The sequence below is a fragment of the Podarcis tiliguerta genome (assembly GCF_965153285.1).
Source record: "Podarcis tiliguerta genome assembly, chromosome: 1".
Taxonomy (NCBI): domain Eukaryota; kingdom Metazoa; phylum Chordata; class Lepidosauria; order Squamata; family Lacertidae; genus Podarcis; species Podarcis tiliguerta.
Window position 1 is genome coordinate 77,823,249 of NC_139534.1, and position 53,330 is coordinate 77,876,578.

General features: G+C 43.2%; 2 protein-coding genes and 1 long non-coding RNA gene across 4 annotated transcripts in view; 1 reads left to right on the plus strand and 2 right to left on the minus strand.

Moving 5' to 3' along the window:
* The window catches only part of FGF19 (fibroblast growth factor 19), a 9,316-nt gene extending 8,579 nt beyond the window's left edge, over positions 1–737 (minus strand). Inside the window, exon 1 of the mRNA XM_083444101.1 lies at positions 1–737. This exon is cut by the window's left edge and continues 282 nt beyond it. The gene's annotated coding sequence lies outside the window, so the exon portion shown is untranslated.
* Positions 738–23,736: 22,999 nt separating this feature from the next.
* FGF4 (fibroblast growth factor 4) lies at positions 23,737–41,306 on the minus strand. Its single transcript, XM_083429335.1, has 3 exons — positions 40,852–41,306; positions 36,851–36,954; positions 23,737–29,138 (listed from the first exon to the last, which is right to left on the minus strand). Exons 1-3 carry the CDS (start codon positions 41,192–41,194, stop codon positions 28,962–28,964), a joined length of 624 nt encoding a protein of 207 aa, XP_083285461.1. The 5' UTR covers positions 41,195–41,306; the 3' UTR covers positions 23,737–28,961.
* Positions 41,307–42,137: 831 nt separating this feature from the next.
* On the plus strand, positions 42,138–44,514 carry LOC310672325. 2 transcript variants are annotated; one of them, XR_014508517.1, is made up of 2 exons: positions 42,138–42,252; positions 44,032–44,514. It is a non-coding gene; the product is annotated as an uncharacterized lncRNA (long non-coding RNA). The 2 variants fall into 2 exon arrangements; XR_014508518.1 differs by lacking the exon at positions 42,138–42,252 and adding an exon at positions 43,298–43,382.
* The last annotated feature ends 8,816 nt before the right edge of the window (positions 44,515–53,330 follow it).

Here is a 53,330-nt window from a genome sequence, read left to right on the forward strand (position 1 = left end):
GCGCAAAGGTTCCCGCGGAGAAGAAGACCGAGGTGGCCAAAAAAGACAGGGCGGGGTGGTGGAGAAGCTCAGGGCTTTGGGAGCGACTTGCTTCAGGAGCGATTGCAGGAGAGGCAAAGCCAATCCGCGGCCTTTTATAGGTCTCCTTATCAGCCCAATCGATAAGGCTAATTCCAATATAGACACTGCTCCATCGCAGGACTAGGGCCAATACCCGCCCCGCTGGATCGATAAGGATTACATCACAAGCCCCGGGACACCCCTTCGGGTTGCATTTCTCCGGCGCGCTTTATTTTATTGCCAAAGCAATTCGCTGACCGCTCTTCCAGCGTGGCTTTAAAAAACGCGCACGACGAGCAAAGTTTTCGGAAGACTAGCGAGCGTGCTTCCAAAGCTAGGATCAGAGGGAGGAGAAATGGGTGCGCGGGAAGCGAGAAAGAAAACCTTGAAAAGCCGAGTGCACCCGGAGGCGCGAAGAATAGGAAGAGCGAGGAAATCAATGGAGAAATGGAAGTAAAAGGAGAGATCAAAGGCAGCAGAATTCACCCGAGACGTTCCAAATTCTTTCCGGGAGGAGGGTTTGGGTGGGGGGCGTTGACCCTCCCTCCCCCTCAATCTGTTCGCTTTCCCCAAAACACATTCCCACGACCCACTCCTTGCAAAAATGCAAGCAATTTCATATGTGTTGAGAAAGGGTTGCTTTGAATTTCGCCCCTTTTATGGACGAGAACCCCAGCGCTTTTTTAAAAAATACCCCTTCCCCGTGCTGCTAAGGCAACAGCAGATCATCCTTTCGCCATTGGCATCTCTGGAAGTGGCGTGAGCGAGGCTGGCCCGGTCGCTCATTGTATCCCGCCAGAGACCACAGAGCTTGAAAAAAGGCCGGCTGGAGAAAGTCTAAATCTCAATGGAATTTACTAATGACCCGGAAAATCGCCCACTTAGGGGGCGGGGAGGTTGCCTCGCCTTTGTTCCACAAGGTGGCCAGAAACGCGTTGGCTGATGCAACGCCTCCCAAGATTGCAAAGCAAGGGAATCCCTACATGCAGCCTGGCCCCCTCCTCATCTCCGTGCCTCCGGGGTGAAGGAAAGAGCAAGCAGCACGTACTTGTATAGATGTCTAACCTCCTTCCTTCCTTTTCTTCCTTTCTTTATTGCATTCATCTCCCACCTTTCCTCAAAGGACCCCTCTCCTCCCAATTTACGACAACCCTATGTGGTAGGCTAGGCCCTAATAGTGACGGGCCCAAAGTCACTCTCAGTGAGAATCGTGGCTGAGGAGAGACTTGAACTGTGGCCCTCCAGGTCCAACGCTAATCTTTTCATTAATACGCTTTTTATTAATATACTGTAAGTCATAGCATAACACCACATATCTCTGTATCTAGTTTATATTGTTATTATTATTTTTTACGTATTTATCTTAAAGCATTTCCAAACTGCTTAATATTTAAAAATGTCTAAGCTGTATACAAAAAAACACAGCATTAAAGACTTTTTAAAAAAAGTTTCATAAAAACAGAGTTGCAACATAAAAAACCAGCAAAACAGTATTCTAAAAACAGATAAAACTGGGAATTCAGTAATAAAACAGTTAACAAGTTAGTAATGTAAACAAAAGCAATCAGAGAGTCTCACGGCACCTTAAAAGATGAACACATTGTTTCATGGGCTCAAGCCCGTTTCATGGGATATGGGTGAAGTGAAATCGTAGTTGGCAGGTAACTCAATAAAGGAGAAAATGGGAAGGTGGGAGCTGGAAGGTAATGAGATGCAATTTTGCAGTCAGTGTGATAATGATCTGACAAAGTGGGTTTGAGTATGTGGAAAGCATATGCCATTATAAATTTGTTAGTCTTGAAGATACCACAATTATTTTTTTGCCATTGACTAGCACACTCTGGATGTACAGTGGTACCTCGGGTTACAGGTGCTTCAGGCTACAGACACTTCAGGATACAGACTTTGCTAACTCATAAATAATACCTCAGGTTAAGAACTTTGCCTCAGGATGAGAACAGAAATCACACGATGGCGGTGCGGCAGCAGTAGGAGGCCCCATTAGCTAAAGTGGTACCTCAGGTTAAGGACAGTTTCAGGTTAAGAATGGACCTCCAGAACAAATTAAGTTCTTAACCCGGGGTACCACTGTATATAGAATGTGTGCCTACGTAAATGTATATGCATATGGTACAAGCATACACAGTGTGTGTAAAACTGTTAGGTAAAAGTTACATAGTAAACCTCTGGGTGGCACTCCAAGGCCAGTAGGCAAGGACTTCTCAGACCATCTTTGGTTAACTTAGCATTCCACCCATTCCCAAAGTTCCTAGGCTGGACTGTCAAAACAGAGGTGGAAGCTCTGATTAGCTTTGTCTTTTTTCTAGTTAGATTCCCTGCTCTAGGAGCCACACAGTTGTTGGGCTTCCAGGTATCATGGGCCCAGCTCCCTTGTCCTGACAGAGGATAGTGCAGGTCATTTCATAATGATGTACATTCAGGAGACTTTCTTCAAAGCCTCTAATGTCACCTTTCACTCAGTGCTAAAGCTCTTTAAAAGGTAAAGGTACCCCTGCCCGTACGGGCCAGTCTTGCCAGACTCTAGGGTTGTGCGCTCATCTCACTCTATAGGCCGGGAGCCAGCGCTGTCCGCAGACACTTCCGGGTCACATGGCCAGTGTGACAAGTTGCATCTGGCGAGCCAGCACAGCACACGGAATGCCTTTTACCTTCCCGCTATAAAGCGGTCCCTATTTATCTACTTGCACCCGGGGGTGCTTTCGAACTGCTAGGTTGGCAGGCGCTGGGACCGAACGACGGGAGCGCACCCCGCTGCGGGGATTCGAACCGCCAACCATGCGATCGGCAAGTCCTAGGCGCTGAGGTTTTACTCACAGCACCACCCGCGTCCCGCTAAAGCTCTTTACCTGGGAGTAAACCCCAAGAGGAAGTCCATGGATTTCAGTCTGCCTGCTCTCAGGATGAATTCATTGAATACAGCTCTCTGTTCACTAATGCGTTCTCTTGATTTCAGTGGGACTTCCTTCCTGACAAATATGATGCAATGACTGTCCTAGTCTTATAGTTTTCCTAAATAAAACTATGCTTGAAACATTTTGGTACTTGACCTTTACATATTTATACGCAAAAATGTCTATATCTCCAAAATTAAGAACAGCATAATATCAACATCAATCTCATAAAATGAGTACAAAATACATGAGTTCCTGGCAATTTTTTGAGCAAATTGTTTTGCTTTTTGCAATGATTGGAAGCTGTCAATAAATGTTTGAAGACGACCTTTGGGCTACATCCTTACTGTTCTGTTTCTGTTTTTATTATGTATTTTGGTGCTGGTCTTTAAAGCCCTAAACGACCTTGGCCCAGTGTACCTGAAGGTGTGTCTCCACCCCCATCATTTTGCCAAGACACTGAGGTCCAGCTCTGAGGGTCTTCTTCTGGTTCCCTCCCTGTGAGAAGCGAGATTACAGGGAACCAGGCAGAGGGCCTTCTTGGTAGTGGCTCCCTCCCTGTGGAACACCCTCCCTTCAGATGTCAAGGAAATAAACAACTATCTGACTTTTAGAAGACATCTGAAGGCAGCCCTGTATCAGGAGGTTTTTAATGTTTGATATTTTTATTATGTTTGTAGGTATGTTGTAAGCTGCCCAGAGTGGCTGGGAAAACCCAGCCAGATGGGTGGGGCATAAATAATAAAATTGTTGATGATGATGATGATGACGATGCTGAGATCTTTGTTGGAAGGATGGTATACAAATTTAATATATAAAATGAAATAATGCACTTGTGTGAGACCATATCCTGCTGAATTCAGTGGGAAGTGTTCTGTACCCCATACCCTTTAGAGATCCAATTCGTTAATTGTACAAGGGCTGCTTCTTAGTTACATTGCTTATTACCTGCATGGCCTGCTTGCATAGGAAACAGTGTACATATAAGCACCTGGCGCTGTCACATACAGAGTGTTGTGCAAGTCTTGGTTTCATTACTAAGACAAGGTGGATACAGTAGAATACTTGTAGCAAGATAGAATGCTTTGCTGCATTGGGGATTGAGCCCATTAATTTCCCCATGAGAATTAATGGATCTGCATTTGGGGAAAATCACAGATCAAGTGTTCCAAGGGGAGAACCAAGTGCTTAGAGAATGACAATACAGAGATTATTTAGCTTTATAGGAAGGCTCTGAAATTAGATACATCTATGATGAATGGATTTATTTTGGGAATGGATTTATTTTGACTCAATATATGTTTGGTATTTAGGGACCCATCTGGCAGAGCCATGCTCAAATTCTGCAGCTAACCTTAATTCTTTGTTTGGCCACAAGATGGCACTTTAAGCCGTAAGACTTCTCTCCCTCTTTCTGATTCTACAGAAAGCAGTGCCAGTTTTGAAAGTGCCCTGTCAGCTTATTGCGGCTGCCTTCTCAAATACTTGGCTTTATGTTTTGTGTAGCAGAAGCTGTGGACACTATCATTGCCTCTGCTTTAGGCAAGACAAAGTCCATTAAGACAGCTATGTTAGAGCTCGTTCATTCACAAAGGGTCTGGTTCTCGGGGCATCAATTTCATTCACAAAAGTTTCCATTAATTGAAGTCAGGGGTGTTGATGGGCTATTTATTAATTAAAACCTTTGAGCATAAAAACCCCCTCAAAGTGGACTACAGGTCCCACCATCCCTGTCCAGAAAAAGCTGACCAGCGCAACTTGGGAGTCCCAGATAATGGGAGATTATTAAAGGTGAAATAATGAATTTAGGCAGAAAGAGACTTAGGCAGGAAGAACCAGCTGCACAAATATAAGATGGGGGATACCTGGCTTACCAACAGTACATGTGAAAAGGATCTAGGGGTCTTAGTGGACCACAAACTTAACATGAGTCAATACTGTGATGCAGCAGCAAAAAAAGCTAATGCTATTCTAGGCTGCATTAACAGAAGTATAGTGTCTTGATCAAGGGAAGTAATAGTACCTCTCTATTCTGCCTAGGACAGACCTCACCTGGAATACTGTCTCCCGTTCTGGATGCCACACTTTAAAATAAACCCTGCAAGGATATAAATAAAGGATTCCATTCTATGTTCTAACAATGTGAAAAGTAATATTCTGCTCTGACCGCAGACTAGGCATTTCAATCTCTAGTTACAGATGTCTTTCAAAAATCAATACAATTAGAAAGCTAATTTTAAGCGCAGCTGATGAAAAGGCACTGACAGATATTTTACGTAATGGATTCTTAATCACTGCTGGTAGTGAATATATTCCTAAGAGACGCACAGTTCTTCAGACTTCTCAGAAACTCCGCTAATTAAAAAGAAAGGGAGCAGCTTTCCCCAAGCAATCAGTTTCAGAAGTCATTGGGACTATTTTCGTTTTCTTCCGGGTGTTTTGAAAGCAGGGCTTAATTGAAACAAATTTCACAAGGTCAAACATGATTTGGAAGAGGACCATAGCTCAGTGGCTGAGTATGTCTTTTAGCCTGACCTACCTCACAGGGTTCTTGTGAGAACATCCAGGTAGGACTGGAAATCCTTGAAGAGATGTTGTCAGCCATTGCAGAGCAGATGGATGGATTAATGGTATGACTCAGTATAAGACAGTTTCCCATGTTGCTGTTTGCTTGCCCACTCACCATTCATTCCTACCATAGATACAATTACCTTCAAGACGATGCAATTTGAAGAACGCATACATAAGTGATACATTTATTTTTATTTTTAAGATTGTTTACCCCCTCCCTACATACACATTGTGGACAACTTTGAAATACATCTTTAAAAAAAATCAGCTTTAAAAGAATCAGCTGATTTTTTAAATTTATTTTTTCTCATTTCATCATCTTTTAATTGTAAGTTGACCAAGAAAAAAACCCTGCGAAAACTTTCTGTAAAAAACATTCCTTGGTTGGGATCTCTCTTGCTTCAGAGAAAGAAACACAAAGAACAAGCAGCTGTACTGTTGTGTCACTTCATTTTTTAAAAAAGTCACTGGAATCAGTTGACAAAATTACTTTCCAATATTATAAATACACTGGCCAAGATTCCAAGTTTCATTAAACCAGTTGCATAAATCTACTGGTGTTTAGACTTATTTCCTCAAACAACATCCCCCCTCATACACCTCTGCTATACCCCATGGCAAGCTGCTCTTGAAAATGAAGGGATTAGATCTGATAGATGATAGATATAGATATAGATGATATAGAGATAGATAGATAGATGATAGATAGATGATAGATAGATAGATAGATGATAGATAGATAGATAGATGATAGATAGATAGATAGATAGATAGATAGATAGATAGATAGATATAGATAGTGATAGGATATGAGGACTAGTTGTTCAAAGCCCCTCAGGCTATTTCTTCTCAACCTTGGGTCACCAGATGATGTTAAATTACAACTCCATCATCCTCACCCAGTTTAGCCAATTGTAAGGGGTGAGGGGACTTGTAGTTCAACAATATCTGGGAGCTCATGGTTGAATAAGGCTGGTGTAATCCCCTTTATAAATCTAGGCCAGGCATAGGCAAACTCTGGTCCTCCAGATGTTTGTGACTACAATTCCCATCATCCCTGACCACTGGTCCTGATAGCTAGGGATGATGGGAATTGTAGTCCCAAACATCTGGAGGGCCGGAGTTTGCCTATGTCTGAACTAGGGAGCTCTTAGGATCCCAGTTCCTCCTGGTTCTCGACATGAGATTGATGGATTCCTTTTTTGTATACTAAATATTTTATGTACAACCTATTTTCCTTGCCCAGCACTATGGCTGGCTTCAGGTTTAAGGAGCTGTCAGCAAAGTGTCCTCTGTCGGTGGGCTTCCTTGGTGGTGCTGGAGAACAGCAGCAACACAATGGTGAGTCCAAGATGACTTGGAGTCACCATTTAAATTTCCCAGAATGCCTCTGATGTTGCTCTGGGACCCTGTGGGAAATGTAAATGACAGTCAGGCTCCCTGCCCAGCAAAGTTTCCTTGTATATGTGTGGCACTGAATCCCACTACAAACTTCTATCATGCTTTAAATCTAAGCATGCAGTTCCAAGTTCTTCTCTGGAATATATTTCCTTAGAGGAAATTCTGCATAATTAAAATAGATCGAATCTATTGCTGCAAACCTGCCCACATTTATGTCCCATTAGTCACAATGTGAATGACCTATGTGTTATTGTGCTACTATCCTAGTGTTTTTGGCCATATGTAGCTTGACCTCTGGTTTAGAAGGAAATAGCCCTTCTGTTCCATTCATTTTCAGAGTATTTGCTCTCAGTGTTCGAAAACTGATTTCTCTTTGTAAGTTTACTTGCCAAACACTTTGGCTTACATGTGTTCTTTTCAGTTGAACTATGGATTAATGACCCCAGGTAGAGCTTACCCAACTCTTCTCTGGAAAAAGAAATAAAGGGGGGGGGGACATTTTCTAGCTCTCCTGAGAAGGGTAAATCGGGGTTGTTGACATTGTTTACTAGGGCTTTCTTCACACATTACATTCCAGGCATCCTGGGTTTGGCATGCTGGGAATGCTCGTAGACCAAAACAATGTTTTGTCTTGTTTTGTTTTTCCACTCTTATGGTAAGATGATTCTTGCTTGTTTTCAATAGAATTCTTAGTTGAGCTGGCCAGATGTTTGGTATACTGCTGTACCTCTGGAGAGTTTATATTGCCCTAGAGCAGGGGGCGGAACCTGTGGCCCTCCAGATGTTGGCCCTCCAACTCCCAGCAGTCCCAGCCAGCACTGCCAATGGTGAGAAATGATGGGAGTTGTAGTCCACCAGCATCTGGAGGGCTGCAGGTGTCCCACCCTCCTCTAAACAGACACCACTGGGCTGATTTCTACATGTGTATTCTGGTTCCAAGGTTAACTCAGGAATATAGAAATAGAGAAAGCTGCCTTATACTGGGTCTGACTGTTGATCCATCTAGCTCAGTATTGTCTGTTCTGATTGGGTGGGGTGGGGGGCAGGTCTTCAGGGTTTTAAGCAGAGGACAATCCAAAGCTAGAGATGTGAGCCTTCTGAACCTGGAACCTTCTGCATGCAAGGTGAATGGTTTCCCACTGAGCTATAGCCTTTCCGCTCAATCGGTTATTTCAAACATTAACTCACCTGGAAACGAACCCTATGTAGTTCAGGCTAGTTAGCACCATATTTAAAACCCACTCATTTGGGTGGGACTTGCCTGAGAAACATGGGTGCTGTTTTGCACAAGTAGCTAATAATGTTGAGAAGATCCATATGGTTGATCTCCCTGGCAGCAACCATTCCATTAGGCTGGTGTAGCCAGTATTGTTATCAGTTGGGCGTCATGCAAACCACCAACTCTCTAATGCTTTGGCATTCCCGCTATGTACCGTACTACCTTAGGTTTTGTTCCTTCAGGCTTTTCATACTTGTGTGTACCTCTGAAGTACCCTGAGCCTAGTAGTCCTTCTTTCTGGGTAGGGATGTGGGTGGTGGTGTGCTCTAAACCACTGAGTCTCTTGGGCTTGCTGATCGGAAGCTTGGTGGTTCAAATTCACTTGACATGATGAGCTCCCGGTGCTCTGTCCCAGCTCCTGCCAACCTAGCAGTTCGAAAACACACCAGCGCAAGTAAATAGGTACTGCTGTGGCAGGAAGGTAAACAGCATTTCTGTGTACTCTGGCACTCGCCATGGTGTCCTGTTGTGCCAGAAGCGGTTTAGTCATGCCGGCCACATGACCCGGAAAGCTGTCTGCGGACAAATGCCGTCTCCCTTGGCCTGAAAGCAAGATGAGCACCAAACCCCCATAGTCGCCTTTGACTGGACTTAACCATCACGGGGTCATTTACCTACCTTTGCCTCTTTTGGGGTGAAGGGCGCCCTTTTTGCCACATAAGCATGAGCATGGAGAGACTCAAAACAGTATAAGTTTACATTAGTATACTAATAGAAATAGTCATTTTGTTGCATATACTTTCTTTCGGAAGTAAATAGAGAAAAGCATTTTTGAATGTTATCCTTTTCCCCATCGTCATCATCAGGCCCTGTATGCAATCATTTATAGTCTTTATATTTTGGGCCAAGTGACATTTGCTGAAGGTTATTTAAATTGGGTTGACTCCAGAAGCTTTTGAAATAATTTTAATTCGAAAAGGAGAGCCATACATCCACTGGTGAATCATTTAACATTTCCAGAGTATGTTTTATAAATTATTTGTTGTGATGTGCACCGCCCCCTGCCTTCATGACAGTTTCTTAACTAATCATGTTGGGGGGTTTTTGTCGCCATGAGTCATGGCTCAGGCACAGTGGAGGTCAAGAATTGAAGGCCAAAGGTCACTGGAAGCATCCTGCCCATGGCAGCTATAATTGACCTTTATTTGACAAAACAGAAGTAACCTGGGATCTAAAAGAATGGTAGTCAAATGGCCATCTGAACATTGCATCTGAACATTGCATTTGGATTGATTGTAATCAGACTTAAATGGTCAATTAAAAGGCGATTTGAAAGTAAGATGAGCAGAACAGATAACGAAAAGACAGAGAAACTTAACTAATAAAATGCTTCGCATCTTAATTTGAGTCTGCTGAGGTTGCACACTTGTATGAAAGCGGACCAGTGGTAGATATGCCTGGTCAGTGTTTTGTTCAATAGTTTTACTTTAAGTTGCAATAAAATAATTCATGGAGAGGAAAGGTCCGGGTTAAATAGACAAAGATATACTGGAGACAATTTTGGACACTCTGGTGAATTAATATGTCTTCACACTGTATGATGTGGGTAAGTTTCATGGCTCTTCCCATTTATTCCCTGTGTTTTATTTGACCCATTTTTAGATGATTATTTACAGTATATCTTTTATGACATTATAAGCTGTCTATGGCATGGTGCCATTCACTAAGATATGGGCTATAAATAGGATGAAAAAGTGTATGTGCACTGAAACTTCTTAGGCTCTTACTGCTTGTGTTGCTTTACCAATGATATCATAGGAATGAATCCAGACACTTTGATTCATTTTGTTTAAAGTAGTTGATAAAAATATAGAGCATTTCTCCGAACAGCATCTACCAAATTAGAAGTCCATATCACTCCTTGGAAAACAAACTCTGTTCATTTCAAAGGAGGTGGTTAATAAGTGTTCCTGAAGTGCTTGAGGGAGCTCAGTTTCTCTTAACCTCTTCAGGGATTTCTCTGGCAATGTGTAAGGATCTGATGCAGAATAAGGAACAGGACGGTTGCAGGAAATAGCACACCTCTTTAAAAGGATATATAATTATAACAATTATTTCTTTTGTTTGTTTGTCACTTTGTGCAAGAAACGTATCCAAGTGACTTACAACAGCATAAAATACAAAACAGCTGAAATCAGTGAGGAAAAGCCACATACAGTGGTACCTTGGGTTAAGTACTTAATTTGTTCCGGAGCTCCGTTCTTAACCTGAAACTGTTCTTAACTTGAAGCACCAATTTAGCTAATGGGGCCTCCTGCTGCTGCTGCACCACCGGAGCCTGATTTCTGTTCTTATCCTGAAGCAAAGTTCTTAACCTGAAGCACTATTTCTGGGTTAGCAGAGTCTGTAACCTGAAGCGTATTTAACCTGAGGTACCACTGTACAACAAATAAGAGGGCATAATCATATGAAGGCATCATCCAAAAGTAAGAGCCCAAAGCCTTTGCAAAAATGTCTTAGCTGGATGCCTTAAAGCCTATAATGATTGCATTAGGTGTGCTTTCCTGGGGCGAGCATTCCACAAACAAGGAGACGCCACTGAAAAAGCCCATTCTCATGTTGCCATGCTCCACGCCTTCCTTAGAGAAGGCACATGGTGAAGGGCCTCTGATGACGGACCTCAGGATCCAGGAAGGTTGATGATGGGATAAGCTGGTCCCTGAGGCAAGGCTTTATAGGGTTTATATTGGACCTGCTGGAAGTGCAACAGCAAGGATCATTTCATGTGTAACTTAAGGGTTAATTCTGTTATCAGTAAGCCAACTAATCAGAGCAGCGGTGGTGGTGGAGGTGTTGCTTAGCAACCAGGCAGAATAGCATGATCCTTACTAAAGTAGCATATGCCCTGATTGGTTGTGTAGTTCTGAGGGAGTTTCCCATCTGCATGGTCCGTGCTATGTACAAGCCCTATACTAAGAAAGACAAAACCTCTGTTTGCTGATTTCCCCTCATATTATACACTATTTTTGTTCAGTTTCCTCAGCAAAGTGCTATCAAGACTATATGCATTATTTTGCAATATTTTAACATTATTTATTAATTTTGTAAACCGCCCGTACCTGTAGATCTCACAACATAAAATCACAATCAAAAACACAAAATGCATAATAAAGTGTATTTATTTAAAGTGGCTTTTCTAACAGGACCAACTTTTTAAAGCCATTCAATAATTTCGATCAGAAGTGGCCAGACTTCAAGCTTGTGAGAGCTCCCCCCGTCCCCGGAATATTGAGATATACCAATTTTAGAGCCTAATGCAAGGTTCAGAACTGGCCAGAGGGAGAAGGAAGCTAGGTACAAAATGCTGCTCTGGGAATGAAGTCAGTTATCTCCTGCAAGGGGGGGGGGTTCACCTTGTTCTTCAGTTGAGGGCCACATTCATCCAGGAATAATTCATCAGGGGCCACATACTGGCGGTGGGCAGAACCAAAGCAATGATGGAGGGAGTTAGAGACAAGAAGTGTTCTGGATTAACTAATTTGGGCAAAAGACCACACTGCTTCAATTTTCACCATGACTACATTCAATTACAATTCCCAATCCTCTGAAGGTGTCTTCAGAAGTAGTAGTTCAATATTACTACCATTCTGAAAAGCAAGTGATAATCTTCCTTTCTGACTTTGGTGTGACACAAACACACTAACTATTTTTACTTGAGGCAGCTGTGGGGCAGAATTTATACAACCAGGATTTTCCCCCCCTGCTCCCCCAAAAGACTGGGGTGCCCTGCATACATCAGTCTACATCTGATTTAAAATAAACAGGTAAGGACAAGACTGAGTTACAATAAATAAGATACGTAACACACCTCGAAAATCAAGTCAGCAGAGCTTCTCAAATACCTGGTCAGAGGCAATTGCTCTAATGAGACTGGAAGACAATTGATGAAAGTAACAGAAGGCCAGCCTTGGCAGGACATTATTTATTTATTTACAGTTTATTATTATTGGATTTGATTTGAAAGCATGTATATACTGCTTAATGTTTTCAAAATGTCTTAGGATGCAGTGGTATCTTGGTTTAAGAATAGCTTGGTTTATGAATAACTTGGATTAAGAATGCTGCAACCCCGGAAGCAGGTGCTTTGGTTTGTGAACTTTGCCTTGGAATAAGAACATGTTTTGCTTCCTGTTGAGTGTGTTCCGTTTGTAGATTGAGTCCCCTGCTGTTATGGGAAAGCACACCTTGGTTTAAGAATGCTTTGGTTTAAGAACAGACTTCCGGAACAGATGAAGTTTGTAAACCAAGGTACCACTGTAGATCCACACAATATATTTAAAGCACATCCAACACATATTTAAAGTGCCCAATTTGCCCCAAAGAACCCAGGGAACTGTAGTTGAGCTACAATTCCCAGCACCCTTAACAAACAACGTTTTCCAGAATTCTTGGAGGAAGTTGTGTGTTTTAAATACACACCGACTGATCTTTAAGGGTATTGTGTAACACCCCCCTTTTTTCCACGTGCTTTAGATAAACATTTGGGAGTTAGAGAATCCCTTACCGATATCCTGCAAATCTTCCCTTGCCTCCCATTCAGCTGTCTGCCATGGACCTAGAGTCCCCCTCCTCTTTTTCTAATGTGTCACTTGTGTCAAGGTAGCACATCTTTTGGCTTCAGTATCTGCAAGGCCTCTCATCAATCATAGTATGTCACTGCCAACAGTCCTGGGCTGGCGAGATCTTTTGCATTTCTCCAAAGGATATGAAAGGCAAGCACACTTCATGGCTCCCCTCTTCTGTCACTCCATTGTCATTCAGCAAATGGGACCAAAGGGGAAAGCGATCAGCACATCAACTCTTCAAGCCTTCCCCAGTCTCCAGCTGTCATCAGTTTTCAGCTCTCTTGGCTGATCTTATCTGCTGCCGAGTGATTGAAAGTAATTTGTTTTGGTTGAAAGTAATTTGTTTTTGGAGAGTAATTAGATTATCTCTTTGGTGGCTTCGTACCTGGTGACCCAGAGCTTCTCTGCGCCTTGTTGCTCATTAACATCAATTACCATAGAGGCCTTCTTCAAAGAAAGGCATCCACTGCCCAAAGAAGGGAGCCCATTATGGAATATCCTTCTTATTCCTGTTAGGAGATAATAAACGTTCTGATGTTCACCAAGCATTTTAGGGTCAAACACATATGACCCTGCTGGGACTAAGCTCTTCCTTTTCTGTCTGGAGGAGGGGAACTCGTAGGAATTACAAAGCAAACTGTGGGGTCTGATTGGTTGCATGTCATGTGGAAATGTGTGTTGACATGAGCATAACAGGACAAATTTGGAAGGTGAACACTTGTGTGGCGAAGGGGCAGCACTTTTTAAAAACTGGAACTCACTGGAACTCAGTTCCAGCACCTCTCAGATTTGCGCCACTGCCATTTCAAATATGTAAGTTGATAGCTATGCTGTAACCTGAAGCGTATGTAACCTGAGGTACCACTGTATGCACATGCAAGCACCTCCGTCTATGCAACCAAGAGGCATCCTTACAGTTGAAGGGCATATTGCAGCTGGGCAAAAGCACTCGGGGATTGTGTAGAGCAGGACCCCCTCAGGGACATGGCAGAAGGAAGGTGCGGCCTAGGAAGGAGGCATGACCTGGAGAGAGCCCCAAGGCTTAGAGAGGCTTGGAGGTTCACAGACAGCCCCTGGGCCTGAGGTTCCCCACCCCTCTTAAGAAATGCTGGGGTGCAGCTGCAGTGCTGAGGGACTACCAGCCATGTGTAAAACTCAGCATGCTGAGTGCCTAGATAACTGCCCAGCCTTCCCCTGAGGTAAATATGTTTTCAAAACCAAACATGTTTATTAGAAGAAGAAAAAGGGCACATTGAAATGATATTAAAAGCATCTTTTCCTGAAAGTGTGTATGTTGCGATGATAATGTGCAAATTCCCACCACTTTTCCCCTTCAAGGAATCACAGAAGTGTCGAGTTGGTAAAAGGCTCCAAGGGTCATCTAGTCCAACCCCCTGCAATGCAGGAATCTCAGCTAAAACATCCGCGACATCTGTCAAATGCCTCTTAAGTCAACGCGTAAATGAAGTAAACAACTTTCCGTTTTCATCTTTTCCTTTCGGGTGGTTATGTCAGTGCCTGTGAAAGTGATTGTTTTATATGTGTGCCAAAACAAGAATAATAAAGAGCTTTGAGGAGTACCGTTGGCGGGCGTGTAAATGGGGGGAAGGAATGCAGATGCAAAGTGGATAAATGACCTTTCTGAAACAAGCACTCCCCCTCAACTACCATATTTTGTCTGCGTTAAAGCCAGTTAATATGCTTTTTTCCCCCCTTGCTAGTTTTCTTATAGTTTGTCCCCCCAAAAAAACACTTCCTTTTCTGATAAAAATGCATTTGGTCTCCAGGACCATTTAAAGAGGGACCTTTCTCTTTGTTTGTTAAATAGCAAGCCCAAGACTCCATGCCTTGTATAGAATTTGCAGGGCGTGCCTCTCATGTTAATTTCTGAAATGCTATATGAGGGGTCAGCAAACTTTTTCAACAGGGAGCCGGTCCACTATATTTTTTGGGGGGGAAATATGAACGAATTCCTATGCCCCACAAATAACCCAGAGATGCTTTTTAAATAAAAGCACACATTCTACTCAGGTAAAAAAACATGCTGATTCCCGGACCGTCCGCAGGCCAGATTGAGAAGGCGATTGGGCCGGATCTGGCCCCCGGGCCTTAGTTTGCCTACCCATGTGCTAAATGGTCTCAGGTACCGGTACTTTGAGGCATATAGGAAGCTGCATTATATATAACAGCTTAGAACGTTTGTGGCTGGACCTGGAAGCCCATACAAAGATTTTCACTAGTACAATGGGGTTTCTCCCCTCTCCTCCCACTGCATCCTCCAGCTTCCCCAAATTAGTTCTCTCTCTCTCTCTCTCTCTCTCTCTCTCTCTGTGTGTGTGTGTGTGTGTGTATGTGTGTGTGTGTAGAATCACTAGAACATCACCATCTGGATAGCTCAGTTGGTTACAGCATGGTGTTGATAATGCCAAGGTTACAGGTTCATATAGGACAGGTGCATATTCTTGCATTGCAGGGAGTTAGACTAGATGATCCTCAGGGTCCCTTGCACCTCCGCAATTCTGTGGTCCTAGGATCACACACGGGGGAGGAGTGGAGGACCCTCTGTTAGGCAAGAAGAAATGCTTGCGCTGCTGGGACAATTTCCTTAGTGCTATTTTGAATTCCTCTCTGTTTTTTAACCAATTGCATTTTAATGTGCTCCTATCTTATCTGATTTTTATTGTTATATTGCTTACTTGCTTTAGTTGTTTTATATCACGGATTTTATTGCCGATAGCTGCCTCCAGCACTTTTGTATGAGAACGGCCAGGTATAAATGGAACTAACAGAGGCATAAAGAAAGCCTCTGGTTAAAGCCTGCTTTTTCTGCCGAGGCTTGCTAAGGAGAACACATGTGCAGAAAAACAGGGCGTGGATGAAAGAACGAATTAATATAGGCCAATTAACAGGGAGCAGATAATTATTAGTCTTCTCTTGGTTAAAACTGGCTTCCATGGACAGCCTGCAGTTGTTTGTGATGAAAGCATGACTTGAGGATGTGAATTTGCTTAGCAAAATGGAATGGAGCAAAATGACTCGTAAAATGGCCCTTTTGATTAGGTTTTGTATATTCTATGTGCAGTCTGAACAACTCTTACTTGCTAAGGAAACCAGACCTGTCTTCTTCAAGCACCATTCCCAATACAGACCATAATAGGAGCCACTGGTGTGTGGTATGCTGACCCCGCTGACATGACAAGGGTATTAACCTTTGTGATCCTGACCCATGTCAAGTGGCAGAGGCCACCACTGCTCTGGTTGACTCCTTCACCACATGAAATCACAAACCAACTTCGTTCTTTTGTAAAGCTCAAGCACCAGCGTCTTCAGCATTTACAAATACTGATTATGGGACACCCTTCTATGACATGGTTGTGTGGTACCCGCCCAGTGCATCCTTTCCCCACAGGTATAATAGAGATCCAGAAATTCCTGCAAAATGAGGAAGATTGGAGTGCATATTATTTATTTATTGACTTCCGCAGTCAGCAATACCAGGGTACTTGACAATCCACAAGCCACCAAAATACCAACAATCTCAGTTAACCATCAGTGAAACACGAAGTATCCAAACCAATGTTCTTTTAATTGTACAGCAGCAGAAAATCAACGCAATGCAACACCCAGAGCACAAGTCAATTTGTCCCAAAAGTCTGGCTGGGTAAGAGCGTATTCAGCTGCTGTCAAGAAATCTCCACTAAAGATGCTTGGTGCATTTCCAGGGGTAGGATGCTCTATGGAGAAGGTCTTCTTGTGAGCCACCATCAGCCAGGAAGACCTGTTGGTGAGACCATGGCAAGGGACCCCAACCCCACTACCAGTTGGCAGCCACCAATCTTAACGACTGAGCTGGCAGATAACTGCCCTGCCCTTTAATTCCCAATACAGTTATTAAAAGTATTGTATGCATTTTCTTTCAAGAAAGTAGAGGCTCCAGAGATGATGGCTAGGCTGGGAAAAATGTTCGCCCGTAGGCAATAAGTTATTAGCGTCCTCATAATTTTTCATCTGCATAAGTCATTTTCCACTCACATTGCCAGAACATGGTAAAATCCCACCGAGAGCAGAGTTTGGCACAATGAGAATGTCCCTGTGCATTAGATATGACTTCCTTGTTGGTACTTGAAAGCTTATTCAGCACCTATTTTCCTTTTAATTGCTGTTTCCTTTTAATTGCTGTCCTATTCCAGGGTTTGGGGCATTAAAAGACTGGGGAAATTCAGTGGGTTTCAAAAATCAGTTTTGTGACATTTTAGCTTGCCGTATAAAGATATTATGGATTGTGGAATGAAATTAAATGACTCCCAAGGCAAAAGTCTTGAATGAATAAATGAATTTTGTATGATAAATTCTTTTCTTTGACATCAAATTTACCAGTTTCTTATTCTGCTACTTCTAAATCCTCTGCATTTCTTTTTGTGTGTGTAGGAATTCTGTCAAAGATGAACGTTTTTGTTTTCTATTCCAAAAACTGGTAGGAGGCTTTTGTTAATGGTTGCATGGGTGAGAAAACAGAGTGTTAGATTGCCACTTACTATACATATGTCATGACATGGCTTAAAAAGATAAGAACAAATGATGAGTGAAATTTAGCATCTCTGCCTGAAGTAATTGTTGTTTGCCTATGCAATTGATGTACGTAATTCAATTATCAGGATTAGGCTTATTTTGCCCATAAAGGGATAAACAAATCTTTAGCCTTTACCTTAGTCAACAGAAAAACTCTATATACATTATTACCAAGTGTTCTTCATGTTGTTAAAACTGTTAAAATTAACCAGACTCTGCAGTGTTAACGTAGAGCAGTCTATGATATTTCTACAGAATGAGAGCTATTTATGATCAATGCTAAACTAATTAGTGTTGTGTATTTCACCCTAATGTTATACCCTAGTAGTTCTTGCCCACAGTAGTAGATATGATAGTCATCCAAACTGAATTCACCCATTCACTCTGAATGCTAGTTGCCAGGAATCACAAGTGGAGAGATTGGGGAGAGCACTCGGGTCCTGCTTATCCCAAAGGCATCTGATCAGCCACTGTGATGGGCCATTGACAGGATCCAGCAGGCTCAGTGATTAGTTGCGGGCGAACATAGCAGACGACACAGCGATTCTTCAAACAGCTCTTGTTTATTCAGAGGCCAGAACAGAACTGAGCTGAAGGGTTCGGTCAGCCTGCTTATATAGAGCTCCAGTACACATAATTGTAACAACTTTCTAAAACTATCCAATCACTGAACGTCACTTTTGATCCCTTATTTGCATAACTATCTACAGTATCCCCCTGTTGGCCCAGGGTGAGAACTTCAGTACATAACACTTCTGTCATGTGATCTATCTATCTATCTAATTTTCTGTTTTACTATTTAGAATATTCATTTAAAGAGCCTTAAAATATCAATGACTTCACTTCTTCTCTTTCCATGGTTCACTTTGCATAGCATAAATCCCTCCATATTTTATATCAACTAAACCATTCCGTATTCCATTATTACATCCATCAAAACTTATTTACACTGTTGAATCTATCTTAATGCTGCCAACGTTTTCAAGTGTACGCTGTTCCCCCCCATATATTCAATAAACATTTCCCAGTCTTCTTTAAATGTACATTCTTCTTGTTCTCTTATTCTATATGTTAGGTCTGCAAGCTGCGCATATTCCATCAGTTTAAGTTGCCATTTTTCTTTAGTTGGGACCTCGTTCATTTTCCATTTTCGGGGTAACAAAACACGGGCCACAGTAGTGGCATACACAAATGGCCTTTTTTGACACCTGGGAATTTCCGTCTGAATTATTCCCAACAAAAAAGACTCTGGTTTTTTGGGGGAAGTACTTTTAAAGCTGGACCATAAAGAAGGCTGATCGCCGAAGAATTGATGCTTTTGAATTATGGTGCTGGAGGAGAGAGTCCCATGGACTGCAAGAAGATCAAACCTATCCATTATTCAGGAAATCAGCCCTGAGTGCTCACTGGAAGGACAGATCCTGAAGCTGAGACTCCAGTACTTTGGCCACCTCATGAGAAGAGAAGACTCCCTGGAAAAGACCCTGATGCTGGGAAAGATGGAGGGCACAAGGAGAAGGGGACGACAGAGGACGAGATGGTTGGACGGTGTCCTCGACGCTTCAAACTAATATATCCAAACTTCAAATTAATATATCCTCTCCTACTTTCCTTCCTACAGGTTCAGGCCCACCTAGACCAGCATCCTGTTCTCACAGTGACCAACCAGATATTTATGGAAAGCCCACAAGCAGGACCAAAGTCCAACAGCACTCTCACTGCTTGTGATTTTCAGCAACTGGCATTCAGAGGTGTAATGTCTCCAACAGTGGAGGTAGAATATGGCCACTGTGACTAGTAGTCATTGATCCTCATGAGTTTATCTAACCTTATTTTAAAGACATCCAAGTTGGTAGTCATCACAACAACTTGTGGGAGCTTATTCCATATTTTAGCCACTGGCGGAGGAAGAGGAATGCGGGGGGAACACACCGCCCTCGGCAGCACAACCCCCAGGGTGCCATCGCTGCTGCCCCCCCGCCCACACTGGGTGCCCTGCCCCCGCAGGCGGCGCCCCCTGCCCCCGGGATGCGCACCAGCCCCACCCCCGGTGCCAGAGCATGAAGCTCCGCCACTGAGTTTAGCTATGCACTGTGTGCATAAATATTCTTTTTTGTCCGTCCTGAATCTAGCAGTACCAAGAACAATGTCCAAGCCTAGAAATTTATTTGCTCATATCTAATCGGACATTCAAGCTGAGGGTTGTTTGTTTTGTATTGGGCAACCTTTTTGCTTGGATGATTGATTTGTGAATAAGAATCAATGCAATGCTGTAGAGACAAATTATAATACTTAACTCCAGTCAAGATGAAAAGATAACCTCTGTATGACACTCAAAAATTATTTTAAAAGTGGAGTTTTGCTCCTATCAGTTATAGAGGACTAGAATATTATCATGTATCACTCACTGTTGCTTTGAGCATCACCGTGGTCCTTCCACTACACTCCTATGGAGCATCATGCTTCTTCATTTACACTGTTTCATAGCAGTTGAAGAAAGTGATTTGACAATGTTTGTCTCCATTAGCATCTCACAGTTCAAACTGCCTGTTAATCAGGCTACCTCTGAAGTACAAATCTGTCCTTCAACAGCTTAAAGGAGTCTGAGAAGTGTCAAAGTCACTTAGTAAAACACTATGGTTCCCAGTAAGTTGCTATTAGTATTTACTTCTCTCTTGCATTCACTCTACGCTTTGTCTCCAGTGGTTTCAAGAAATGTATTTGGGAATGTTAGCTGATGATCAACACAGCTGCTTAATGTCAAATGATGCACAGCAGGTCACCCTGAAAGAGCATGGGTTTTAGACCCACCTGGAGAAATACTTCTCATGCCAGTCCCTTGGGGTGGGGATGGAAGGCTAGAGAATGTTTAGATTCCAGGGTTTAAAGCAAAACTCTGTAAAGAGATTATGAGCAGAAACATGTTTTTCCATGGCCTGAATGATAGAGATTCCACGTGTTTGTGGGTGAAAATGCTCCTGAGGTACTGACCGAATACACCGTGTTTAACAAAAGTTCAACAAACCCTTGTGGAACCCTTATTACTTGTACTTAAATATGGGATGCAAGCTTTATTGTTTCAGAGATCAGGAGCAGCCATTGCTTCTTCATTCCAGAATTCTATGTGTAGAATCTGATATCCGTTGTACTGAGGAAGGACTTATTCAGCCTGCTAACTGTATCGTGGAACTGAGTCTAAGCTGACATCATGGCTACATTATTGTTATTGTTGTCATTATTGCTCATCCCTGTCACCCCCTGCTTGGTATCACCTCTTGCCTAGAGAACTCAAAAGCTTGCCACATTCTTCTGACATTTTGGTTGGATCCAATAAAGGATTGTGGATTTTTTGGTGTGTGTGTCCCCCCCCCCCCTTATGGACCAATCTTTGTACTCTCTCTTTTTCTCTCTAATCATTGTTCTTGCAATAAGCTGGAAAAATTCGTTCCAGGAGCCTTCTTTACTTTGCTTATATTGTTCAAGATTTTGATTATTGATTTTGATTATAAAATATATTCTCATCTCCCCCATGTCCTTTCATTTGCTCCCACTCTAATCTAGTGATCAAGCCTTGAGGTGCATTCCTCATCAGGCATGAGAGACTCATCAAAAGGCCCAAGGGGGAAATGGGTGAGAGAATGAGGGCTAGCTTTTTTTTAGTAACTAGTGGTTGTGGATGTTTGTGGGGGAGAGGGAATCATAAAACTGAGTAGGAAAATCCTTATATTCTCAGAATATTTCTCATCAACAGAGTTCCCTACAATTATTTGCTTTAATTGTTCATCTGTATTCATCCACAACTTCTGTATCCTCAAAAGTGTTTATTATGTCTGCTGAGTTTTGCTCTTTCACAATAGCAAATAGAAGGGGAAGAAATGGAGGCAGTGAGACATTTTACTTTCTTGGGTTCCATGATCACTGCAGATGGTGACAGCAGTCACGAAATTAAAAGACGCCTGCTTCTTGGGAGAAAAGCAATGACAAACCTAGACAGCATCTTAAAAAGCAGAGACATCACCTTGCCGACAAAGGCCCGTATAGTTAAAGCTATGGTTTTCCCAGTAGTGATGTATGGAAGTGAGAGCTGGACCATAAAGAAGGCTGATTGCCGAAGAATTGATGCTTTTGAATTACAGTGGTACCTCGGGTTAAATACTTAATTCATTCCGGAGGTCTATTCTTAACCTGAAACTGTTCTTAAACCTGAACACCACTTTAGATAATGGGGCCTCCTGCTGCCACTGCGCCGCTGGAGCACAATTTCTGTTCTCACCCTGAAGCTCTTAACCCGAGGTACTATTTCTGGGTTAGCGGAATCTGTAAGCATATGTAACCTGAAGTGTATGTAACCCGAGGTACCACTGTATGGTGCTGGAGGAGACTCTTGAGAGTCCCATGGACTGCAAGAAGATCAAACCTATCCATTCCTAAGGAAATCAGCCCTGAGTGCTCACTGGAAGGACAGATCCTGAAGCTGAGACTCCAATACTTTGGCCACCTCATGAGAAGAGAAGACTCCCTGGTAAAGACCCTGATGCTGGGAAAGATGGAGGGCCCACGGAGAAGGGGATGACAGAGGATGAGATGGTTGGACATTGTTCTTGAAGCTACCTGCATGAGTTTGACCAAACTGCGGAAGGGAGTGGAAGACAGGAGTGCCTGGCATGCTCTGGTCCATGGGGTCATGATGAGTCGGGCACGACTAAATGACTAAACAACAACAAGTGTTACAAATGGGCAACCCATCTGAGATATCTAGCCATGTCATTGTCCCAGTCCAGAGATCTGCTTGTTCAGGAGACGGTACTGGACTTTGTGAGACACTGGAAGATTTTCCTATCTTTTCATGAGAAAAGGACAAATTATCCATGCACATATGTCATGTGATTTAATGTCAAATCAGTGATTTGCTGTTGAATATGTGACCTGTCTGAGGTGACCTGAATTCTCTGAGGTGTTTTGATCTACTGTGACTTAGCACACATGTAATACCACACTTGATACTGCAATCATCAACTCTGCACTCCATGGCGAATTCTGTCTTCCTTCTCCTTTGCTTTACATTATTGGGAAGCTCTTGCACTATTGTCCACAAAAAGAGGAGCTATGGGAGTCCCTTACAAGATAACTTGAGACACATATTGACCAATTGCCTTGTGTCACTCTCTTCTGTGAAGTGCTTGGCCATATGCATCTGCTGGGATTGTGCTGATGGGAAGGCTACAGCACTGCACATATATTTTTGCCTAAGCCTCAAGGATTCATCACGGGTGGCCTATATGTGACATAAAATCCTCAACCCAGCTCAGTCGCTCATACAATTCGGTTAAAGGCGAAATGCTTGTCAGCACCAGATATTTACAACAGGTCAGTGCATCTGTTTTGTACATCCAACCTGCTAGGGCCACACCGCATCCCATGCCTGCAGCCTGCATCTGCTTACTGTCACTCAAAGTAGCTCGAAAGAGAGACCATTTCTCCCTGCTTTGTCTTCCTCTCCTCTCAGAAAGGAGGTCTAGATAGAAATCCTGATTCAATGTGGAGACCAAACAGTTCAAGAAGAAACGTTTGTGTGAAGGTCTTTGCTGTGACCTATTATGATTATGATTATGATTATGATTATATTATTATTTGAATATATATGTGTGTGTGTTGTTATTTTTTCATTTATTGTTGTCTCCTTTAAACCATGAGCAGTAAGCAAAGAACAATCCTTGGTTACTGCTTGTGGGTCAAAACTTGGGCTTGGGCATATATCAGGACAAGCAGAACTCCGACTGGTTTCCTGGTGCCACAGCAAGACTGGGAGTGGAATGGAGCAATAACTTATCATTAGCATGCACCAGCATGCAGGATGTTCACATTAAACCACAGATTGTTTTTGAACAATGGTTTAGTCTGATGTGCAAACCAAGCCAAGAGGACTTAGTGCTGAATAGGCAAGCATAAGATTGCACTATTGGGGAGTGTAATTGCAGCCATTCCTGGTAAAGGGACACACTTATCAGGAAGTAAACTTCCATTGAACAGAGTGGAACTTATTTCTGTGTAAGGAAGCATAGGCCTGCACTCTTAGTCACTTAATAAATGATTAGTAACCCGAGCCTACGCATGCTTACTCCAAAGAAAGCCACACTATGTTCAACAGAACGTGATCCTCAGTAAGCATGTTTAGGATTGGGGAGCAAGTCCAAATGGATGCAGCAGGACTTGATTCTGCATAAAAAAAATGCTTCAACTTGTGCTGTAAGTGAAGCAGTCATTTTATTATACTTAAAAAAAGGAGGGATATAGTACTTTTGTTTTCTACCTGGCATTTGAAATAATTTCAGCCAGTGCACCATGCTCGTTGTAAACATTTATCTATTTATTATGCATTTAAATGTGCACAGCACATACACCACAATATTAAACAACACCTGTATAAAACTACAGACAGATCTGGTAAATGGTGAAAGCTTGTACCATGTAACATTGATATCAAAGTTTTACAACATTATCTGAACACTACAATATAAACTACCTCTGAGTACACCAAGGGTGAGGCTGTCAGCTGAGCACTGAAAGGAAGTCAAAAGGAACACTGAAGGAGAACTGTCTGCACCCAATGGGTTTAGGAAAAGCCAATGCTTCCAGTTGCTTTGACTTTGGAAACAAAAATACTTGAGCTTCCAGATAGTAGTCATGATTGTTACAAATGCAAATACCCAGATGTGAGAGGAAAAGAGGAGAAGAGAGAGAGAGAGAGAGGAAGGATACAGAAATACCTCAGACTGCACAGAAACACTTTAGCATCCCATGATGCCAAGAGCTTATTTCACTTAGGATAAAATAAACAGAAGCAAGATGGTTTGGAGAATGGGAGAATCTGTGGTCTTCCAGGTTTTGTCAGACTCCTTTCAGCCCCAGCCGGCATGGAAAATGGCCAGAGATGATGGAAAGTGTGGTCCAACAACATCAAGAGAGCCACAGGTTTCCCATCCTATGTTTAAAGAAACCCTGGTCCAGCTATATTCTGATCGCACTGGTGGAATACTCCCATTGGCTCTGTTTAGAATCAGCTGGTTTTGTCCCAGCTTTCTCAAATAATGCTTGGGGAAGCCCCTTTGGTTATTTCCAAGTTATCCCCGGGGGAAAATAGGAAATGGGAAACTAATCTTTTGCTTCCAAACACAGTAGGGCTGACTTACCACATTTCTGGAGCAAAGTAACACACACTTAATGCAAGTGCATTAAGTCCAAAACATAAAATTGCCCGTTGCAACTGTGGTTACCCCTTCCCTTTTCTCAAGGGTAAGGTTGTTTTGAGAGGAACCGGAGAGGGTAAATGGTTTTGAGAGAGAACTGGCTAGCAATGGGGATGGGGCAACCCCACATTGTGCCAGACCCAACTTTGGAGGGGTCTGGCCTCACCTTATAATTGGGGTGTGTGTGTTTCAGACCAGGGAAGTTCATCTTCCATACTCCCCAAATTCTGAATTAGCTTCCAACAATACCTATGAGTAGCTTTATTCTTCAAGATCATCCATTAATTACAGTATCTATGCAAGTCATTCATAAGCACAGTATGGTTCATGTATGTGTAACTCTAGTAATATACAGGAATGTTAAAAAGAAAAGAAAAGAAAATGAAATGAAAGATGAATTTCTGCAGCCTTGGTATTTTGATGATACACACATGACTCCAGGACATAAGGTGGTGGTGGTTTTTTTTTAATGTAGCACCATGATTGTAGCTAGGATCTTTTGGGTGGGGGAGAACCTCAGTTTGCTATGTAATTTTATTGATTTTTATTGATGGGGGGGGGACAGCTGCCCCTCTTGGCTCTGTCCATGGCACCAGTTACAGTTTACTGTTACGTGCCCAGGCATGAGCTTATATGAGCCCCAGGCTTGAAGGCTCCCAGCTCTGCTTTCTCTGGCTATCAGCAGAACAGGAGGAGCTTTCACTTTCACTTTTAAACTAAGCTGAATGCCCTGCAGTGTCTGAACTAGGTTAGCTTACTACAAGTAGTCAGCAAGTCAAGTTTATCAGACATGGTTTGATACTGACCAGCATTTAAACAAGCTGGCTAGAAAGCTGCCTTATCTTCTCCTGCTAAGAAGGCCTATCTAGCTCAGGATGCCTGCTCTGAATGGCAACAGCTCTCCAGAGTTTCAGACAGGAGCTGTTTCCAGCCCTGCATGGAAATCTCAGGGACTGAACCTGGAACCTTATGCATGCAAAGCAAATGTTTGAATGTTAAACTACAGCCCTTCCCCACGAATTTCACCAGGTAACAAAACTTGGCTACCTTAAAGACAAAATCTGGGCTCTGGCTGCCACCACCCCTCCCTCCCAGCAGATTTTCAAAGTTACAAAAGAAACGGGAAGACAGCAGCCTCCCCCGCCCCAAACACAAATGTCTCAAACTGAAAAATCCCCCCAAATTCCCCCAAAATGGCCACACCTGATTTGCCACCTGAAAAGGGGACAATGGCTCAAGCTCAGCCATTTTGATCCACCCTTGAGACTTGGTGGGCCAGGATCATCCCTTGCCTTGCATACAGAAGGTTCCAAGTTCAATCCCTGACTTTTTCCAGTTACAAGGATTGAATAGCAGATGATGGGATAGACCTCTATCTGAAGCCGTAGAAAGCTACTGTTAGGCTATAGATTAAAGACATTTGCATATATACTCAAAAGAAACCCCACTGAAGTAATGGGAATAGTTTCCAGATTGTGGTCTAAAGCAGCCCTATCTAGACAAAGTGATTGAGGGCATCAGCTTGCCCACTCTCATCCTAAATCTCTGTGGCAGCAAGGCTGCCTGCAGTAACAGCAGCATAATATTGTATTTGTGATATTGCTCTTCTGCAGCAACTAGAATTATGCCTCATCATAACCCTCAATTTGCTGGGGCTGCAGCTCTCAAGTCAGAACCGTGTGAGCTATTGCTAAGGCTTCCTAGCTGTTGTTTCCAAGAACTTTGTATATTGCTTTCAAAGTTTCACTTCTATTTAAAAAAGACAGCCAATCAGCTCAAAACTTAGTAGAAGTTTTAGACTTTCCTTTTCTCCGCCTCTCCATCCCCCTGCCATCATTCTTAAACCTGCCTGCTCATTCTTTGCTTTAAAGACATGGTTTACATTCACAAAATATATAAGGAAAAATATAGGGTTACTGGATGGCCATATAGTGCTGCAGCCTGACAGCTGTCTGCAAATATTTTCACCATGATTATCCTTACTAAAAGTAAATCACTGGGTAAAGATAGCGCAAACGTGACAAGGCTCAAATTGGATGCAACCAGCACTATCTGGAATACTTCTGGCTACATAGGGAGTGGGGGATTTTGGAGGCCCCCTCCCACAGGGGAATTACAACACTGAATGAACAGGGAGGGGGGGGTATGAGAGAGAGAAATGTATGCACCTTCCATGCAGACTGTGTTAGGAAACTGGCTTCAAGAATGAGTGAGGTAGACATGAATCAGTTATGTCAGGGAATGAAATCCTAAGGCTGCAACCCATAAGCCATTTACATCACAGTAGGTCAACTGCATAGGGATAAGCCTATGTAACAAACAGGCAGAGCAGTCCTATAGTCCATTGATGCTGTGGGAGCACTGATGCTGGAGCAATGCACCATATCCTTTACTCCATCATGCCAGGGGCAAGAGAGAGGGGGGGGTAGTTTTCTCTCTCTCCTTTTCATCCTCAGTATGGGATTTTCCTTATGCCCACTCTACAGCTGGTGCAAAGCTGCACTGTCATTGGAGGCAGTTTGGCTCTACATCTGCATCTGTTCTGCCCCACCCATTTCCCTTCCCACATCTTGATGCACCTGCAAAACAGATATGCCAGCGTAGAGGTGTGCCAGCATATTCATGCATTTGCACCAGATTGGTCCAGGAGCAAAGACATAATCCAGGTCCTGCTAGTGCAGCAAGGCTTCCACCATATCCCAGAGCCCTTCAGCTGCCATACCCTGACTGTACACTCAGCAGATTTTGGCCTCCCCAGAAGCAGCCCTGTGATCCTGGCTTCTGAAAGCTGCCATCCATGAGCAAGGCTTTCTCACAAAATTATGGAGGTCCAGGATAATCGGTTATTGCTATGCCAGAAAGTAGGAGAGCTGTATCTCTAGCTGCTAGCAGTGCCGGCGATCACTGGAATGACTCATCTCCAAAGCATACCACTAACAGGCCCTTTCCCAGCGAGGGACTGCCCTCGTGAATCTCTGGCAATCACTCAGGTGATCACTTTGCAGCAAGCACAGCTACCAACCAGAGCATCAAAGCCAGTTTCTGTTACAGCAGTGTGCTCTAAGGTAACTTAGACATATTGTAGTGGGTTATGGATTGCAGCCTTAAAGGCAGCAGCACATTTTCTCCTTCTAAATATTGCATTAAAAACAATACATCAATAAGGAAGTAGAGGAACAATACATCAATACATCAATAAGGATGTAGAGAAACTTCAGTCATCTGGCCATATCAGAGAGAGAGAGAGAGAGAGAGAGAGAGAGAGAGCTTTTTTGATGACATGCTCTTCAGACATTGCCAGAATTACGCATTTGGCAGAGAAGAGGAATAGAGTTATCACATTTAAATTAAATGTTACTAATTAATTGTGGCCTACTGGTTTCACACAGTGTGAACCTTGATGGGGGGAAGAAAGCGAGTACACAGTTACTGATGGGTCAAAAGGTTTGCTTTTGTCCAGTTTTTTGTGTTTGTTTTTAAAGTTAAAATAGAATAATATTCCTGGAAATTGATTCTACATGTTTAAGAGTTGTCTGCTAAGGGCACAATTCACCAAGCACTGCTGCTGAGCAGCCTCCATGTTAGTTCAAAAGAGTCATTCGCCCATATTACTTGGCGAATCGCATCTCAGGGGCTCCGAAGAGATTGACTGCAGGGAAGTTCAGAGTTCAGCAGCAGCAGATCTAAAAACAGCTTTTCAGGGTGGTACTTCAACACTGCACTTTCTGCACCAGAAGTAAACTGATACCATTTCAATGAAACAGCAATGCTGCACAAAAGGAGGTCAGACATTGTGCATTGCTTGCAACAAGCTGGCATCAGAAGAAGAGGGAGGTTTTGCCCACTCATTCTTCAAAGACTAAAGACCTTACCTGGCAGTTATCATTGGTTTCTTTAAAAGAACAAAACAAAACAAAAAAATCATGTTCACTAGCCAACACTGTACAACACAGAGAACAGTGCAAAACATTGTAAATATAGGAATCAGATTTCACATTTTAAAAAACAACAACACATAATAGCAGCACACCTGTGATAACTTACCCAAAACAAAGTAAAATAAGCCACAATGCAAAAGAGTCCTCTGTCGTTGCATTGTGCAATGAATAGCTTAAGTCGGAGGATTTTGTTTTATGCTTTTTTTGTCTTTTTTTTTTAAAGGAATTTCTTTTTTAAAAATCAGAACTATAAATAACTTTCTGGCAATATATACAGAATTAAATAATTTAAATATCTTACATCTACTCTTGCATAAAACTCTTAAAAGAAAAGTGCACCATAGGTTTCCCCTCCTCCGCCTCTCGGGTCTCTCGCCTCCTCCCCACTTCCCTGAGGTTAAGTCTGAAGGGACAAGCGCTCAGATCCTAGGAAGAAAATGTGTCACTGTCATGGTGGGAGAGACTTTGTTGCCTTTCTTTGTTCGTCCGTTTTTGCTCAGGGCTATGTACATCCCCGGGTAAATCTGGGATTCATAGGCGTTGTAGTTGTTGGGCAGCAGAATCTCTTTGAATTTGCACTCATCATTGAAATGGTTCTGAAATGAGAATTTGGGGGTAGAGGGAGGGAGGGAGAGAGAACGATGGAAGTTTTCTGTTAGCGATCAGAAGTCAGAGATTTCTGCTGAAAAACAAAGCGGTCTACAAAATTAAATAAATATGCTATTATATTTCTCTTAGTACATCTCTATACCACTTTTCAAGAATAATATATTTCTCAAAGTATTTGACAGGAGAATTTAGAGGTTGCCAACTTTTAGGGGGGGGGGAGGACTCTTGTGCCTTCTCATAGCTGCACAGCAGACAGAAAGTTAACTTCACACAAGTGGTATTTGATGCTCCGTTTTGCGTTCATTAATATTTCCTGTGAGCCACAGAGACCACAAGCTCTTTCTTGCAGAACAGGGACTTAGATGTAGAAAAGATTTGTTTGTTTTGTAGAACAGGTGCAGGGACGATACACCTCAGCAGCTGACTTTTTTCTAGTTTTCTTTTCAAGTGTATCATGCTGTACAACTGAGGCTTCAAATTGCCCTTTTGAGACAGAGACCATGATTTTTTTATTAAAAAAAACCCCACAGGCTTTGAATCACGCTTGGAGGTCTGCACAAGAATTTTATCCCATCACCATTTTTAAACATTACAGGATAGGGGCTCTGTGGTTTCTGCATTTTTCTGAAGTTTGCAATACAATTCTGGGGTCAAGAAAAAGAAGGGGAAAAAAGAAGTACCAATATGCAAATGAAATGTGTATTTTAGGTTGTAATACAGAAAATATGTATTTTTCAAATGAAATATGTATAAAAATTGTAGATACTGAGGGGGAAATACTTTTAACAATGCAGTGTTTTAAAGGAGTTTTAAAAACATATGCAGATTGGCAAGGAAATTGGACAGAACAGATTTATGAATGGACACAAATAATCCATGCCTAGATTAGGAGCACTTCCACATGGAGATTTTATTGATGTGTCTTGGACACATTCAATCAGACTCAATCCTCTGAGATCCACAAGCCACTCACGAGCAGCCTGCCCTAATGGCATATTCACCCACATGATAGATCAAAGAAAACAGGATAAGAGAGGGTACCTAAATTCATGCACAGGGATGGCATATGCTGTAGGTCTGCTGTGGATTCTCATCTGAATGCTGCATGCCAGTGGTTGGTGTGCTCATAGGCAAAAGTGGATGGAGCAACATTAGGCTACATTGCAACCACACAAAAACCAGAGGATTTCGCATGCATGCACACACACACATACACACACCCTCCATCACATTATCACAGTTTAAGGGAACATTCCAGCCGGGAAAAGCTCTAAAGGAGAACACAGAGCAGGGGAAGTGAGGGGTGTGGCCTGGGAGAGACGCACAGTCCACAATCCATGCCTGTCAAATCTGTTGTGAAGTGTATTTCTGAGATCTTTGGTGCCGACTAAAAAGAATGCAGACGTGAAGCTGTTTGTCTTCCCATTCCTTGTAACTCTGTAGCCCCAGCACTCATCCTTCTGAAATGTTACATCTTACTTTCCTGGTGGCACCTCTATGCACCTCTATTTTCATACTAATCTCATGGCCTACAAAACCACAGGAAGGGAAACAGGTTCACTCCTCTCCCTCCCCCTTAAAAAAACAACAATTTTTAAATGCACCTAGCACATGCACCCCAGACCTGCTAGCCTGTAATTTAGCAGGTTTCTTATATGAGAGCACTGAATAACATACATCACTTTTACGCAAATTGCCCACAAAATAAAAGGGGATCCACCCCCCAGTTCTCCTACCCCACTATAAGGTGCAACCAGGCAGAGGGCCTTCTCGGTAGTGGCGCTCACCCTATGGAACGCCCTCCCACCAGATGTCAAGGAAATAAACAACTATCCAACTTTTAGAAGACATCTGAAGGCAGTCCTGTTTAGGGAAGTTTTTCATGTTTGAAGTTTTATTCTGTTTTTAAGGTTCTGTTGGAAGCCTCCCAGAGTGGCTGGGGATAGAAATAATAAATTATTATTAAATTATTATAACCTTGCCTGCAAATTTTACCCAATTCTGCCAACAAATATAGAGAAGATATATGGACAGTTCCATTAAAAACAAAAAGTAAAGGTGTCCAGAACAACAACAAAACAATCCTCTAGACCATTTTTTCTGCAAGGCTTTATTCATTTAGGAAGACACACGGTGCATGAAGCTTTCACCCAATTTTGTCAAATGGGAAAGGCTACAGCCATTTTTATAAATCCCCTTAATGGGAGAGGCCTGACACTTCATTTTTTTTCTGAATAGGAATTCAAATTCAGACCCAAGCTAAACTGGGCAGCCTCCAAAGCGTTTGAGATCAAATTGGGCAATTTCCCAATGTGCCAAAATGTAGGCTGTACTGAATCTTTTGTTTGTTGCACAGCCCAGCATCTCACTTCATGCTGGTTATTTGAAATGGTCAGAAGCAGCAAAATAAAAATCTACATTGTCTCCAAACTTTCCAGTTTCTTATTGGTGGCACTCCAGGCCTAGGAGATCCATTTCTGGTCCTCTTGGCCTTAACAAAGCACTAGCATTGGTAATACAGTGTTGGCAGAAGCTGCCCACCCCTGTGACTGCAATGTATACCTTCTCCCTCCCCCTGGAAATGCTTCTTACATATCTGCTCACACAAACCACCACCACTGGGACTCAGCACCTGGATATCTTCAGGTGCCTGCATTCCTACCTGTATGCTTCATACGGGTTTACAAAATGATTCATCTGTGCTTGGTGCACAAACACAGCATCAAGTCCGCCTGCAGTTAAGGATACTGGCATGCTCTTTCAGCTGCTAGTACATAATGCTTTCCAGTAGCAAGTCTCCATCCAGCAACACGGTACAAACTGCAAATAGCCTCCGCTAGGTTCTGACCCACATTGGGGGTAGATCTCCGTATCCACCTCAGAAATCCACCGCAATAATGATTCCAGGGATATCTACCCCAACAGTGATTCCACCACAGAATCTGCTCTCTGACTGGACTGTTTGGCCAGTTAAACCTCCAGCCTCATCTCAGCAATCTATGGGTCAAAGTCAACTAAGATTTACTCTGAGTGACGCATTGAAATTACAAAACATGATTAAGTTAGGTCTACTAATTTAAATGGGTCTACTCTGAGTAGTGCATAGCTGAATGCTACACACGCACACACTAAATGAAATGAATTGGCTGTTTGAAGCATGTGGGTGCATGCACTCAACTGCAGGGAAAAGTCTCCTCTTACACTTGCAACTGTAAACCCTCTAGGATCTGTACATGCATGGAAAATCCTCAGGCAGCTGCCTTAAAAATGAAGTGGGAGGGAGACATCTTTCCATTACATTAAGGATGTTTCGAAGAAGGGAGATTGGACTCGAAGGGAGATTTTTATCAGGGGAGCTATGCACTCTAGTACTAGAGAGGGAGAATTCTCAGCCCCGGAGGAGTAAGCTAAAAGGGTTGTATAAAGAGGCAAGGGTGGGAGAGGGGTAGGGAGAGTTTTACTTGTGTTCCCAGCATTCTTCCTATATAAAGCTGCTTTGTGGCTTGCTGAAATAGGGCGTTTCAAAGTTACAAAATGGCATAGGGAAAGAGTTGTGGGGATCATCTCCATACATATCGCAGGCAAAATCTGATAGGTGCCCCAATGATACCTGCACTACCACATTCCACAGTGCAATCTTTATTGTATCGATGCACTATCTTGGGTGGGGAGTGAAAGAGAATGGCGTTTTCCCAGGTTAAAAAACATATATGGAATAGCCAGCCCTGGAGGGGAGGGGGGAGGGGGAAAACACCCATGTATCTCCATGATAGAATGCTGATCACCATCCAAGGGTCAAAGTCAGAACTGTTGGTTTATTAGAAACAGATTTTCTGAAACTGATGGGAATCCGCCAAACAAATTGCAAAGAGTTGAAGTTCAGAACAGCACACCGATGAGGAAAACGACTAAATCTAATGGGAAGATACAGTAAAACAGGAAGCTAGACAGAGTTACTGACAGGTACACAATTTTAAGCCTTGTCCATTTTTTGATTTTGCCCCATCTTCTGGGAAATCAAGATTCCTGGTCACTGGAACACAGACCTTCTGAGCCTTCACATTAAGTTCACTAGTTCTCCCCTCCACTTTGCTAATTTTGAGCTGATCTTGACTTTTGCAAATGTTGCAAATAGCAACATCACAGCTAGATACATTACAAGCCCACGGCTTTGGCTTTTTCTCAGAGACACTGCAAGAAAAGATCTTGCACTATTCCAAGTCTCCACTGACCTGCATCTTCTCTGCATGTAGACTTTGATACTACAACCCAAAGACGACATATGCCATCACTCAATACGCTACGTAAATGCAAGTGTGGCATCTCAAGGCCCTTGTGGACCACAGTAATCCACAAACTATTTTCTCCAACTGGAACTAAGGTGTTGTGGACCGTGGTTTGGACATTTTATACTCAAATGTTCTTATATGTCAATGTAGTAGCGCAAAGACGTGCTGATCATGGCCACTGGTTTAGATTGCTTTTCAAGGAGAATGAGACATTCATGGAAGACCAGGCTATCAATAGTCACAAGCCATGATGGCTATAAGGAATTTCTGGAATCAGTAACCCACTGAATACTAGCTGCTGGGGAGCAACAGTGGAAAGGGGTTCCTGCCTTGGAGCCCTTTGCTAGAAGGAATAGAAGGGCCTTTGAGCCGCTGCTGCTGCAGAGCTGCTCTAAGGGCTTTTTCTGAGATGTAGAGCAAAGGATGCAGCCTTTGCTCAAACACACAAAATGCTATAATACTGCAGAAGGGAAAAGATAATTGGTGACAAATCTCTATAGACGCAGAAAACCAAAGGAAGTGTCACACTCAATTATATCTCCCAAAGTGAGAAGAAGTCCAAGGTTAAAGACTTTTGCAATGAAAGCCTTGAGCCTTTTGCATCCATAGCTCCCTTTAGGACAAGTCAATGCAAAAGTGATCCCGTTGCTCACACGAGCTTAGACAAACAGCGAGGCCACAAGAGAAGGACAGCTGGAAATGACCATAAACAAGACTTGTATTATTTTTAGTAACCAAGTGGGCCTCAAGAAATGAAATGCCTTTGGCTATTTGTTCTCAAGATTATGTATGGTTTATTTGTGGTTTTTTTGTAAAAGAATTTTTTTTTTTGGTAAAAATGCAGATACAAACAACTAAATCCTTCTCCAGAAGATCAGATGAATATTTGTTTATCTGAAGTCTGAATATCATTTACTGATTTGCTTTGTCCCTTTTTCAAACAATGGCCGATAAGCAAATGTTGCAATTGCTCATCAGATTGCAGCACAATGTGTTTTCCCCGCTTTAGATAACTCCAATACATGTTCTTTTTAAATTAAAATTGGAAACCAAACTTCACCTTACAAGGGACTGAATCTGTGCTGGAGATAGGTCTGAGTCATTGCTAGATTTTATATTTTCAAAATATGGGAAGCAGCACTTCTTGCTTCTTAGTTTCAGCAGCTCCTTGTGCAAGAGGAAAGTTCTTTTGAACTTTGCCAGGACTTAGCGAATTAATGGTGCTTGGTGCTTCCAGATTGGGATTGCTTCCAGACTCCAACTGGATCATTCAGATCCAATTGTTCTTTCTGTGTATTTGGTTAGCTTCAACACATTCCCATTTTTCCAGTCATAGATCTTCATTGCTATTCCACTGCTTGCCATCCAAATTAGTGGGTTGACCATAATGCAATATATCCATAGCTATCTTCAATACTGGGCATGCACACAGGTATTTCTATACCTGTGAATGTGCACCAAAAATTGCCACTTAGTGCACAAGAGCAAATGTTACCTGACTTAGTTATCATGTGTCATGATAGACAAATTGAAGGCTTGTGCTGTCAAGGGATGGTTGTAGAATATCCGTTTCCGATTGTTTGTTTCTTTGTTTGCTTGCTTGCTTGCTTGAATAATGTTGACTGCTCAAGCATTCTGAAGAATTATTATTAATATCATTGCAATCAATATTATTATCATTATAGCATGATGTATGTGCTACATTACCAACAGCAAGGTAATGTCTTGGATGGAGATCTTGAGAGAGCAGCTCTTCCTAACTAGATTGTTGAAATGTGAATTCAGCATCCAGCAATTGCTGGCATGGTCCTATCCTTTGGGCCACTGAAAACTAAATGGCTTCCTCAATGAGGAAGAAATGGAAGTAAGAATGTAGCATTAGAGGCCACAGAAACATCACTACACATGTGACAATGTACCTGTTGGAGGGGAAATGCACGCATAAGCTTCCATACCACCAGTAACCATCACACACACACACACACACAGAGTTGTTTTTCCATGTTGGATTTTCTGAAGTAAGGGGGAACGCAGATTAAAATGCCAGCAATTTGATGATGACAATGTTCAGCAGACCCTGCAAATACCAGTGTGGATGAGCAGCACCAATTCCGCAACCAACTTCGACCTGGGAGCTCCTTGAGACTATCTAAAGCAGGGATGGGGAGCCTGTGGCCCTCCTGATGCTGTTGAATTCCAACTCCCATCACCCTTGACCATTTGCCATGCTGGCTGGGGCTGATGGGAGTTCAGAGTCCGACAAGTTCCCCATCCCAAAATCTTCTGGCACTCCATCTTAAGACTACTAAAAGTGGCAGGCTTTGGGACCCCAACATCATATCCAGCTCTTTCTCCCATGTTTCCTTCTCCGAGCTCATTTTACTTAATACCCAGGTTGAAGAAAAACTCCGGAGAACTCAAAAGCTTGCTCACTATTTTGTGATGTTTTGGGTGCTCTAAATCAAGTAGCTTTGGGGAGCTTGTGGCTCTCCATGGAACTGGTGTCCAATGACATGTCGCTGCCCTACACAGGCTTTCTCAGAGGGCAGATAATTCTACTGGACCTCTGCATCAGAATGACTGGTGCAGTCACACTCAATGCAGCCTCCAGCAGAGGCTAATTGAAAAGGGGGAAGGCCAGAGCATCAGATGATGTCGAGACACAGCAAGCACAGCCCTCTCTCCTTACTGCTGCTTTGTCCCTGTGGCAGACTCTCGGACCTGCACTGCTCCCAGATAAGCGTACTGTATGTAGGGTTGCATCTTTATTTTATTTTATTTAAACATATTTGTGCAATAGCACCACGCAAATGTGTCCCTGGAACACAGTTTGGAATTTATTTTTTATTGCCTCGTAAAAACAAATATGTGTAAATCCTTATATTACCAGATTGAAGCTTTTTGTATTGCCCTTTAACTTGCCAAACAAGATAACCAGGTGCTTGTATTTTTTATTTTAATTTTTTGCACATTAAGCTTGCACATTAAGATTCCAGTGGCAAGGGAGGTACCCAAGCACTTCTAGTTCTCTGCCATAGACCACATTGAAGATAACTGAACAGCTGCCACTGGGACTTGCTCAGTAACCTAACCTGACTATTAAAATATGCATTGGTTCAAATATTGCTATGCTGATTTTCCTGCAGTTTAAAGTGTTGCTCATCAAATAAAAGGGGGGTGGAATCATTTTTTGATCTTCGATGTTAGTATTGCTTAGAGCAGAACCACTAAAATCAATAGACTACTCTGCCCTGAGCATTACTTAGCTGGGTATCTCTCATTGGTTTCCATGTTAATATATTTTGAGAGGGTCAAGACTCAGGAGCACTCCATTATACATCAAAACAACACATCAACACTTTCAAAAGGGGGTGAAAGACACATAGTTGAGCACGTTCATGACTACTTACAGCTCCATAGAGTTTGCCTTTACTGTTCATGGCTACAAAGAGTCCACTTTTAACACCAAAGAGGCTCACCACTCCTCTTTCCACAGGAGAGATTTCAAGCAAACCTGTAAGAAGGGGAAAAATGCATAGGGAGCCAGCTAAGAGATATATATCTGAGTGTAAGCCATTGCTGTTCTCTTAAATCACAAATACCAGCAGCTGAGAATAACACTTCATACATCTGATGAAATAGACCATAGTCCATGAAAGCTTATGCCATCATAAATATATTAGTCTTTAGGATGCCACCAGTCACTGTTGTTTTTGCTCCAAGAGACTAACATAGATGTCCCTCTGGGAAAGGATAAGAGGATGCTATACTGATTTAGCAGCAATGATACAATTCTGAATCCATTTTCTGATGTCATCAATGGAGCTACTCAGAAGTAAATGTTTGGGAATAGTCCACTCCTAAGCACATCCTGTGTTTTGTGAACAGATGACTTTGGGCAGCAATCTCCAAGGTGCTCAGCTTCAGAGCAATTCCTTTGATCTCTTTGGGATACTCTAGAATTAATGAGTTGTGATCCAAAGGCTTGGTTTCTTTAAGGCAATCTAGTGGGTAGATGTAGGCTTGCTCTATATGTTACTGCTACTTTGTTGAATATACTTTCAGTTGCTCCACTTGGTGGTGACTCTCATGTGGTAAGCTGTATAGAGCAAGGTTGATGCGATTTTATCCTATGGTTGCGTGTGTGGTGGAACATGAGTATGTACAACTTGGTGTCTGTCAGTGTGTGATAATGGAGGTTGGAGGGACACCCTACTGTTAATAATTCTATGTCTACTGTATATACCCTTTTAAATTATGTTATGAAAGGGGGGATTATTGTGTTGTCTTTGTTTTTGTTTTTATTATGTATTTTCTTTTTTATATATTGTGGTTTCAAGTTGTGAACGCCCTAAGATCTACAGGTATAGGACTGTATAAAGGTAAAGAGACCCCTGACCATTAGGTCCAGTCATGACCGTCTCTGGGGTTGCGGTGCTCATCTCGCTTTATTGGCCGAGGGAGCCGGCGTACAGCTTCTGGGTCATGTGGCCAGCATGACTAAGCCGCTTCTGGTGAACCAGAGGAGGGCACGGAAACGCCGTTTACCTTCCCGCCGGAGAGGTACCTATTTACCTACTTGCACTCTGACATGCTTTCAAACTGCTAGGTTGGCAGGAGCAGGGACCGAGCAAAGGGAGCTCACCCCGTCACGGGGATTAGATCCGCCAACCTTCTGATTGGCAAGCCCTAGGCTCTGTGGTTTAACCCACAGCGCCACCCACATCCCATCTAGAACTGTATACAAATTTAATAAATAATAATATATCCAGTGCTTTTTTCTAGAAAAACGGTGCTGGTATTCACCATGAAGTTGTTACAGTAAGTACCAAACTTTTAACATATCCATTAAAAAAAGTGCTGGTACTAAAACTGTTGAGTACCCCTCAGAAAAAAAGCACTGCCTCTATCTAATCTATCTATCTATTTATTGATCAATCTTCTAATAAGAAGAAAAAAAATGCTTTTCTCACTGAGTGAGCCAAAGTAACTTACATTAAAACTACTGGAAAAGTTGTGGTGATGCAAGCAAAGGACTGTTACACGATACAGGCTCAGCTCCTAGAAGCTGGCAGCATCTAGCAAGGATGCAAGCTAATGACACAATAATATTGGACAATAGGAATCACTCTCTGGGTGCCAAGCTTCATTCTGCAGCCTTGAACACACACACACTTATCAAGGCACTATGCTTCAGCAGGCTAGGGCCAGTCTCTACTCAGAGGCACAATTTAGTCTTCCTCTCCCCATATACATCTACATGCACCACCCATTATTATTTTCCCCATGATCACCCAGATATCTGAAAAGGAACGAACTGTGTTGACATGGTCAAACTACCCCTTCTGGTTGGCCACACTGAATGATGTTCCATGTGCTAAACATTGCACATGGACTGGTTTGAAGTGGTTCTCTGTGGCAGTTGTCATGTGTGTAGATTGACCCTGATGAGGTTTGCTGCCTAATTATCAGTCTACATTGGCAACCCTATGCATGCAGGCTCAGAAGTCAGTCCCATTGAGATGAATGGATTTGCTCCCAGGTAAGTGTGTCTAGGAGTCCTATGCAATTCCATTCCTTAAGTGAACAGAACTCCTTTAAACTCCTTCCATTCATTAAGTGACAGCAGAGCACCACAAAAGCACTCGGATACGGTTAAAGTTTGTGTGTGTGTGTGTGCATGTTTTAATGGTTGGCTGTGATCCCCCACATCGTCCAGGTTAAAATAAGTAACAATATGTTTCAGGACATGTGAAACATTTGTCATGCTGCTGTCTCTAACCCTTCCTCCCCAGTCCTATTGTTTCAGTTGGACCGTAGTTAGAATTAGAGCCACAGGGCCATGAGGTTAAGTCACTAACAGATGCTTTTCCTAGTGGACTGCCCTAACTTCTTGGCAGAGCTTCTGTGGGATCTGGAATCCCAAATTAACTATTTGCAACTCTCTTTACAAAAGGAAGGGGGGTGCTATTTGAGCAGCGTCTCACTGCAAACCAGGAGGCTTCCCGCTGGGACAGTGAAAAACACCTGATTCCTTTTGATCAGTAGTAGTATTTCTAGGAGCCCATGCAACAATTGCTTCAAGACAGTTTATTCTGTTCACAGTGGGAGTGACGCAACTTTTTATTTCTGTGTAACCAGTTCCTGAACTCAGAGCTGGGGACGAGCAAAGTGGTATTTTCTGAGACTGAACTCCATTTGAAATACCTAATGCAACCAAGCTTACAAATCCAGAATTTAGGAATGCTTTTTTTTTTTTTTACATTTTAGATTGCCGTCCTCACGTATCCCACTCTAGAGCAAGAGTAACTCAGCCAGCCACAGAATATATAGCTGCCTAAATTATAGAGCAGTCACCCCCAACCTGTTGCCCCCCCCCCGACCCCAAACTCTGTGCTGGCTGGGGCTGATGGCAGTTGTAGCCCAAAACATCTGAATGACATCGGGCTGTTATACAGAAGATACAGAATACTTTGAATTACGTATTTTAAACACTTTCCCTATGCATTCATGAGGACTAATGGCTTTTAAAATGGAATAATTTGATCATACTCTTCTGCCATATATGACTATTTTCCCCCCTTCAAAATTGAGTATGGAGGTAGAAATGCCTAACATATCCCATTAAGAGACTCTTCACACACTGCAATTTCCCTTGGACCAAACACACAAAATGCCCAAGGAATAAACTTATTTATAAGGGAAACAGCATGAAAATGGCAAATCAACAGGGGCGATCATCTTCACATGCATGCATTTTGCTGCAGATGCGCAATGCGATGAAGCAACACACAGTAAAATTGCCACACCTGACATATTTCTCTCCCGTCTACAGAAGTGTTTTCTAGCTATAGAAACCTGACAAAACGCCCTTTAGTTCCACCAGTTTAACGGAGGCATCTCCGAAGTTGCTGGCTTCCGAATCTGCAATTTGCTTTTGGGGAGGCTGGGTCTAAGGGACTTGATCACCTGGGTGGAATCGAAAGCAGCGCAGGCCCGCTTTGCTGAGACCCTGCGCTCTTTCCCTTCCTTTCCCTTGCATTGCTTGACTAAGCACCTTTGCTCGGGCGATTCTAGGTAGAATTACAGAACTGTCGAGCCGGTGGAGAAGACCCCAAGGGTCCTCTAGTCCACCTCCCTGCATGCAAGAAAAAGCGCTCCAGACCAGACCGGAGCATGAGTGACTGATGACATCAGATGATCATTATTCCCACACCCTCCAGCGGGTCCCAGGAGAAAACTGCCCGGTGAGCTCCGAAGTGGTAAGATTTAACCCTGTAGTTAAAGGAACGTCAAAACTCCCCAGAAGGCAATTGTGGAATGGGCTGGCGGGGCTTTGCAAAGCGACCAGATCCCACGCCCGTGGAGAGTGCCACAGTCTCTGGCCAGGTGGGCGCAGGTGGCGACTTACTGTGCCGGTTTTCGTTGTGGATCCCGTTGATCCTGCCGTCTGGCAGCACCTGGATGTGGAAGCCGATACCGACGTTGCAATAGAGACGCCTGAGCCTCTTGATGCCCAGCAGATAGTCGCCGTCGCGGTTGGGCTCCCTCCTTTCCCCGGGGATCCTGGCCATGGAGCGCGAGAAGAGCGTCTCCCAGCGCCACTCCAGGGTGTCGTTGTGCTGGGGCTGCTGGTGGGGCTGGTGGGGCTGGGCGAAGGCGGGCATGCAGCGCCCGGCCAGCCAAGGCGACAGCAGTCCCAGGAGCAAGACTGGCAAGCAGGCCGAAGAGGGGCCAGTCATTCCGAGCAACATGGGCAGCACACGTGGTGCCGAGCAGGGAGGCGATCGCTCTAAAAATATACCCTCTCCGCGCGCCCAGAGAGCGAGAGAGAGAGAGAGAGAGAGGAGAGCTTCCCACTTCGGACTGGAGAGATCACAGGAGGAAAGCGGTGGGGGGGGGGGGGAGGGCCCGAGAGAGAGAGAGAGAGAGGGTGGCAAAGAGGGAGCCCAGGCAGCTCAGTCCCCCAAGGAACTGGAGACACTCTGGTCAGGTTGCACGGGAGAGCAAGCCACGTTGGGAAGGGGCTGGGCGAAGACCCGGGGAGGGGGCGCCCGGCAGAAGCGTCGTGGTGGAGAGAGAGTGAGAGAGAGAGAGAGAGAGGTGGGGGCGTTGGGGAGATCGACTCAGCCCCAGCTCCTTCTGAACTTGATCTCCGTCCCAGAGGGCTCCTGTCGAGTGGGGATCTTCTGGTCCGGCTGCTCAGCCATCAGCCCCTTGACCCCCCTCAAGCCACGGCATTTATAGATCCATGTGCCTCGCTTGCACCTATTACATCACCACCGAGTGCTGGAGGCAGCAGCTGAGTTGAGCGGAACGCGAAGTGATCACCCCGAGATGATCATCATCCGCCACTTCCAAGCGGAGCTGGGCAGAGGAAGAAGGGCAGAGAGTATTAAAAAAGAAAAAGGAAAAAGTCCACTTTTAATAAAAAGAGTGGATTCCACACACACCCTTTGAAAAAAGAGTTAACAGGGCACTTTCCGCCGCGGTTCCCTTTTCTGGTTGCCAAGCGCGCGCGCCAAGCGCGACCGAGTCCCCAAAGGCGCAGAAGAATGCCCAAGACGCCTGCCTCCGTCTCCCTTCCAACAATGTCATACTTTGTGGAAGTCTGTGGAATTTAAGCTTCGGCTGTTTCCAAGTAACATTGCTTTAGAGTGTGCAAAAAACCACACAACAACCACCAAAAAAACAAAACAAAACGCTCCATGAAAGGCCAAAACAGTTGTTGCAAGAAAGGAGAGGTTGGAAGCACTGAGAAAACCGAACTTGAGAAAAGTTAGTAAGGGAAACTCTCCGCACAAAAGAGAAGGTATTAAAGGGCTCAGTGGAGGCAAAACGAGAATCTGAACGGGACCTTTTAAACTGGGGGAAACCGAGAGCGGGGAACGAGGGGGAGGAAGGCCAGACTTTGGGTTAAACTTGCACTCTGAGAACCCAAAAATGCGCTCTAGCAGCTTGGAAGAGCAAGGAGGCAAATTCTCGAGCGATCACCCGGATACATTGGAATGGTATCTTAAAGATACTTTCGGTATCTGGTCGTTTTAGGTTACACAGACGCTTCTTCAAGTGTCAGGCTGACAGCCCAATGGAGGAGCTGTTCTCTGGTTACATATATGCTCCTTGGAGTCATTTTTCTGCCTATATGTATATATAGAATATAGATATATATGCTATTCTGGCAGCACCAGCCCAAAGACGTTTTCCTTGGAAGAGGATCCCTGTTAATTTCAGAGGGTTTTTACTTCCAAGGAAGGACGCTCAAGACGCTGAGAAGAAGAGGAACGTATATTTGGAGAAACTATTCTTTTATTACTATATTTCCATTTATGCGCCTCTAAATTCTAAGATCCGCCAAAACCGGAGCTCGAGCATATTTGAAAAACGACGCAATAACACCATCAGCATCATTACCGGAGGAACCTCCTTTGGTTTCTGGTGGGCAAGCCGGACTGTTTTAATTCTGGAGTGACTTGATAATAAATATATATATATTGTGTAAACTTGATCGTGGCGTTCTTGGAGGCCGGATTTTGTATACTGCCCTGCGATCATACATTGAGTAGTGATTAAGAGTTTGGACTAGGCTGCCTTTCCTGTGTTGTGATCCCATTATATTATGATTTTAATAAATGAACAAATACACGAGCCTTCCCCCTCTGTAGAAGTTACCGCCCTGGACTCTCTGAAGCAAGATAAGGGTTGGAGAGGTAAATAATTCAGGAGATGTAGAGTTAAGAGAGTGAGCTGTGGACCGCACCAGTGCGCATCCCAGCCTCAGCCTGGAATGGGGGAGGTGACTTGGATGCGAGCCGCGTGGACGTCAGGATGCCGGCCTACCTTACAGGGCGAACATTCTAACCTCTACAAATTATTTCGCGCGTCGTCTACACCGTCGACGGGATTCTAAAGAGCATTAACGTCCCACTGGAAACAAGAGACGTATGAGCTCTTTCTTTCATGTTCAGCTGGGGGGGGGGGGAGGTGTTTAGGTTTCAAGGGATGGCTACAACCCAGCGTACCTAGAGCAATCCTAGGCGTGTTTACTAGGAAGGTACGTCCCCCCCCCCCCGCGCGCCCACAATGCCCTCAATGAGGCTCAGGCTGCAATCCTGAGGCCACCTTTACCTGGCCTGCGAGTAAGCCCAGCTGAATTCAGTGGATCCTCCTTGGTCGTGCATATTCGTGAGTACAGTACATAAAACGAGCCCAGTGGCCATGGGCATAGCCAGGACTGGGGGCAGAACTGACGTGATTGGTCAGTTAGTTGAGTATTTCTATTCTTTTACTTGATGGAGAGGAGCAGCTGCCCCCCTGCCACCCCTTGGCTAAGCCCGTGCCAGTGGCCCATCTAGCCCCCCAGATGCCCGTGGGAAGCCCGTAGGCAGGAGCTGGGTTCAAGAAGTGTCTCCCCTCTGGTGATTCCCCCGCAACTGGCATTCAGAGGCATGCCACCTTCGACGAGTAAATTCGGAGAAATTCATTTTTTTATTTGTCTGCCTCAACACCAGTCAAGCAAACTGTTGCAATGCAGTAATAATAATAATCGATCGTTTTATACTAATTAAGCAATGGGTATTTTTGCTCCCAGGTAATCTTAGGATGGCTCCGGAGGGAGCCTAGACTCGTCCTTCAGAAGCAACAGGTGGGAGAGTCAGAAGTGTTCTCTACGATTCTGAATGAATGAACGAACGAATGAATGGACAGCAGACGACAGGCCGCTGCGCTGCGCTGCGCTGCGTGGTGTGAGTGAGTGAGTCAGGCCTTTCTCGCTTCCCGCAGGTTTTCCTCCCTTTCACGCCAGCGAGGTTCCCCGCTGGTCCAGCACAGATGCGAGAGGAGAAAGAGAATTGCCCAGAGCCAGATGACAGCTCACCTAGGTGCGAAAATCGCCGACCTTCGCTAAATCCCAGCACAAAGCGACCCGCCTCCCACCCCTCGCTCAGCCACGACTCAGCCTCAGATTTACGTTGTTTTTCTTCATCATTCAGTACCGGTGATTACGTAATACTCTCCAAAATATGCCCATACCCAAAATTATGGGAGTTAAAAAATTTAAATCTCCCAACGCAGATTATTTCTGTTTCTGCTATGAATTTTGTTCGTATTCTTTATATAGGTTTTTAAAAAGCCGTTTTGTGTACACCGCTTAGACATTCCAAATATTACGCAGTCTATAAATACCTGAAATGAATATACAAATAATGTCCATGCACAAAATGGTGCACATATATATAAAATATCCCAACACAGTTTATTTCTGTTGCTATGATGAATTTTATTTGTTCTTATTCTTTGTATGGTTTTTTTAAAAAAGAAAAAATATGTCTGCTGTTTTGAAATTCTAAATATTAAGAGGTAAACATGGTTTGGTTCTCCTTCATTCCCCTTTAACTCCCTGTTTAAAGTGGTGCCCATGTAATCAGCTGTGTTAAGTGGGGATCCATTAGCATAAGAAGGGATCATGGCCACTAACAAGGGCTGCTGTTTCTAAAGAGCCAGTGTGGTCTAGTGGTTAGAGTGTCAGACTAGGACCTGGGTAGACCAGGCTTCCAATCCCCACTTGACCATGAAGTTGACTGGGTCACCTTGGGCCAGTTGTTGCCTCTCAGCCTAACCTGTTGTGGGGATTAAATGAAGAAGCAGAGATCCATGTGTGCCACTTTGAGCTCCTTGGAGAAAAAGGTGGGATACAAATGCAATGTGTGTGTGTGTGTGTGTGTGTGAGAGAGAGAGAGAGAGAGAGAGAGAGAGAGAGAGAGAATAAACACACACATATATATGAATATAACAACAGGTCTATCAGTGGTTTCATTGGTCCTGAGGTTGATGCAATCTAGATATGTAGAGAGGCACCCAGTCCTTGGGATGAGCAATAGGAGATGGCTGTGGTTATTGTTTCCTGCCCTTGTGACTTTTAAGGGCAGACCTGGCTTTGGCCAAAGCCTTTGAGGGAGCCCTGGATGAAAATAAGTCTTGGTCAGAGCTAAAGGGCTAGGGTTTGGGTGGATGGATGGTCCATGTGGAGTTGAGCATGCATTTTTATAATGTGCAAAACCCTGATCAAATCCTTCATAAGGTGAATTCATAATATGAATTAGCTTTGGGAAAGGCAAACTTAAAAGGGGCTTTAGCACGTTACAGAATTTTGTGAGTACATATTTGTATACTGCTAGTACTGATAGTGTCCTTGTAAAACAGGAAAACTATAAAATTGCAGCTCCCCAGTATATGAACATACTATCATGTGTGTTACACCTTTGTGTTGTAACAGAATGTTGGACTATGAACTGGGAGACCACTCAGCCATAAAGCTCACTGGGTGACATTGGACTAATCACTATCTCTCAATCTAACCTACATCATCATCATCATTTTATAATTTGGGGGGCTCACAGCATACTGTATATCAGAACATAATAAAACATCAAACATTTAAAACTTCCCAATACAGGACTGCCTTCACATGTCTTGTAAAGTCAGATAGTTGTTTATTTCCTTGACATCTGAAGGGAGGGTGTTCCACAGGGTGGGTGCCACCACCGAGAAGGCCCTCTGCCTGGTTCTCTGTAACATCTCTTTTACAGTGAGGGAACCAGAAGAAGACCCTTGGAGGAGGACCTCAGTGTCCGGGCTGAACGATGGGGGTGGATACGCTCCTTCAGGTATACTGGGCCAAGGCTGTTTAGGGCTTTAAAGGACAGCACCAACACTTTGAATTGTGCTCGGAAACGCACTGGGAGCCAATGAAGATCCTTTAGGACCGGTGTTATATGGTCCCAGTGGCCATATAGTAGTCTAGCTGCCGTGTTTTGGATTAGATGTAGTTTCCAGGTCACCTTCAAAGGTAGCCTCACAGGGTTGTTGTGAGGATAAATTGAGGAGGGGAAAACCATGTACACCAGCTTGAGCTCATTTGAGGTGGGGTATGTGAGATATAAAATGTAATAAACACACACACACACACATCATGCATAACCCCCATAATTCCCCAAGAGTGTGGGAAGAGACCAAGTATGGTCAACCCATGATGTTCTCTGGACTCCAACTCCCATAATCTGACTGGCTATGTTGGACTAGATAACCCCTGTGGTCCCTTCCAACTCTACCATCCTATGATTCTATGAAACCCTGGAGAGGTGTTCCCAGTCAGCACAGACTACTATTCGTCAACTTTGGGGCCTCAGATGTTGTTGGATTACATCTCCCAGCATCTCATCCTGGCTGGGGATGATGGGAGCTGTAGTCCAGTAACATCTGAGGAGAATGTACTGGCACTATATTGGATTGACTCAGCATAAGGCAGCTTCCGATATCCCTAGAAGTGCCGAATGTTGATCAGGCAAACACAGTAGACCAGGCTTCTAGTAAAGGCCAGGCCTGAGGTTTTATATTGTTTGCCTAATGTAAGTGCCATGTCGAATATCAGTCTGGGAGACTTGAATACACACAGAGCTCCAGGAAGCTCATTAATTAGAGCCCTTCTTTCCTTTGAAAAGTACAAGGTGGCTAACAACAAGGTGGCTAACAACCAGGAAAATATAAAATACAATAAGCAAAAGCAGAAACTGACAGCAGCCCACTATACAAAGTAAACCACTGGAGATATGACAGGGCAGTCAGGGAGTCAAGTATGAAAAGTCAGGTGGCTCCATCCAGTTTCTAAGGACCAAAAACCCTTCCTGAAGAGAAAGGTCTTTGCACTACTTCGACAGAGGCCATGGAGGAAATGGCAAGGCAAGTTTCCCTGGGCAGGGAATTTCAGAGGCTCAGTCACAGACATGACACTCTCAGTGGCCCTTCCTAAGCTGGAAGAGGTGGGACATGGAAACTGAGAAGTCTCTTTGGTTGCATTCAATCTTCCTGGATCCTCTGCGCAAACTGTCAAATGTTTGTGTTATTCTCTCTTTGGCTGTCTTGGGGCTCTGGAGAATCCCTGTCCTGCCAATATCTCGTGCTGCGCCTGCTATGGCATCACCTGCAAGAAGGAGCCGAGCACAGAAGTCCTTCTTTCCCTTCACAAAGCAGAGAGGAGTTTCCCATACATATTATATACTGTTGTGTGTTTGAGGGATTCCATTGTTGAAGTAGCCAAGCCAGCTCCTTGGTGATGGCTTTAACTGCAGGTCTGATAGTGAGAAGGACCAAACCAGAGAGGAATGTGTGTGAGAGAGAGCTGGGCTTAGAAGCAGGCTGCTGGCAGAAGCCAGAGAGTGAGAGCCATGGCTGATTTCTGCTTAAATCCAAGGCTGTGGCTATGAGGGAAGCAAGACCTTCTTGGGGTGTTAATGCTGTGAGCCCCTCCATTGTATACTCAGGTTGTATATATGCATAAAGAAACCATATATCATAAAGACACCACAGTCTCTGCGGTCCCTCATTCCAAGGAAATTGAACCCTGGGTAAATGCCTGGAACCTCTGGAATCTCAATTTCTCAGAGATTGATGTGCAACAATATTTTGGCATCTCCATCAAAATGTGTGGAAAAGGACATGGGAGCTTGATGAGCAGAATGAGTATAGTTCATAAAAGCCACGAATTATTCTAGAGCTTTGAGCTTACAGGTCTAATCTATGCTCCATCTAACTATTCATCACATGCAGACATATAGTGTATCGACTGGGTATACTGTCCATCTTCGCACAAACAGGCGTTTATCTTCAGTGACAATATTTTGAGTTAACTTATATTGATGATTCACTCCGCTGAATGGATGCTAAATTGGCACAATTTGTAAACTCCGAGACTGAAGGAGCGCATTGTCCCACCACCCTTTGATCTGCCTCATTGGGGCGAGCGGGATAAATAGATCAACCTTTCGTTAAGTATATTGTTGGACGGATTCCCCTCCGCCCCGTATTTGTATGTAACTAGGTCAGTGAAAACAAATGGGCCCGTTCCTCGGCTTGCGCCTCCTCGCAGGCCCCTCATCGCACACGCCTCTTTTGATGATTATCATATCAGAAGCCAACAAGCAGCAGCAATCAGTGGAAGAGACTCGACTGCCCAAGCTTTCTCACGTTCACGTCTGGCTGATTCTCTATGTCGGAGGGGTGTGTGTGTGGCTGGGAGAGAGGAGAACCAGCTGGAATGCAGACCAGTATTGGGGGGCCCAGTGGCCAGTGAGTGTCTCTGGGAGACTCCTCACCAGCTAGGCCTCAGGAGGCCGCGCCACCTACGAAATGTGCAGGCACATTGAGGCACAGGCTGACAATCCGAGCCGATGGACACACAAACTCTCTTTCTTCCTCCCTTTCATGCTACTGCCCTATTTGATCTCTGTGCTTCTTTGTTGCCTGCCGTTGTTCACGCCTTGCCCTGATCAAAAACGTCTTCCTTCAGATGAGAGTGCGCTGGAATATGTCGGCCGGGGCAATGGAGTATGGCAAGAGCCAGCCACAATGGGCCATTGAGCAAACAGGCAGCAGTAAGGTGGACAAAATGTGTTCAAAGATACACAAAGCCTTAATGGGACTTTCTCTCCCGCCTCCCCTCACCACTTTTTTTTTTTTAATAAAAAATTGCAATGCATATAGACAATCTCAGCAGCTATTACCTCATTCTCTGCATTGGTGAAACTGAAGTTGTGCTTCTGGAAATGACATCAGTTATCAACGCTGTGGAAGACTGGTCTGTCTCAATGGATTTCAAAGCCTTGCCCACAAGTCTAGTGGCTTTTGAAAACATTTTCAGTCTTATTAGGGAGGATGCTACTCTAATGTTCTTCTGCCTATGTGAGGTGCAAAGGACTGTGGGAAGTGACTTTCAAGCAATCTTAAATACAGCGGTACCTCGGTTTTTAAACGTAATCCATTCCAGAAGACCGTTTGAGTTCTGAAACGTTTGAAAACCGAAAACTCAAAAGCTGACAGCTAGGCCTCAGGACCTCGCAATCAGTGGAAGCTGCATTTCCTGTATGACTTCCAAGGTGTGTTTGAAAACTGAAGCATTTACTTCCAGGTTTATGGCATTCGAAAACCGAAATGTTCATCGATGTTCGAAAACTGAGGTACCACTATATTATTGATGATGCCAAAGCTTTTGAAAATATTTACAAGTCTTTTTAGGGAGGATGCTACTCTAATATTCTTCTGCCTATGTGAGGTGCAAAGGATTGTGGGAGGTGACTTTGAAGCAATCTTAAATATTATTAATGATGCCAAAGCAAGTTAAAATAAATATTCTTAATGAGGCCAAAGTAAGGCACAGCCAAGCAGAACAGGTTTGAAATACTGGACTATGGTGGAGCCTAATCCTGTGTGCACACTCAAAAATAAGTCCTATTGACTTAGAAAGAATACATAGGGTCACTTGAAATCATACAGTTTCATTGAAGTGACTCTCACTGAGTTCAGTGGGCCTTACTCCCAGGTAAGTCCACAAGGTTGAATCTGAAGTCAGGAAAGTCAGCTGACATGACCATCCTGGGGTTCTCTGTCCATGAGTCTCTATATCTCTTATCTATGTTCATCTTACTTTCAGCAAGAACTATGTTCAAGTTATTGTTTTAAATAAATTGTTGGTGTGGGCACTGGCCTAGGTACCTGAGGGGGGGAGGTAGAAATGAAGGCTTTGCACAGTGAGCTTTTCATTAGTTTAGTTTGAACATATTTACTCAATTGCTATCAATCTACTCCAAAGAGGGAGGTTGTGAAAAGATACAGAATTGTTTAGGCAAGGAATAGCATGACAGAGCAACATGGAGAGGCCAGCTAACCTGCAACCATTCTCTGTGTTAAGTGGTCTGTGTTTGTCCTTGTTTTGTGGCTACTTTTGTGTATTCTATATTGTTATTGTCAAAACACCTTCCGGCCTACATTTCTGTTGTAAGAAGAAGTTAAGAAAACTAAAAGCCTTTTAATTAAAAATGTGCTTATGTTTCTGGATTCTATTGTGTGTATGTATGTACACACACACACAAACACACGCCACCAATTTATAGCTTATTATATAGTAAAAACAAAAATGGTGAGTTCCCAATGATGGCCAAAGAAAAGGCAACAGATATCAATCAACTCTTGTTCTTCAAACAGGAAGTATAGTGGTGCCTACTTTTCTTGACCTTGAAAGAAGGGTCAGATTTCTCCTATTCTGGGATCTCTAAAGATCTCTAAGGAGGCTCCTACTATTCTTGTTTTTGAAAAAGTAAGCAAAGTGATGGGTACTATTGGTGCACAACATCCGTTTATGTGAATGTACTCTTCTACTATTCCTAAAGCACTTCAGGAAATTTTGCTGGGCAATATGAATTAAGGCTTTTGTATTATTTGTTGGTTGGTTTTGGCCTGAAAAAGTGACCTGTGATGTTTAAAAGTTTGTTCCTCTTCATTATGGGCACAATCCTCTAGGATGTTCCATTCAAATGGATGCTCTTGGTTTTCCTTGCACAATTCCAGTGCTTCAATAGGCAAACTTTCTCGGTGGATTGTTCTCTCAGTCAGTTTGGTTCTCTGAAAATAAAACGCTCTTCAGATCTCCTTTGTTATTGTTTTGTTGAAATGGGGTGGGTGTGGATTGGTCTTCCAGACCCACATTTTATGACATATACCGTACGCACTGTCAGAGGTGTTGTTAGGGCGAAGGAGCATGAACCCCACATCTTTTTCTAACTGGGGAGCAGGATCTGGGTTACTGGGTAGGATAGTAATCTGGAAAAATAAACTGAGGTGACTACAGATTACTTGGAGATTAATAACTGGAAGTAATCAAAGGGGAATTGAATTGATTCGTAGCAGGATATATTGGGAAATTAATGAGGTTAAGCCATTCATTCATTCATTCAATTTCTTACTCACTCTTCACCATAAAGCCCTAGGGTGGGTTAAAAGCAATTTAAAAACACAATATTAAAAACAAATTAAAGCAAATTACAGTTGCAAGATTAGGGCAAGTCTTGAAACATCTATATCTCAGGTGTCAAAGGCCAGGGTAAAGAAACATGACTTCAGCATAGAATTGTAACTACATAATGAAGGTGCAAGACTTTGTGGGGAGGGAATTCCACAATTTAGGGGCCACCACAGAGAATGCCCTCTCCCGGGCCTTCGTTTTGAACTATTGGGGGTGATAAAATTACCATGAGGGTGCTCTTTGCTGATCTTAACACTCAAGAGGGTCTGATGAGAAGGAGGCATTCTTTCAGATATTCAGGGCTAACGTCATTTAGGCTTTAAACCTAAAGCACCTTGAATTGGGTCCAAAAACGAACTGTCAATCAGTGCAACAGCTTTAAAACAGGGATAATATGAGTTCTAAGCAACTCCAGCCAAGAATCTGGTTTCTGCATTTTAGTCCTTTGGAAGTTTCCAAGTCATCTTAGAGTGCACTGCAATAGTTCAGTATGGAAGTTGCCAATACCATGACTAATGAATTAAAGAGGAACTGATTTAGGATAAGATACAAAGTAAGTGAAGAATTTATCTTGTGTGATTTGGATGGGAAATCAGTTGGTTCTCACTTTCTTTGGCATTTAAGTTATAAATGTGTGTTTGTGCACATTTGGGTCTATGGTTCTAAACCCCAAATCTTTTATGTATCTAGCAACGCACCATGTCTATGAATAAGGAAATGTTTCATTAAATGCTTGTCTGGTGGACAGATTTTGCCCCTCCCTTGGTGTTTGTGGTGTGTTCTGTTCAACAACTCTTTACAATAGCTCATTACCATATTCCATTAAAAACGTGCTAGCTCCTTTTGGTTGGTCAGTGTTCTCGAAGCTACCAGCATGAGTCTGGCCAAACTGCGGGAGGCAGTGGAAGATAGGAGTGCCTGGCGTGCTCTGGTCCATGGGGTCATGAAGAGTCGGACACGACTAAACGACTAAACAACAACAAAACTCCTTTTATCATTGTCACTGATCCTTTTTTAATTTCTCATGCTTATACTGTTTGTGTTTCATTCTTTCGGAAATTAATGAATGAAAATATGCATTCTGCTTTCTTGCCAGCCTTTAACATGTATTTCCTTATTGATCTTTTACACGAAAGAAAAATAATGTTGCTGTTATTCTTGTTGTGGGAAACAGTAATACAAGTTAGCTCGCTGAGTTTTCTTTTTGTTATTACTTTTAATATTTCATGAATTGACCTTACAGTACAGCATCAGTTCCTTATAGAAGTGGCATTCTCCACATGGGGTGACCTCTGTTTTATGATTCATCTTCATATACTTACGCAGCAACCTCATTGTTGTAAGCAAATGACGCGTCTTGCTGAATTTTAAAAAACCCTTCACCATATAGTTTAACGTAAAATCTGTCTCAACACATACAGAGATAACCAGGGAAATCATAACCATCTTGAACAGTACCAATATCTAAATATAGATATAGATTTTCCAACTAACATTTCTTGCCACAGCTATGAATGAAATGAAGCTATATTTGATTTCAATTTATCCATCCATCCAACAATCCATTTTCTAGTGGTCTCAGAGGATTAGCCATGAATATGATGTAGGACTGAAACAAAAAGCCACAATGTAATACAGAGATGGCCAACTGCTGGGTTCTCAGGGGCTCTATGTTCCAGATAGTGGTCCCAGAAGTCTATTCATTCATTCATTCATTCATTCATTCATTCATTCATTTTTGCATTTCACAAATTGTTTATACAGCTTAAGCAATATCTCTGTCTCTATCAGGGTCTCTATCTCTAGCTACAATATATCTATATCTATATATCTACGCTGTTTACATAAAATGGTATAATACATTCATTGAAGTTAGCAATAAAAACAGTGGGCATAATACAATTATCAACATATACATAAAATCGACATTTTATTAAAACACCACCACCACCAAATGTGCATAACATTTCATGCATGGATAGGGTTGCCTAAAGAAAAAAGTTTTTAGCAGGTGTTTAAAACAATACAAGGAGAGTGCC

Bases quoted from the DNA above. Each gene is read 5' to 3' on its own strand.
- FGF4 (XM_083429335.1), bottom strand. From the start codon at position 41,194: ATGTTGCTCGGAATGACTGGCCCCTCTTCGGCCTGCTTGCCAGTCTTG. The intron at 36,955-40,851 runs GTAAGTCGCCAC...CCCTTCTTACAG, and splicing joins CCACAACGAAAACCGGCACA to GTTTGCTTGAAATCTCTCCT. The intron at 29,139-36,850 runs GTAAGTAGTCAT...TTCTCATTTCAG, and splicing joins AAGGCAAACTCTATGGAGCT to AACCATTTCAATGATGAGTG.